Below are 60948 nucleotides of genomic sequence, written 5' to 3' on the forward strand. Positions count from 1 at the left end.
CTGCCTCCCAAGTTCACGCCATTCTCCTGCCTCAGCTTCCTGAGTAGCTGGGACCACAGGTGCTCACCACCAGGCCTGGCTGATTTTCTATATTTTTAGTACAGGCAGGATTTCACCATGTTAGCCAGGATGGTCTCAATCTCCTGACCTCGTGATCCGCCCGCCTCAGCCTCTCAAAGTGCTAGGATTACAGGTGTGAGCCACCGTGCCCGGCCTGGATCAGTTTATATACAAATCTTGGTAACATTATTCATCACAGAAAATAATGATGGCAGTCAGGATAGCCAATCATAGGAGAATGGCTAAATAAATTATGATTCATTCATGAAAAATCATATTTATGACTAGTTTTTAATGGCCTGGGAAAATGATTTCCATATAATAGTAAGTTTTACAGAAGCACAATACAAGGTTTATCTGTTTCCACCTCCCAAAACTCTTTGTGCTAGTTATCCACTGCAGTGCCGCAAATTTCCCACGGACTTCACAGCTTAGAACAGCACCACTGATTATGTCACAGTTGCTGTGTGTTAGGAATTCAGGAGCAACTTGTTTGGATCCCCTGGCTGCAGTTCTCTGACAAGGTTGCAATCATCTTAAGAATCAACTAGGCTGAGGTGGGTGGATTATTTCAGGTCAGGAGTTTGAGAACAGCCTGGCCAACCTGGTGAAATCCCATCTTTACTAAAAATACAAAAATTAGGCAGGCATAATGATGCGCGCCTGTAGTCCCAGCTATTCAGGAGGCTGAGGCAGGAGAATCACTTGAGCCCAGAGGGCAGAGGTTGCAGTGAGCCAAGATCACACCACTGCACCCCAGCTCCTTCTCAAAAGAATAAAAAATAAAAAGAATGAACTACGGCAGGATCCACTTCCAGACTCACGCTGGTGGCTGTTGGCAGGATACAACTACTCATCAGAAGCCTCCTTCCATTCCTGTTCACACCATGACAGCTTGCATCATCACAGCAAGCAAGCAAGAGGGCAAGAAAGAGGGTCAGCAAGACAGAAGTCACAGTCTTGGATCCTAAACTTGGAAGGGACATGCCATCACTCCTGCCAAATTCTGTTCATTAGAAGCATCTGCTCATAAGGGTTCACCCTGTGAAAGTCCTTGCAGGCAACGTCGTGGTTCCTTCCTGTGTTTCTGGGTTAGCCCACTGACCTCAGGAGTCATGCTAGCAGTTTTATACTTAGGGTCCACATGAGCTTACAGAAAGCCCCTCTAAGATCCAGCCCACACACAAGAAGAGGGGATCCTACAAGGCCGTGAATACTAGTAAAAGGAATCGCTGGAGCCATTGCAAAAACAGCCTGCTTCACCTTCAACCATCAGCCAGAGGCCGCCACCAGCAGGAAGCTCTCCTAGTCTTTCCCATAACCTTCAGTAATGCTTAGAGAACAAAGCAGGTTTTAAGCACCTGATGGTCTTCACCGAGCCAGAGTCCTCAGCACATGGAAGCAGCAGATGCAAACAGTGAGAAAAGAATTAAACATTTACAAAGCTTGCCTCATGTAAACACAGGCTGAAGTGCACCAATATTAGAGAAGCACAGGTTAAGCATCCAGAGGAAATTCTGGTCCCTAACTTGAGGTTAAACATCCCCAGAACCAGGGGCTCAGCAGGGACGGAAAGTGACTTTTTCACAGATCGCCAAAAAGAAACAAAACAGATACTCAGAAAGGTGATGCTGGGAGGTTCTGAGCCCCACCCAGATCTCCTTTCCTGGGAGGGCACCCACGCTTCCCCATCCCCACACTGCCCACCAGGAGTGTTGGCCACTAATGGTGGACAGTGGCCCCTTGTCCTCAAATGTCAGGAGCCCACTCTCCCAGAAAGTTGCATGCACACCCCCACCGGGGTGACACCCTGCCTGGCAAGGGGATGGTGCTATATGTAGTTCAAGCTGAGATCACCCACATCCCCATCATTGCATAGCTCCTTGCCCTTAACTATCCTGCTCCCTCACTCTTTCACAGGCTTTTTTCTGCTCCAGAAATCACATACATCCAAGTCCCTGTCTCCAGCTCTGTTTCTAGGAAACTGAACTAAGGTAGTGATAAAAGATAGAAGATGCCAGGCAGTATTGAAAGAGCTGGTCCTCCAGGATGTATGCCAAGAGCTAGAATATTTGATTAGTCATAGTTGCTAAAGGCCAACTGTAACAGAGGTCAGCGTAGGGAAGTACAAAGAGCAGTTCTGTAAGGAGTATTTGTTATTGTTAAGTGAACTGGCATTACAAATTAAAGGAGAGAAACAATGGAAGAGCTGCTCAAGAATGGTGCTGCTATTCTTCTTACGAGTCCTAAGGTGGTAGACTGATCCCAGGCCATCCCTGTATGGTTACAGCTAGTGGCTGCCAAGAGGATCGTGTCAACAAGGATTCTGACCCTCATCTCCAGAGCAGTTAAAAAAGAAAAAGAAAAAGCAGGATCAGGCCAGGCATGGTGGCTTACGCCTGTAATCCCAGCACTTTGGGAGGCTGAGGCGGGTGGATCACCTGAGGTCAGGAGTTTAAGACCAGACTGGCCAATATGGTGAAACCCCATTTCTACTAAAAATACAAAAATTAGCCAGGCATGGTAGTGGGTGCCTGTAATCTCTGCTACTTGGGAGGCTGAGGCAGGAGAATCACTTGAACCTGGGAGGCAGAGGTTGCGGTGAGCCAAGATTGCACCGTTGCACTCCGGACTGGGCAACAAAGTGAAATTCCGTCTCAAAGAAAAAAAAAAAAAAAAAGCAGGATCAATTAGCAAGAGTTAACCTCAATGCAGGAGTGAAATGCCAAGCCTGCAGGCTTTGAACAAGCCATCTCTGGACTGGAGATGGGAGAACTAGCCTTTGGAGTCTGGGAGATCTATGTTAAAATTCTAGAACAACTACTCCCTAGCCCTAGGGACGCAGGCAAATATTCAACTTCTCTGTGTCTCCTGTATTCATTTCCTATGGCAGCTGTAATAAATTACTAGAATTTTATTTTTGAGGCCGGGCGCGGTGGCTCAAGCCTGTAATCCCAGCACTTTGGGAGGCCGAGACGGGCGGATCACGAGGTCAGGCGATTGAGACCATCCTGGCTAACACGGTGAAACCCCGTCTCTATTAAAAAATACGAAAAACTAGCCCGGCGAGGTGGCGGGCGCCTGTAGTCCCAGCTACTCGGGAGGCTGAGGCAGGAGAATGGCGTAAACCCGGGAGGCGGAGCTTGCAGTGAGCCGAGATCACGCCACTGCACTCCAGCCTGGGCGACAGAGCCAGACTCCGTCTCAAAAAAAAAAAAAAAAAAAAAAAAAAATTATTTTTGAGACAGGGTCTTGCTCTGTCACCCAGGCTGGAGCGCAGTGGCACAATCTCGGCTCACTGCAACCTCCACTTCCTGGGCTCAAGTGATCCTCCCACCTCAGCCTCTCGACTAGCTGGGACTCTAGGTGTGCATCACTGCACGGAACTAATTTTTGTATTTTTTATAGAGACAGAGTCTTGCCATGTTGCCCAGGCTGTTCTCGAATTCCTGGACTCAAGCAATCCACCTGCCTCAGCCTCCCAAAGTGCTGTATCAAATTACCATAAATTTGGTAGCTTAAAACAACACACATGTATTCTCTTACAGTTCTGAAGGCCAGAAGTCCAGAAACAGGTAGATCAGGTTAAAATCAAGGTGTCAGCAGGACTGGTTCCTTCAGAAGACTTGGAGTGAAGAATTATTTGTTTCAGGTGAGGTGCAGCCACACCAGATCTTAGGGTGGGGGTGGCTATACCTGATATTCATGGAGTGGGGACTGGCCACACCAGAAAGGACCAACCCTGTGATTAGGGTGGGGTCTTTGGCCAAGCTGTGTCAGTTGACCTGAAGTCTGAGTTCAGTCACGTAGGCCAGGAGTCCCCAACCCCTGCACCACAGACCAGTACCAGTTTGTGGCCTGTGAGAGCTGGGCCGCACAGCAGGAGGTGAGCCTTGGGTGAGCAAGCATTACCACCTGAGCTCCACCTGCTGTCAGATCAGCAGTGGCATTCGATTCTCACAGGAGAGCAAACCCTATGGTGAACTGCATGTGAGGGATCTAGGTTGCGTGCTCCTTATGAAAACTAATGCCTGATGATCTGAGGTCAAACAGTTTCATCCTGAAACCATCCCCCCAACCCTGTCTGTGAAAAAATTATCTTCCATGAAACTGATTCCTGGTGCCAGAAAGGTTGGGGACTGTTAATGTAGGCAATCAATCAATCAATCAATTATGCTTACATAATCATGCCCTGATAAAAACTCTAGACACCAAAGCTTAGGTGAGGATTCCTTGGTTGGCAATCACACATCAGTAGCAGGAAGGCAAAATAGAAGAAAATATGATTTTTGCATTTGCAACTCTTCCAGACTGTTTCATGCTTCTCTTCCTTTGCCTAATTAATTTTTATCTGTTTCTCGGTATAAGCTGTAATCATGAGCACACTAGCTTTCAATGAGTTCCATGAGTCCCTGTAGCAAGTTATCAAACCTGAGGGTGATTTGGGGAGAGGATTTCTCCCTCAAACTTTGTAGTTGGCTGAAATTCCTTGTATTTTGTGTCAGAAGTGAGGGAGGTCTCATGTAGAAACTGTTCCCTCTATCTTTGCATTTTGGTTAACTCCAGGCAACTACTTACTAGTTCTGTCTGTGACTTTGGACAAGTCATTTCTCTGTGTGTCAATGCCCCAACTTTGGAATGGGGAAATCTGATGGGGTCATGGTGAGTATTAAATGAGTTGTTATAAGTAAGGACTCAGAGGACTGCCTGTTGCATGTGGAGTAAGCACTGAATCATGTATCCTTAATGGGGTGATATCACCAAAGGGACAAAAATGGTTCTTGGAGACAAACAAAAAAGAAATAATTATGTTTCTGTATTAAACACAGATATACACACAGTACATAAACAAGTATATAGTATATCTGTTATATTAACATTTGCCAGGTGCAGTGGTGCACACGAGTAGTCCCAGCTACTTGAGAGGCTGAGACAAGAGGATCACTTGAGCCTGAGAGTCCAAGGCCAACCTGAGCAGTATAGTGAGACTCAGTCTCTCAGAAAATTGTTTTTTAATTTGGTGAGAGATCAGAAGGGATTAGGAAAAAAAACTATAAAAAAGGCTCCCAGAGGGTGGTCAATAATTAAAAATAAAAGATTAAAAAGCATGGTACAAGATGGATGTTAACAGTAAAGATGGTGGTGAGACAGATAGAGAGCAACTGCTCCAAGTGGCTAAAATGCAGAAATGGGCTATTTCTGTTACTTGGGCAGATTCCCAGTCTAAGGACTGGTCAGTCCCGATTGCTTCTCCAGAGCCCTCACCCCGTGGCACCCCCATCCCAGGCTGCTGAGGTTGCAATCTGGTTGGGCTGTTCTCAGCTGGAGGAAATGCTGCCTGCCTTCCTCCTCCATCTGAAGCTCATTTATGCACAGCCAAGCCTGGCAACTCTGCTCCCTCATCTCCACCCCTGTTTGGCATATTATTAAAAGCAAATCATTTGGATGTCTGCACTGAGAGAATTTTACTTCTGTCATCACATAAATCTGTTCTGAAATTGATGGATGTGGGAAAAAAAAAAAGCAACAAGCAATGTAAATTGGCCTCAGAATGACTGACTTTGCTATAATTGTGAGACGAGAGAAAGTGCTGCCCTAAGAAGGTGTCATCTATCTGCATACAATTTAGGTTAGAAAGAGAAAATCCTTATCAGTACCTTATTATACATCTCTCAAGCCAGCCGCAGAAAACACAGTGATTTGAGACAATGAATATCATCAATGCTGTGAATTCGATGTAATTGTATTTCATTGAGAAAAAGAAAAATGTCTCTACTCGGCACACTTGTGCACTGTACCATCTGGAGTATCAGAATAGACAGAAAAAATAGACCAGCCACTCATCCTGTCATTGGGAACTCAGTCACGTGTTTCCTAAACACAAAACATGAACACCATGAGGCTAAGGTAACAGAAATCAGCTTGGCAGCTTATTATTTTCTGGAATCCAGCCACTGGTTACTGAACACCCACTGCTGGCCACGGGCTGAGAGCCTCACAGGTTCTCTCGCTTTCCTGCATCCTCTCAATCAGCCCTTCTTGCAGAGGAGGCAATTGACTCCCTGAAAGTGGAAGACACAGGTGTTGAATGCAAGTTCCCTGGGTTTAGTATTATGACCCTTTGAGTTTCAAAAGACTGAAACATGTTCTGCTGAAAATGTAATGTATGGGCTCACGAAACTATAAAGTCTAGCAGTAAGTGCTTCAGGCATGCCTGGATCTAGTGCAGCAGTCCCCAGCCTTTTTGGCACCAGGGCCAGTTCCGTGGAAGACAATTTTTCCACGGACACAGAGGTTGGGGGCAGGTGGGTGCGGTTTTGAGATGATTCGAGCACATTAAATCTATGTGCACTTTATTTCTATTATTATTACATTGTACTAGATAATGAAATAACTATACAACTTGCCATAATGTAGAATCAGTGGGAACCGGGAGCTTGTTTTCCTACAACTAGACAGTCCTGTCTAGGGGTGATGGGAGACAGTGACAGATCATCAGTCATTAGATTCTCATAAGGAGCACACAATGTAGATCCCTTACGTGCACAGTTCACAATAGGGTTCATGCTCCTATAAGAATCTATTGCCACCACTGTTCTGACAGGAGGCGGAGCTCAGGTGGTAATGTGAGCAAAGGGGAGTGGCTGTAAATACAGACGAAGTTTCACTTGCTCACCTGCTGCTCATCTCCTGCTGTGCAGTCCAGTTCCTAACAGGCCAGGGACCATGACTTACCAGTCTTTGGCCCAGGAGTTGGGGACCCCTGATCTCGTGGGGTCTGTAATGAGGACTCTCTCTTCCTCTCAGTCTCACTTTCTCTAGGTAGGCTTTGTTTCTCTGGAAGCCTCTTCCCTCTCAGTAGGCCCCAGAAACCCCAAGCCCCAAGCCTCGCAGCCCAGTGACATCAGCAGTTGTTAAGAGAGGTTTTTCATTTCTCTCTTTCCAGTAGTGTCTAGGAAAAGTCCCAGGATTGAATCTCCTTTAGGCAACTTGTGCCCCATGCAGAAGCATTCACTGCTAGAGGCAGAGAGATGAATACTTTGATTGGCCAGAAATGGGCCATGTGCCTATCCCCAAAACTGTAGGGATAAGGAGGGTGGAAACTTTTGAATTGACGGGGTGGGAAGAAAATCAAGGTGCTTTTCTCAGAGCAAGGATTAAAGGGCAAATAGAGATTCTCCTTTATATCATCCAAGATAAAGCAAGTGGCCCCCTCTTCTCTTTCCACATTCCCCTCTCCCACACTCAACATTCTATCCTCTGATTCTGCTTTGCCCTCAAAGCTGTTGCCACTCTGGCATTGTAGCAGGTATTTATTTTTTCATTCATTTCTTCATGTATTTGTTCATTCATCTCTGCATGTATTCATTTATTTATTTCTGCATGTATTTATTTATTTCTGTGAAGGCATAATCTCATCACTATATGCCCAGTACCCAGAATACCTGACACATAATACTGTTTAATATTAGTTGAATAAAAGAATGAATGAATCAGAAACCCTGAATTAGGTCATTCTGGGACTGCTATAAATAAATAGCTGAGGCTGAGTAATTTGTAAATAAATGAATTGCCTCACGGTCCCACAGGCTGTACAGGAAGCACGGTGGGCTCTGCTCAGCTTCTGGGGAGGCCTCAGGAAACTTACAGTCATGGCGGAAGGCGAAGGGGAAGCCAGCACGTCACATGACCTGAGCAGGAAGAAGGGAGAGAGGGGGTAGGTGCCACACACTTTTAAACAACCAGATCTCACTAGAACTCACTCATTATCGCAATGACAGCACCAACAAGGATGGTGTTAAACCATGAGAAACCACCCATTATCCTTTCACCTCCCACCAGGCCCTTCCTCCAACATGAGGGATTACGATTCTACATGAGATGTGGGCAGGAACACAGATCCAAACCATATCAAATACCAGTCTACCTCTCAACTATAAATATATGGCTTAGTTGACAGGGCAAGATAGAGGGGAAAATGAGTGATCAGCAGTCAGCACATCTAGTAGGTGCTTAATAAACGTTCACCACCTGCACACTCAGAAGAGTGGAGCACAACTCCCCCCAACCCTTACCCCTACCAGCCTAAGGTTGGAAGAGACTAGATTCCCATGTCTGTCAGGGTTAGGAGGGCATCTGCCGCTGGCCTGCGGAGTCACCTGGAGTGCTTCTTACAGCACAGGTTGCTGGGTCCCATCTCGGAGTTTCCCATTCAGTGTTGGGTGGGGCCCAAGGGTTGCCACCACTGCTGCTGTAGCTCCAGGAACCATAGTTTGAGAATTAAGCCTTCCTGCTGTTAAAGACAGCATTTCCTAATAGTTATTCCCAAGGTGATAAAGCAGCTACTGAATGGCAGAGAGTCCTTAGGAAGGTGCAGCAGAGGAGCCAGATTTGCAAATTAAATTAATTTAAATTAAATTGTGATTAAATCTGTCCCTGAAGGTAAGCTTTCGGTGCAGTTTCCCCAGCAAACTCCCAAGGCTATGGTTCTCAAACTGTGATCCTTTGACCACTCGCTTCAGAACCTCCACCCCTCACCCCCAGGAGAGAGTTCAATGTAGATTCTGTCCAAGCCATCCACCAACTGTTTAGCAATCATGCCAACCATTGCCCCCAAGGACCATAGGGTTGTGCCAGAACCCTATAGGTCAGAAACAAGTATTCTGTGAAGTGCTGTCAGAACCAGGAACAATGACCACAGAGGCAGCTGATCAGACGGCGAAGGAGGAGGAAAGGGAAAAAGGATTTGCTCAGCAGATCCGTCCACCACACGCCAGGCCCTTGATATACATAGTTGCTTGAATCTCCCACAAAACCCTGTGAAACAGCTAGAATTAGCTCCATTTACAGAGGAGGAAACTGAGACTCAGAGAGGTTTACTAATTCACCCAGCTAATGAGCACAGTTCAGATTCAAATCTAAAACATTGACTCCAAATCCTGCCTTCTGTCTGCCAAATGGGTTAATGGAAACTGTAGGAAGGGCAGGAACTAGTACGAGGCTCTAGGAGATGAGGCTCCATGGGACCGGAAGCTGCCAACATCCAGAATAGAAGCTAGTGATGAGAGGCTGCAGGGAGGAGAGGCTGCAGGAGCTTTCGTCTCGGGGAACTCCCAACTGTGCAACATTCCGTGAGTGCTGAGAGACGTTGGGCATCTTCCCAAGCTTTATCTTCAACCTGATTTCGTATCAAGCTGAAAGCAACTTCATGGGATGAAAATGAAACCACTCAACGCTGAGGAAGGTGCTCTTCCCAAATAATAGGTCTCCGTTTCTCCTTCTTCTTACTTATCCTTGGTGCTGAAATATCACCACCCAACTATGCAATTTGTGGCATTTCCCTGAAGCTCAGTTTTATTCTCTAGAAAATGAGAACACTGAGACATCATAGTATTGTGAGTCTTTTTTGTTTGCTTGTTTTGTTTTGTTTTAGAGACAGGGGCTCACTCTGTCTCCCAGGCTGGAGTGCAGTGGCATGATCACAGCTCACTGCAGCCTCAAACTCCTGGGCTCTAATAATCCTCCTGCCTCAGCCTCCCAAAATGCTGGGATTACAGGTGTGAGCCACCATGCCTGGCCAATTGTGTTAACTGTGTAATACATACGAAAGAGCTATGATCTTGGGACTAAGACCCTGTAGAGATACACAATGTCATCATTGTGATCATCACTATTACTCATGTTTCAATTAGCAGCACAAACCAAGATTTAGAAACAAGATCCTGAGAACCACGAAATTATGTTTGTGCACACTGTCTTTAAAACATACAACACGGCCGGGCACGGTGGCTCATGCCTATAATCCCAGCACTTTGGGAGGTCGAGGTAGGCGGACTGCCTGAAGTCAGGAGTTCGAGACCATCCTGGCCAACATGGTGAAACGTCATCTCTACTAAAAATACAAAAATTAGCTGGGCATGGTGGTGGGCGCCTGTTATCCCAGCTACTCGGGAAGCTGAGGCAGGAGAATCACTTGAACCCAGGAGGCAGAAGTTGCAAGTGAGCCGAGCTCGCCGTTGCACTCCAGCCTGGGCGACAAGAGTGAAACTCCATCTCAAAACCAAACAAAACATACAACACTATTTTCTTTTTCTGTACCACTGGGTTTTTCAAACTGTTTTTTTTTTTTTTTTAAAGGCACCTTTGGAAATAGTGAAGCAATAGTGGTCCCTTGTGGAAGTGAATAGTATTTGCAACCAGTTTTTGTAAGCGAAATGGCATAGGACTTTTAAAATGGACAATAATTGTACATATTCATGGGGTATATGGGGATGTTTTGATGCATATAATATATAGTAATCAGATCAGGGTAATCGGCATATCCATCTTCTCAAACATTTACCATTGCTTCGTGTTGGGAAAGCTCAATAGCTTCCATCCAGCTATGTGATGCTATGTATTATTGTTAGCTGCAGTCATCCCATGGGATATTTTTGATGCCCACTGGTGGAAAACGGCCCATTTTCAGAGTGGATGGCTTATGAAAATGCATGCATAAAATCTTAGCCTATATTTAGCAGCCTCTCCTTGGGAGCAGGAAAAGTTTTATTTTTCCTGTTGGCCGGCTGTGCTCTCCAAGCCACCCAGGTGAGCCTGAGCAGGTGTTCAGGACATAGTCTTTGAGATTCAGGGGTCCAGCAAGTGTCACTGGCATTGTGTGGTGCACATCATTGTATTTTCATTAAACACTACTGTTGGGGTTCCAAAAACAATACCCCAAAAATGAAGGTCTCAGAAGCAAAAGTTTTTCTCTGACCTTCTCTTGCCCTCCCTTCTCTCAGTTCCACTGCCCTTGCCAAGACTAGCTATAGAAACCAGAACCCCTCTTCTCCAAGGCAGGTCATAGAAACCAGAACCCCCTTGCCCCAAAGCCAACCATAAAACTTAAAAATATTACTCTAACTTTCCCTCCACCTTTCTGTGTAAAAACTGGCCATAAAGAAATTATCTGGGCCAGGCACCATGGCTCATGCCTGTAATCCCAGCACTTTGGGAGGCTGAGGCAGGAGGATTGGGTTCTCTGAAGGTTCACTGAAAAATAAACTTACAAAAGGCAGATTAATTGGAGAAAAGGCACACAGATTCATTTATTTATTTATTTATTTATTTATTTATTTATAGTTTTTTGAGACGCAGTCTCAATCTATCACCCAGGTTGGAGTGTAGTAGTGCAATCTCAACTCACTGCAGCCTCTGCCTCCCAGGTTCAAGCGATTCTCCTGCCTCAGCCTCCCAAGTAGCTAGGATTACAGGTGTGCACCACCACACCCAGCTAATTTTTGTAATTTTAGTAGAGACAGGGTTTCATCATGTTGGCTAGGAAGGTCTCGAATGTCCTGACCTCAAGTGGTCCACCTACCTTGGCCTCCCAAAGTGCTGGGATTACAGGTGTGAGTCACTGCACCCAGCCACACACAGATTTATTTAATGTGTATACACCGGAACCTTCAGAAGGGAGACCCAAAGATACAGAGAAAATTGTCCATTTTTATGCTTAGGTTCTACAACATATGGACAGCCATGCAGAAATGTGATTGGACGTAAAAGGTCTGATCTAATACTAATAGACTGAGTGGAGGAGCCCAGCAAGGCCTGTCTGTCTAGATTCTCCTTGGCTTCTCCATGCATCATTGCTTTCCTTCTGGGTATGGGACAGGACCCTCTCTGGAATGGGGGGTCTTAGGAGCTACAGTCAAAGAATGTAGGTCAGGTAACTTTTAAAAATATATTTATCATTATTATTTTTGTAGAGACAGGGTCTCACTATGTTATCCAGACTAATCTCAAACTCCTGGCCTCAAGCAATCCTCCCATGTTGTCCTCCCAAAACTCTGGGATTACAGGGTTAGCCACTTCCCACACTACTTTCAAAATAGGGCCATGATATTTAAAGACTTTGCATTGGAACTCCCATTCAAAAATAGACTACTAACCCATTGGCAACCCCTCATCTAAGTTTGCATCCCTATAAGGCAAAGAAAGAATAAGGCCAGCCTAGGTCTAACAGGACTAAATGGGTTGGAGGGTCCCAAGATACTTGGTGGACTCTTCCACTGGATGATGCCCATTGTTGTATTTTTCCCTGTTTTGATGGATATTTTGCCATTTTTTTTACAGTGAACCAAAACAAACTGAACTCTGACCTCTATATCATAATTTGGAAAGCTAATGTCACATGCAATGTTAAAATTCATTTATTATAAAATTCAACATACACACTGTCTTAGTTTGGTCAGCTACCACAAATTACCATAGATTGAGTGGTTTAAACAACAGCAATTTCTTTCTCATGGTTCTGGAGGCTGGAAATTTGGGATCAAGGTGCTAGAATGGCTGGGTTCTGATGAGGGCCCTGTTGTGGATTTCAGACTGGTAACTTTACCTTTATTATCAAGGATAGGCAGAAACACAGTGAGATAGCTCTACTCTGGCCTCTTCTTAGAAGGGCACTAATCCCATTCAGGAGGGCTCCACTGTCATGATCTCATCACCCCCCAAAGGCCCCACCTCCTATGGCCATCATATTGGGGGTTACATTTTAACATCTGGATTTTTGGGTGGGGGAAAACATTTGGTCCACAGCACATACTGACAAGCATCTAAAACACGTGCACCATGTAAAGAATAAAAATAGGCCAACTGCAGAGGCTCACACGTGTAATCGCAACACTGTGGAAGTCCAGGGTAGATACATCACTTGAGCCTAGGAGTTCAAGACCAGCCTGGGTAACACGGCCAGACCCTGTCTCCACAGAAAATAAAAATAGAAAATTAGCTGGACGTGGTGACGCACACCTGTCGTCCCAGCTACTTGGGAGGCTGAGGCAGGAGGATCACTTCTGCTCAGGAGGCCGAGGCTGCAGTGAGCCATAATCGTACCACTGCACTCCAGTCTGGGCAACAGAGTGAAATGCTATCTCAAAAATAAATAAATAGTAAGTACCCACGCAACTACCACGCAGGCTAAGAGAAAACACTGTCTGTGCCTTCCTTAAAAGACCCCTGGCCGGGCGCGGTGGCTCAAGCCTGTAATCCCAGCACTTTGGGAGGCCGAGGCGGGTGGATCACGAGGTCAGGAGATCGAGACCATCCTGGCTAACATGGTGAAACCCCGTCTCTACTAAAAATACAAAAAACTAGCCGGGCGAGGTGGCGGGCGCCTGTAGTCCCAGCTACTCGGAGGCTGAGGCAGGAGAATGGCGTGAACCTGGGAGGCGGAGCTTGCAGTGAGCCGAGATCGCGCCACTGCACTCCAGCCTGGGTGACACAGCGCGAGACTCCGTCTCAAAAAAAAAAAAAAAAAAAAAAAAAAAAAAAAAAAAGACCCCTGTGTGACTCTCCACAATCACATGTGACCCAGGGATAACCCCTATGCCAACTTTTATGATCATCGTTTCCTTGTTTTTTCTTTATAGATTCCCACCCATGTTTATACCCCTAAGCAATAAATTTAATTTGGGTCGCTTTTAATTTGTATATAAATGGACTTATTGTGACTCATTTCTCTGCTCTAAAATATTCTGTCATATGAATTAATGGCTTTTCATAAACATTACGGTAGTTTTAGTTTTCCAACATTTTTTTTTTTTCAGAAAAAATGCCGTAGTGAGCACCCTTAAATGTGTCACCTGGTTCCCACATGCAAGGGATCCTCTAGACCAAAGGTAAGCAAATTTTTTCTACAAGGAGCCAGATAGTAACTATTTTGGGATCTATGCACCAGTCATTCTCCCAACTGTTCAACTCTACCATTGGAGCCCAAAAGCAACCATAGACTATAGTAAACAAATGAGCAGGACTACGTTTCGCTGAAACTTTACTTAACAAAACAAAACAAAAACAAGTGGTGGGCTACATCTGGGCTGCGGTCCACAGTGTGCCAACTCCTGCTCCAGATGACTTGCTTAGGAGTGGAACTTCCAGGGCCACCCCACTGCACAAGCCCATGGCAGGCCCAAGTGGGGTCGTGCACGTGAACGTTCAACTTCGCTGGGCAATGCCAAGCTCTTCCCTGGAACGGTTTCAAAAGTTCGCATTCCCGCCAGCAGTGTAGATGTGTCCCCATCACTCACCTCCTTAGCAGTACTTAGTGTCATGCATTTTTGCCAAACACAAAGATGTGCAAAAGTTTTGCTTTGCGTGCATAGTTGTCTTGAGTTCCTATGTTTTTGACAGCTGTACTACTGCTCTGTAAATTGAAGATGAGTCATTTCCCTTCGGGAACTTTAGTAGTGACAGAACCACGTGTTTCTGTGTCCCTTCTTACCCCTTTTCCCAAAAATCATGCTAAACATCATTGAGGCAGTTATTCTGGTAAGTCAAACCATGCCTTAAGTTTTCAAAAAACCCTCCAATGAATGAAAGATGGATAACCAAGACTGGTGGTTAAGGCTGAGGACATTTTTTTTTTAAATAGAGACCACTGACCATATAAAAATTCTGAAAAAAATGAAAGTCACCCTAGCAGTGATGAAAGCAAAGTGAGTGGTTATCTCACGGGTTTCTAGGGAATCCCTGGGTCTCTGTAAAACAGGCCTGGTGATGAGGAGGCAGGAAGTTAGGGGCAGGATGTGCCAAATACAGAGGAATCCTGGTTTCCACTCCTACCTCAACCACAGCTACTGATGTGTGTGTGGAGGGGACAATCTGTTTATAAATGTGGCCACTATTTCATATTTTATTTGAAGACCTTTACAAACTCTTCTAAATTCTAAACTGCACTGTTTAATATTAATCCATTTACTGAGGGCCAATACAAGAAAAGAAACTGGCTGGGCGTGGTGACTCACGCCTGCAATCCCAGCCACTCTGGAGGCTGAAGTGAGAGGATTGCTTGAGCCCAGGGGTTGAGGCTGCAGCAAGCTATGACAGTGCCACTGCATGCCAGCCTGGGTGACAGAGCGAGACCATGTGTCCTTAACAAAAAAAAAAGAAAAAAGGAAGAAAGAAAGAAAACAAAATGTCCTCCACGGAGGATATGCAAGTACAGCTAGTGGGTAAGAGCTGGGTGCCGGAGTCAGACAGCCTGGGTTCGAATCCTGGCTCTATCATCTGCTAGCTGGGGGAACTTGAGCTAATGCTGAACTTTGAACCTCAGCTACCTTGTGTGCAAAATCGGAGTAATGATTGAACCTCCTTCACTAGCTTAGTCTAAATGTTAACTGAGATAAACCATGGAAAAAGCTTGCTACATTTCAGCCATATAAGTATCCAATAAATGCTGGCTATTGCTATCTTAGCAGCTTTTAAAAAATGCACTGAGGAATAAAGTGGAGTGTCTCTAATAAAAATCTACAATAAACTCTTGTGGCTCAGAAATACTTAAAGTGGTAGACTTGGCTCAGCCAAGAACTTTCTGTCTTTGCTCTAGCTGTCAGGAGGCTGGAGTTCTGTAGCCAGAGGGTTGAGTGTACGTATCAGGGAAGGGGAATACAAATGCAAGCCAGAAAATCTGCACATATTACATACAATCATCAAAACAGATGCAGCCAAAAACTATAGGAACAGAAGAGGTACATCAGGTCATTTTAATAAGGACATTGTTATTTTTATCGATTTTGTGTTATTGTGGTATTTATCAGCTTTTTAATATTTGTGTTTGCTGTGGTTTCTTTCTCATTCCAAATATGTTTTCACTTTTGCTTTTCTAATTTTGCACCCATAATTCCATATTATTTTTCCTTTTCATTTTTTTGAGACAGAGTCTCACCCTGTTACCCAGGCTATAGTGCAGTGGCACCATCTCGGCTCACTGCAACCCCCGCCTCCTGGGTTCAAGCAATTCTCCTGCCTCAGCCTCCCGAGTAGTTGGGATTACAGGCATGCACCACCACGCCTGGCTAATTTTTTGTGTTTTAGTAGAGATAGGGTTTCACCATGTTGCCCGGGCTGGTCTCAAACTGCTGAGCTCAGGCAATCCACCTGCCTCGGCCTTGCAAAGTGCTGGGATTACAGGTGTGAGTCACTGCGCCCAGCCCATATTATTTTTCTTAAAGAGGCCCCTCTTGGGTCTACCCCTGCAAGAGATGGAAAAGTGAGGATGGTGGCCTTAGTACTCCAAAACTTGCCCAGGGATCCATCAGCAGGGAAAGGTTTAAGCAGAGTCACAGAGGGTGGTGCCCAGATCAGCAGCATCAGTCCCACCTGGGAACTTGTTAGAAATGCAGATTGTCAGGCCCTACCCCAGGAACTCAGAGCTCCCAAGTCAAAAATTCTGGGCTGGAGCCCAGCAATCTGTGCTTTTACAAACATTCCAAGTGAACTGAGGCACTCTAAAGTCAGGGAACCACAGGATTTAAGGGAACCAATCTCTAGATCCTCGATACCCTTAAAATAGACTGACGTGAGTCCTGACCTGGGACCAAACCGCCCTGTCAATTCTCACTCCCAATCCCCTCTTCCACTTTAACAAAGAGGGCATCCCTCTCACAAACCCAGGACCTCACCACTCTGGGCGCACACCCCTAAGTGTGTAAAAATCTCTGGGGCACCAAAGGGTTGACATGAAATATTTTCCATGTGACAATCTTTCCTCTTCCCTTCTCCACCTTTGGCAAACAGGGCATGGCTCTGAAGGGTGAGTTCCCACGGGGACACAGGAGACCAAGGCTGTAGTACCTCGTCCCATTCACGTGGCAAACTATGAAAGCTTCCTGCTGCTTCTCCCCATCTTGGAGTTCAGAAATGAGACGGATAGCACAGGACACATAGTTACAACACACGTATTAAGAGTGAGAAATGAAGCCAGACTTTTCTCTTCAACAAATAATGCTGATAGGGTTGATTGGAAAACAAGGACAGACTTAGCCCAAGTAAGTTGGACGATGGATACATTCTCTAAATTGAATGAGCTAGAGCTACAGCTCTAAGGTTTTGATGCCAATATAGTTAAAGGAGTGACAAGATAAAGGCACTTTAAAAAACTGTATTCGAAGTTAATACTACAGTAGACCCTTGTGCGGCATGGGTTTCAACTGTGTGGGCCCACTTAATAGACAGATTTTTTCAATAACTACATTGGAAAATTTGGCAGAGATTTTTGACAATTTGAAAAAGACAAATCACTTTGGCTAGAAACATTGAAAACATTTAAGAAGAAGATATGTCATAAATGCAGAAAATACATGTAGCTACTAGTCTATTTTATCATTTATTACCATAAAACACATGCAAATTTGTTATAAAAAAGTTATAATGTATTAAAACTTACATGAACATGCTGTATGTAATTAAATGTAAAGATGCAGTATTAAACCATAACTGCATAAATTAACTGTAGTACACGCTGAACTACCGTAATAATTTTATAGCCACCTCCTGTTGCTAATATGGTGAGTTCAAGTGTTGCATATATCTGCTTAAAATACTGGTAGGCCAGGCGTGGTGGCTCACACCTGTAATTCCAGCAATTTTGGAAGCCAAGGCAGGAGGATCACTTAAGCCCAGGAGGCAGAGGTTACTACGAACCAAGATGGCACCACTGTACTCCAGCCTTGGGGACAGTGGGAGACCCTGGCTAAACACACACATGCGCGCACACACACACACACACACACACACACGCACTGTGTGATCCCTTCCACCTCTGCCACCTCTGAGACAGCAAGACCAACCCCTCCTCTTCCTCCCTCTTCCTCCCCATCCTCCACGTGAAGATGAGGATGAAGACCTTTATGATGATCCATTTCCACTTATGAATAGTACATATTCTTTCTCTTCCTTATGATTTTTAAAGTAACACTTTCTTTTCTCTAGCTTACTTTATCATATAAATATAATATATAATATATATGGCATACAAAATATGTACTAGCTGACTGTTTTATTATTGGTAAGGCTTCCAGTCAACAATAGGCTATTAGTGATTAAGTTGAGTCAAAAGTTAACACGAATTTTCCACTGAGCAGGGGTTGGCATCCCTAACTGTTGCTCAAGGGTCAACTGTATTTTTAAACTTCCCAGCACTTTCTGAGTGTTTCAGGTTACGTGAGTCCCTCTAAATAAAACAATGGGTACAATGAATAACCATTTGATATGTTTTGGAGGGCCTTTCTGGAGTATGTTCCAGAAACTGCAAAAATGAATGACTCTAATAGCTGAATAACCACCTTTTTGCAAGTCAGTGTTTTCCAAGCCTGCTTACAAAATTGAAAGACAGCCTAATTTATCAGCAAATAATTCTTAAAAATAAGTTCTTATGATAAAGTATTATGTAAATTTTGACATTCAGACATACAATTAAGATATTTATGTCTATAGATAGATATCCATATGTAATATGTATAATAAAAACTCTATGTGCACTTATTTGTGTGAATACATTACATCCATAAAATAAAAAATAAGGGCCAGGCGCAGTGGCTTATGCCGGTAATCCCAGTAGTTTGGAGGGCTGAGGCAGGAGGATCGCTTGAGCCCAGGAGTTTGAGACCAGCCTGGGCAACATGGCAAGCCCCTACAAAAAAAATACAAATACAAAAAATAGCCCCTATCCCTACAAAAAAATACAAAATTAGCCGGGCATGGTGGTGCGCACCTGTAGTCCCAGCTACTTGGGAGGCTGAGGCAGAAGGATTGCTTGAGCCCAGGAGTTCAAGGCTGCGGTGAGCTATGATTGCTCCACTGCACTCTAGCCGGGGCAACAAAGGAAGACCCTGTCTCAAAAAAAAAAAAAAAAAAAAAAAAAATCATGCTAAAACCTACCTCATCCCAACAAAAAACAGTAATCAAAACAACCACACAATTCAATTAAAGAGGTGGAACAAAAAAAAAAAACAAAAAACTGTCATTTAACAAAAGGAAACTTTTCTAATAAATTTTCATTTTGTTAATAACTATCAAAATATATGTGTTGTTTATATAACTAATTGTAATGTTAGCTCAATTCTAAAGACTTTTTTAATACTTAGAAACAACACAGAAAATTGTTAAGGATTTTATAGAATTGAAGTCTATTAAATCAGTATAAAATTCTGTGGGGAGAAAGAAATGTAAATACTAATTCAAGCAGAAAAAGAAACAATCTAAAATTCCCAATAAATAAATTGGAATATATTATTTAATAGATGATGGTGGGTAACAAATTACAATGGTTTACAGATTTCAGTGGATATATTTAAAAGGTTTAAAGTTTTATTTTAAAATGTCAGTATTAACCCCCCAAAATCAGTTTAGGGTGGTCCAGATGGCTTTTCTAACAATGGCAACTGGCTCTCTTTCCTTTCTGGTGCCTTATTAAGCAGGCGTTAAGTTTTTCAAATGATCAGGTCATTTTCTTCGAGAATTTGACCAGCCCATCACTGAAGGGCACCCAGCCGTGGAGCAGAGCTTCTTCAAAGCACCCCACGATGAGAGACTCTACCTTGGAAAGGTGGATGTTTGAGAACCAAGCTCTTTAAAGAGGAGCTCTCTGTGGTATGGGGCAGTGTAGGTCCCCAGAAGTAGCCTTCTTTCCACTCCCCGACACAGGCAGAGAGAATATCCTGAATGGTGGAGAAAGGGCATTCACAGTGTGCCTTCTGAGGTCTTCATTGCTTGCAGCTGCGGAGAGCCCGGTGTTGGGCTCTTGGGAAGCCAGAAGCAGGTGGGCAGCCCAGTCCCAGCCTCTTCCCTCCAGCCCCGGGGAGGGGCTACTTGGGTCTCTGACCAAACGTTGAGCTACTCCCTCTGGGGACAGACAGTGACATCCCTTCTCTTCATATGAAGGCTAGAACCAAACCATTCACAATGGCACCATGAAAATAAGTAATTCAAAATTCAAGCTGTTGGATGGAACTTTTAAATATTTCGAGCCTTAAGGAAATGTGATTATGGGACCCGAGTTCAGGCAGCCGTAACCTTTATTTTTCTGACTATAGATTAGCCTTCTTCCTTACCTCCATTGTTTTGTGAAAAGTGACTAAAGGGCACCAGGGAAGACCCCTTCCCTCTTCACTGTTGATCTTCACTATAGATTAACTTCCCTCTTACCTTTCGCAAACAAAGCCTTCATGACTATCACACTGCCTTAATGTTAGGAATGGAAGGAATGTTAAATGGACTCTTAAATTGGAAAGGAAATGAAAACAAGCTGTACAGAAAAGAAACCAAACTGTAACAAATTAAACTGTTGTAACTCGTAAACCGTCCTTGTGTGGAATATGTTTTAATCCTACCGGATAACTTTGTCTTCTACCTATGTAAGCAAGACCTTAACTTCTAACTTGGGAGCACTGACCCCATTTTTCTAGAGTCTGTGTTCCCTAGATGGTTATTCCCAGCTTTGGGCTCTAATAGACTCTTAATCATATATCTAATATACTTAATCATATTTTCTGAATTTCGTTATTTAAGGTTGCCAGCACCTAAAAGAGAGCCTGAGGCTGTTGCTTCCAGTTGGTTCAGCTGTGACGGGAAGCAAGATTGTTTACTTTCCAGTGTCCTCAGCTGGAGAAATGGAATCATAGAATTCACTGCTCAGGACTTGGGTGAGGTCTGAATGTAACAGGCTTTTAAACCATACACACATGCACATGAGTGCACACAAGCACATAAACACACACACACACACACACAAAGCCAGAGTGGGGAGGGACTATTCATTCTATAGGCCAGTGACTAGCAGACTGTGCCAGACACTTAAGCACAAAGACCGGGTGTACTGGGGCACAGGTACCACCACACCCAACCACTCTGCACCTCCTGGTCTGGGTTTCTGAGTTAGGGAGACATTAGCATACTTCCTTGATTAAACTTTAAGAAGGAAAAAAAAAAACGTTAAGGGACAAAGAGATATAACCTGTAAACATTTTAGCAGCTGCCACCTCACACGCTGACAAATGTAGCTTCTAATTCCCTTTGCCATCACGGGAACCCTAGGAGTTTATGTGCTATCATCTCTGATTTTAAAAGCGAGGAAACTGTGTGAAGGTGAGTGCCTTGACCCAAGCCACACATCCAGGACAAAGCCAGACCAGTCCAGCCTCCCCATAGCCAGTCCATGTTCTTACTCTTCCTCCAGCATTCCTGTTTAAGTCCTAGGTCTGATCCTGGATGTCAAATCCAACTGGACCATGATTATAGGAAACACATTAAATGCCTTACACATATTAATCCACCCAGTCCTCACAACTATCCTATGAGTATGGGCTATTATTATCAAACCATTTACTAGATAGGAAAACTGAGGCCAGCAAGTCTGTAATTTGCCCAAGGCACACAACTAAGTTAGGGGTAGAGGTGGGATTGTACCCAGCACGGTGTGGCCCAGAGTCCCCATACTCCACCTGACACTGACTGCACCGTTCACACAGGACTTCTTGCTCCACAGATGGCAAGGGCCTGGTGCTCGCACTACTGAGGCAGCCTGGAGCGAGAAGGCAGGAAGGCAAGAGCCCTGTGGCTCTTGATCTGGTCCTTTGGCCCACCGGGCTTGCTTGGTCTTGTCAAGATCACAAACCCACGAGACTTCACAAACACAACCCCACCACCCCTCACAATAGTAGAGCTCAATATGAGCAAGGTGCTTCCAGCCTTGAGAGTCTCTCCTTTGCCCTGTCATGCTTCGTGGCCTTTAAAAAGGCCCATCAGGCCTGGTGGCTCACGCCTATAACCCCAGCACTTTGGGAGGCCAAGACAGGAGGATCACCTGAGGTGAGGAGTTTGAGACCAGCCTGGCCAACATGGTGAAACCCCGTCTCTACTAAAAATACAAAAATAAGCCTGGCGTCATGACATGTGCCTGTAGTCCCAGCTACTCAGGGAGGCTGAGGCAGGAGAATCAGTTGAACCCCAGGAGGCAGAGGTTGCCGTAAGCCAAGATCGCGCCACTGCACTCCAGCCTGGGTGACAGAGTGAAACTCCATCTCAAAAAAAAAAAAAGCCCATCAGAATTGACTGTGACCAAAGCTAGGAGACAGATGTCACAGAGCAGGAGCAGGTCTCTTCCTCAAGATCCCACCATGGTCTCTGGTGGCAACACAGGGAGGGAGGCCAGCCCTCCAGAACCCTCAACCCACATGCTTGCTACACAGGCCGTGAAGTGCCACTGTACCCACACAGGCCATGAAGTGCCACTGCTCTCAGAGGTGAGGAGAAATGAAGCACCTTGCTTACGGTAACACAGAGAACTGGTTTTAGATCCCAGATATACTCAGCTAATTGGCAGTAAGAATAGACAATGACTCAGTGGCCAAGAGAAAGGAGGCTAATGCAGAGGGGAAGGCTGGGACAAAGGTCATGAAAAGCAGTTATGACCCGCATGGGAAGGGCATTTAATGGAAGAGTGTGACATACAAAAATGTAGTGGAATTCCATCGGGGGAGGTATTACTTAGGGCTTAGCTATAAAAAGCAAGGTTTTATTCATCTAGATGGGCAGTTCCTTTAGAGATTTTTCTCCCCTGTTTGTCTTGCATGTAATGTGTCTACATGAGAATGTAAAAGAGAAACAAGATGACAGCTCAAAAAAAGAAATCTTTTAATAAAAATTACTCATAAAAATTCTAATAAATTTTAAAGAGCAAGATATTCCTTATTACATTTATAAAAGAACATTTGGTCCTTTTACAAAAAGATCCCTTTTAATTTAAATACATTTCTTATTTACAGATTAAACATAAAATATCATCTAAGTTGCAAAGCATATTGCACATTACAGAGAGAGAAGCATTTGTGTATTTCAGTAAGTTTTCCCCGAGTTTCCAACTCTATACTTTTTTTGTAAAAAGATTTACCTTTCTTATGCAAAATAAATAAAAATGCAGCTTGTGTTCTGCTATTTAAAACTAAAACAAAATAACCTTTAAAAATACTATTCCTCTGCCTTGAAGAAAGAAGGAAGAGGGTATAGAATCAGGGATTTCCACAGGTACTTGACATTTTTACCAGATTCACGTCCGGATTCAAGCGGGAGCATAACTCCGACCCCTGCGAAGCCTGGGACACACGGCCCAACCCGCCCCACCTCCTCGCTTTCCCAAGGTGTCCCTGCCCTGCAGGGAAGAGGCACTAGAATAGGAGCTGGATGCTGGGAATGGACAGGAAAGCTCAGAAGTTTCTTCTAAAGTTCCTGCTCAGCCACCCTGTGGCTAAGGTAATCACTCAGCCCTACCTTTACACCAGCACTAAATTTGAAAAAAGATTTTTGTTTTTGTCAACAGACAGAAAAGAAATTTTTCAAAGAGAAAGGCCTCTGGTGCCCTCCAAAAGCAGAAAAGAATGTCTCATGTTGAGTCTACACAATCCAAAGAGGAATTACAGGTGGCAATCATTCAGTAAACTGAACTAAGAAATCATTAAGAGGGATATCTTCCTTTGGTGGGGAGAAGAGGGAAGAGGAGGAACAAGGCCCTCAGATTGCACAACTGCGCTGACCAAACCAGATACTTCCTACAGACGCTCCTCTAATAGTCATGTGCACAGATATCATCCTGGTGCATTTTTCTTTAAATACGTAGAAAATTATTTAAGTGTCACGTGCACAGTCCATGATCTAAAACAAGAAAAGCCCTGAGGATTCAGTTACAATGAATAAGTTCTGGCACAAGCGCTGCAGAAAAAAAATTTTTAAAAATGAACAGAAGATTTCAATACAGAAGCTGGTTTTTCACAATGGCCAGTGCAAATGGAGAGCTAGCAAACCCTTCCTTGCCACCTATTCTTCCAGAAGGGATTCCTCGGTCACATCAACTAAAGTAGCTAAGCCTCCCCTATAATGATTTGAAAGTTTGTTGTGAGAGAATTACGCTTCATCAAGCCAACTATAAGGCAGCTTTCTACAACAGTTCTGCAAAATGCTTCCACCACACTGAGCAAAGCTGACACTAGACACTAGCTACACGTGGGAACAGGAAGATGGGCCAGGCTCAGAGCTGCCACAAAGGATGAAGTCCACTCAGATTTGAGGCATTCCTGGGGCAAAGCACTAAGCAAAGCAACTTCTCTGGTAATCTCCTCCTCATCCATTCTCTACCCAGTATTTCAGAACATAGAACAGAAGAAACTGCAAAAGCCCGGCAGGATATATCACAGTTGTTAACATTCTGACTTTCAAAAAGAAAACAAGTAACCTTTGAAACTGGCTCAAAGAACCTTCTGGCATCCAGCCGCACAAACCACTGACTACATAGCATCAAACTTCGGACTGGGTAGTCTGGAAGCTCAACAACCAGGATGAATATGTACTAACTCACTCACCCTCAGTCTCACCTACTGGTATTAATTCCAGTACCCAGAAGTCAAGAGGGTTTGGGACTTAACATAAAACACGTTTCCTGACAGCCTGTGGCCCCTGAGAAGTACCTGCAGCACTCTGTACTCTGAAAGCATGAGATCCCTATTCCCTATTCCAGGAGCATGAGGAGGAAGGAACATCCGGGCTTGCTCGAGTGATAGGCAAAATGCCTCATTAAGAGAACACTGGAGTGCTTACCCACCACTGCCACCACAGAAGCCAGAGCGGGAGAGGAGGGGAGCGCCAAGAGAAATCACAGGCACGAAGAACTCACCTCCTTCTCTGAGATGCTCTATATTCCCAAATGGGTCACTAACAGTCCTACCTCTGTTTGCCCAGAGACACAGGTACAAGTATGCTCGTGTATGTGCATGCATGCGTGCGTGTGTTTATTTAACATTTTTAATGAGTCAGTGAAAACATTTAAAATATATATACTATTCTTAAAGTTTTCCATTCAGTAGATGGGACATTGTTGATAAACAGAGTAATGCTTCTGAAATGAAAAAAGGTAAAATAGAAGCATTTTTTCTATTTTAAAACAACTGATGTAATAAATGTTTAAAAGATAGAGATGGCACGTTTATTACTGAAAATCCTTTTCAAAAATCTCAAAGAACTGAACTATATATTTTTAAAACCATAACACTTAAAAATTTTAAGAAGGAATAAGATTTCTCCCTTTTGATAAAAATGCAACATAGACAGTGTTTATTTCTAGCTTTGAAAAGATGCACATGAAATCCTTAGAGGTGGGCAAACAGTGACAGGTGAGAACCATGGTATGTGAGGCTGGAAGTTTTAGGGATTTCCTACCCTTTTTAATAGAATGTGTTTCTACCCATGACGCTTCATGGAAGCCAGACTAAGAGTCAACACTGCTGCACTGTGTAAGAGTAGCAGGTGTGTATCAGTGTGGGATCAAAGAGAGATGTTCTGGCTAAGAAAATAAAACAAAAAAAGAAGGCATTTTAGCACAACTTCCTCCGTCTACATGCTTACTTTTACAGGTTGAAAGGCAAAGACTGGCCAAGCAATTTCCATCCCCCTTTCACCATGGTCTCACCATGTGGCTAAACAGGCCTCCAGAAACCGTATCAGTAGCTGTGACATCCAGTGGCCCAAACCAAAACCAATATAAGGCACTAATCTAAAGCCTGTATTACACAGAGAAATGGCTCAAGGATGCTACAAAGTCATGTGATCATTTCTTTCTCCCTGATTTAGCTAATTGGCACTAGACATAGGAAACAAAAACAAAACAGAACTTTAACCCAAATATGGTCAGAACTGAGAATCCTTGCTTAGGAAATATGAGAAAGATGGAAGCTCAGACAACCTTAGGTATTGTTCTCTTCCTAAAAAGCACCTGATTCTGGAACTATGGGATTTCCTCAGGTAAGTTCATATTCAAAATGCAAAATACCATCCAAAAGATCTGTCAGTTAACTTCTTAGACCATAACATAATAATTTAAGAGACTCTGTTAAGAATTCTGGTTAAGACCATTATTCTTAAGCAAATAATTTGTAACACTGTAAAGATTACTTGAGGCATACATGAACTACTGGATGATTTTTTCTCCCATGTGATCCAAAATCATGGTTGGATATCAGGGGAAGAGCCCAATTATCTAATAACAGAAAGGATGACATTTTCAATGCAATTAAATAGGGATACCAAATGAACCACAGACCCTTTTGCAGAAATTTCATTCTCAATCCTCTAATAAAGAAGTAGCTAGCCAGGTACAGTGGTGCTCACCTGTAATCCCAGCTACTCGGGAGATTGAGGCAGAAGGATCACTTGAGCCCAGCTAACCCTGTCTCAAAAAAATATCAAGACCCTGTCTCAAAAAAATAAAAGTAATAAAAAAAAATTTTTTAAGACATAGCAATACTCCAGTATAGCAGGTGCCAGCAAAGTAAAGAGACTGAGATTCTAAAGTATAAAGCTATGAACCCAAAGAATGCCCAATCTATTGTGCTCATAACATCAACATGTCATAAGAGGCCAATTTCCATGTACCTTCTCACTTCAAATTATATCCTTAATAGGGCATTTTATTGAACAAGAGAGAAACACTGAAGTGTGCAAGGATTAACCAGATGTGGTGAGGTGCTGCACAGAAATTCCTACACCATCACAGACAGCGAGACTTCTGTCCCCTTCCATTTCAGACTGGACTTTGGCATGGTCTGGGTTCGGTTGTTAAGGTCTGGTTCAAGATGAGGCCTCACAGAGAGCAGATCAAATCAAGCCAACCATCTGGTCAATCTGTCGCATGTAGATGCTCTTTAAGGGCAGGGAGTACCTCCTCTCATCAGGTACACGATTGCACTAGAAAGACAAAAACGAGGGAAAATTAAAAACTCATACGTTGATCTCTCAGAAAATGTGACTGGATGACTTAATCCAGGGTTTCTCAGTCTGGGAACTACTGACGTTTGGAAGTAGGTAACTGTTGTGGAAGCCGCCTGTACACTGTAGGATGGTCAGCAGCACCCCTTGCCTCTCCCAGTAGGTGCCAGTGGCAACTCCTATGCCTCAGTTGTGAAAATCAAAAACATCTCCAGACACTGTTCCAATGTCCCTTGAGCAGCAAAATCACCCTCAGGTGAAGACCACTGACATAATTTAATATCCTCACTCACTTTATAGATAAAGAAATGGCAGATCCAGGGAGGCTAAAAGGCATCATAGCAACTACTTAGTGGCCAGGACTGAAAGCCACATCCCTGGGGTCCTTAGTACACCCAGAATTTCAGAAAACATTTCTGCTATTTGAAAACAATGTGTTTTTCTGAGCTATGTTTTTCTCATTCACAACTAAACTCTAAATGCTTAAGACTACTATTTTTTTTTTAATTAAAGACCTCCGCACCACTTTTTTTCCTCAAAGGAGATGCACATCTTGAGAACTAACCAACTGTGATATCCCTGGAAGCAGTTGTCTAAATACATCCATTATCCGCTTCATCTCCAAAGAAACATTTTCTCCATGCCCTGTAGTTGAACTAACTACGCCCTGCTCCTCATCCCCGGCAAGATTAAGACTGGCAGGTCCTTCCATTGGTCCCGACTGCCCCCCAAGCCCACATCTCTGTGCTTTTGCAGGTGCTACTGCTTCTGCCTGAACATCCTTTCTGGGATACCCCTTCTCATCCTTCAAGGATCTCCAGCAAGTGACCTCCTCAGGGAATCCCACCTTGATTTTCTCTGGAGATTAGTCCCTGCCCTCTGTGTTTCAACAGCACTACGGACATACACCTAGGATGGAACTGGATTCCCCACTAGGCCATGCCCCTATCCAGAACTGGGAGCCCTTCTGAGGGCCTGAATCCCTGGTGCCTGGAATCATGGGATCAGATCTATTAGCGAGTGTGGCAGGTGAGAGATGTCTCCTTCCTAAAAGAGAAGACACTGCCTGGGTCCAAATCCTGGCTCCACTGTGGGACCTGAACCTCTCTGTGCCTCCCTTTCTTCATCTGTAAAATGGAGACGTTAAAAGTACCCGCCCCTCACAGGGCTGTTGGAGAAGTAAACAGGTTAACGTACGTCAGCGTTCAGAGTGGTGCAAAGGTTAACCCTGGTACGTATTTGCAAGTGCTGGCTGTTACTAACTTTCCCCTCACTCTCCTTCCCCTTCCTCCCGATTATGCTTTGTCCACTCAATCAGCGCTCCATGACTGATGGAAATGACCTTTACTGGGGCATTAATGGAAAAGCACTGAAGCACAGTCTGCAATGAGAGGGCGCCCCAATGCCAAGGCAACCCATCTGTGGGGAGGCTGCTGAACTCCTGACCACCGAGGCCCTGGGGGATAACGAGATTTGAAATTTCGACTGATCTACATTTCCCTATCCTCACTTCCAAACCATCCTATTTGATTCAAATCAATACAACTACCTGATACTTTCACTAGGGATGCAAGGACTTCCATTTTCAAATTTTTTCTGCTGCTTCTCAGGACAATCTAGGCATGTGGAGTAAAGCCCTACTTCAAATGAATGTGGGTGTTTGCTGCACTTCGAAGAGCATCTTCATTAGGACCATCGTGACTATCACCACTTTTTTCTCTTCTGCTGCTGGTAGATGATTTTGCTGAATGTCTTCCATTTGCCCCTCCAGGTCCACTGATGGATCATATCAATAGGCTCCCTCGGCCTCCAGCTTCTGCCCCAGGCAGCCAAGAAGATGCTCCAGCAGGCAACTGGGGGAGCAGGGAGGGGTCACATGTTGACTCTGCCGGCTCCCTCCAGGCAAGGCCACAAAAGTCAGATCTGAGCGGTGGCTCCTGCTGAGTGGCTGCTCCTCCCACAAGACTCCACTCTTCCAGGAACCTGTGGCCACTCTCTCCACTGGCACCTGCAGCCAGCAGTGATGATGCCACCGCTGCTCCTGTGGTTTCCCTACACTCTGACAACATCTATGTAAATGGTGTCTTGAGGAGGTGTTTTCAAATCTCCCAATCTGCGTACACCATCAATTTTCCATCAGGAAGTCTGAACAACTAAGGAATTCATAGTATTTTCTCTTCCTATATATGCAAATCACCCCTGGAAAAAGCAACTCACGTTGGAGCTGGAGTTGATGACTTTTAACTCGTGAGGTTTCGGCCTGGGCACAGACTTTCCCACTTGGTCCTGCCCTCCCTCTTCAGAGAAGAATTCCTTCCATGGCAATTCCCGAAGATGCTCATCCACAGATACAATGTGTCCCTCTGTTGTGAACATGTATCTGGTTCCAGACTTGTGTACTGGATTGTCTTCATCAAACAGCTAGAGGGAAGGAAAAAAAAGATACAACCAATAATTGTAGCACACTTGGAACTGAATCATGGGGGAGTGTCCCAGCTACTCAGGGAGTAGAATTTGCTTGGACCTCATGCTTCTCAGTGACAACTGGGTGAAAAGGAATTGACTGACAACTGTGGTGCCCAACCCAGGCTGCAAGGCAGAATCACCTGCTTCATCTAAACTCAGATACCTAGACCTGCCTCTTCCCTACACATATCCCGCCCCGACACAGAGACTCAGAAATTCCAAGGCTAAGGCCCAAGCACAGTAGTCTATAAAAGTTTGCTGGATGATTGCCATGTGCTACCTAAGAGTTCTCCTGCTGGAATTCTAGAACTACACCCAGCCTCACAGACACCTAGTCCCTGAACTGTAAATGCTGGCAGGGAGGAACCAAGTTTTATCCATCACCATATCGCCTGGGCCTAGCACAGAGCCCAACACATCTGCCAACATTCAGTTCATTTCTTGCACAAGGGTTGGGCTCTGAAGACGCAATGGCCACAAGGCACAGTCCTTTCCCTCAATGGTGCATGTGACATGGAACAAAAGAGCATCTAGAAAGAACATCTAACCCAATATGGGATGCAACAGTGCAGGAGAAGGCAAGTGTTCTGTGAATGTTGAATGAATGAATACCTACCTAGAAATTCTTAGAAACTGTATTGGTCACCTAAACTATTTCAAGATGAGGAAAAATGAGATTCAGTGCAGCTTGTCAATGTTTACACAGTAACAAGAGAAGAAAAGGGCAGACCACAGGTTTTCCTTTCCCTAGACTCTAGGTTCTTTCACCTAGCACACCCTACAGGGTCACCTCCCTTTTACTCTAAAACTCGCCCTGTTAACGTCCTTCTGACACCACTGGCTGCCGGATGGAAATACGCAGCTAGGCTCTGACCAGCCTGATTTAGCAGACCTGAGCCACCTGCATGGACAGCAAGAACCACTGCACACACAGGAATCGACAGCAGGACAGCTGTCTTCCCACTGGACAGACCACATGCGCTGCTGGTGGACATACCTCTGCAGTCGTCTGTGAAAAGACACCAGACACAGAAGAGTATCATCTTAATGGATTAGACCAGCAGCTCCAAAACCTGGCTCACGTGAAACCACTGAAGGCACTTGTCAAAATGACAGATTTCTGAGAATGCTTGTTCTAAAGATTCTGACTCAATATGGCTGTAATCTTAGCAGCCCCAGGGTGATCTGGACCCAGCTAGCCCCAGGCCTAGGAACCACGGAACTAGATAAATGTAATTTATCACAGCTGCTTCTATCTCTGACCCTCTGCCCAAGTTCTCAGTTGCCATCCTATCTTCTAACCTGGAAATCCTGCCCTCTGTTTCTATGTGGCCATACTGAGGAAAGTGGCAGGAGAGCACGAGAGCGACTGTATGCAGGAGGAAGAGCAGTGAGGTGGAAAGATCACCAGACAGGGAGTCAGGACCACAGTTCACATTTCAGCTCTGCCACAGCCACCCCCATACTACGGACAAGTCGCCTGACCTCTGTGTAGGCTGTAGTTCTTGTGAGGGAAATAATGAACATATGAACATTAGGTAATACCAAAGGTTTCATCCAGGTCCAGAAATTCTCTCTCTACACACACACACAGCACACACACACACACACACAATCACGTGCCTGAGGATGTGTATATGGACAGAGACAAGGCTGAGCTGCAGGTCTTGGCCAAGATCACATACATCAAGAAAAGTGAGAAGCCATTATGAACACAGCTCTCTTCCTCAGAGGCATCTTCCCCCTACCACCACACTAACGCTGGTTCTGTATCAATCATTACCAGCATTTCCCACCTAGCACACCCTACAGGGTCACCTTCCTTTTACTCTAAAACTCGCCCTGTTAACGTCATAAGTTTGTAATCATAAGTTCAATTCTCGGTTTACTTGACAAATGACTTTTCAACAAGGTTGGAAACCATGAAAGAAGATAGTAATATCCTTTGGTTCTGACAGCATTTGCATCCTGGGAATGCACAATGTCCAGCATGTAGCTGTGCCCAGTAAGCATCTGTCAGATAGAAGACTATGCGAATGCTCGCTCTAAGCAATACTAAATATTCCTGGGTTCATCTTGCAACACACATACCAGATACAAGTATTTACAGGTCTCACTGAGAAAGAAGCTCTCCATCCGGTCTTCTGTGGACTTGTCAATGACGTGATGCAGCGTGGCGTACCCACACCTACAAAACAATTGTCAGGTCAGTCCTGCCTCTCTTCCTTCCCACCTGCTGATTCGCTTAAGAAGCAGAAACATTCTCAGCACCATATGAAACTATGTTTACACTGTAGGGCTCTCCTTTTTTACAGCCTGGATTGTTTGCAAATTTACTTAGCAAGTGCTTTTGGCTGCTAAATTATCAGGTGAGTTACAGGGTGTGGGGGTGGTGGCAGGGGGCTGGCCAGAAGCATAACAGGGCATCAAGAAAATGACTGGCAACAAATTTAAAAGGACTAATTTAAATGTCTAGTCCTAATACTTGTAGAATTGACTTATTATTGAGAATTGACTTATTATTTGAGTATTGACTTATTATTTAAGATAGCACTTAAAAAAAAAAAAACATGATAATAGCGGGTTAAAAAAAAAGCATGTCACAAAATTGAAACACAGTATGTTTCTTATATATACATATATACACACATCATATATAAAAATATTATTTAAAAGATTATAAGTACATACATTTCAATACTGACTACAGTTTTCTCTGTATGTGGAGATTACAGTGATAATATTCTACTGCTTTATATTTTCTGTACTCCCTAAACATTTTAGTGTATGTGTTATTGTATAACGAGAGGAAAGAAGTTAGAATGAACACCCATAATCTGCTAGAACCTCACGGAAAAAAAAGGGCAGGTCTCACTACAATGGAAAGGTTCTACTACACCAAAAGGTAAGCAATTTCCCTGTAAATGTCACATTAATGACCTGGTTCTATAAATTAAAATGCAAACTAGGATATTTCCCCAAAACAATTTGAAATAAAAGTGGCTGACAGAAAAAGGAAGGAACTTAGAAAACTGACTTGACTTTTGTGTACTTTTCCAGACTCTGCAGAATATCCATTCCTACATGGAGGTAGAAGGGATTCTTGGTTGCCTAGAGAGAACACGAGAGAATGTGATCCAGCATGGGCTTGGAAGACATGCCATCGACAAACATCATGGTGACTGCGGGGTGACTGCGGGGTTTCCCCATGGAGACGAGTCGCCAGCCAAAGGAAGAAACAGGGCCCAGGTCATTTACCTTTCAGGGTCACAACGGTTAGAGGACTAAGGTATTCCATCAGTTCACATCAAAGTGTACCTGTGACTTGTTTAACTTTAGCCAGGGGTAAGACCATCTGTTCTAGGGTAGAACAATACTCTACTTTGGTTCCCATCATGATTAGAAATAAAACAATGCCCACCCTGACAGCACCATATCTGAGAACAAATCCAGTTTCTATCTTGCCTCGGAACTCTCCAGAAACTTAAGACACAGGCACAGGAAACAGGACCTTGCCACCATTCCAGTTATGGCACCATGAGGAAAGGCTGATGGCAACAAGACTTTCCAAAGTGTAAAAGGAGGCCGCCACCCTCTCCTCTCTAGTCACCCTGAGAAATCAGTCCTCAGTTGCCTACTCTTCTCACACATGCTCTTAGATGGTTTTACTAGAGAAAAAAACTTCTCTGGGAAGATAAGCCTTTATCCAACAAACAGTTTAAAAATTGGGGATCTTTAATTCATGCCTAGCACCAGATTGAAGCAACAAAGAAAACAACAAGGTTAGCAGTCTCCAGATTAACAGCGCACAGGGTGTGGCTTCAGAGGGTAAAGCTGTAGAGTGCAAGACATCTCTGTCAACGTGAAGGAGAAGCTGAAAACACGAAAGAAGCAGTGAAAGAAACAAAGAGGAGTAAGCTCACAGGCTACAGGACTAAGCTTAAGAGGAGAAATCAGCCAGTAATCGGCACACCATCCCCCGTGTACAGCCTTGCTCTACTGGGCTCAGAAAGGCCAAACAGGTGTCTATCATCTTTTTCCTTTTTTGAGAGGTTATCTAAAACTCAGGAGGTCCCTTTTTAGGCATGAGGACTACTACCAGTTTCACAGGATTTCTTTCCCCTTTTTTCATCTGAAGCAAATGGCAAGGATTCGGTATAAAAAAAAATTGTTGAATAAATAAATTCAAACCTTAGTGTTAGCCCCACTACCAGAGTTTCTAAAACTCAGGCTCTGCTTGCTAGGGCTGGTCCATGGTGGGCATCTGTTACAGGCCTACTGAATTTCACCAAGGCCAGTTTCTTGGTGAGTTAACCACTTGTGCTGCTGTGCATGTGAATGAAGGAGGACTCTGCGTGTACATACGTACGGCATGCACAGAAGTATACATATCTGGCTTCAACTGTCAGGAAGAAGACATTTCACAGTTAAAGTCACATTCCCTCTGCCACTGAAGTAATTTCACAAAGGATGAACACTAGTTTATATACATATATAAACAAAAACAGGCATCCAGATGAATCCCAGATGATTTCCTTTACAACCAAGAAAATGAATTTTCTTTTTATCTGAATAGTTGTTACACAGACCAGGGCTCCACAGTACACTGGTACAGAATTGTATCCTAAAAACGGGTCTTCTGGTCAAATACATTTGGAAAACACCTTAGTACAAAATCTTCCTCATGAATATTTAAGGATGTGAGATATCAGTCCTACGGTAAAAACACGATTCAGCTTTGTAGAATATGAGGTTAAAAACATATTTCACTGCAAATGCCTTCTCTGTCCTGTGAAGTCACAAATAACACTGAACACTAACAAGACTACAGATAGGGGGTAACTCGATCAGAGTCACTATGAAACAACATAACCCTAAATCATTCAGCAAATGTTCATTAACAACGAACTGCTGGGGTCAGGGGAGGCAGTGAAAGACAGAGAAAAAAAAAACAAAACTCTAGTACCTGGTAGAGGAGATATGTGGATTCCACTAACTCTGGTCTCAGTGGGTAGAAGAGAACATCAGGGGCCTGCAGCTGCCAGTTATATCTCTCAGGAAGGGCACCATATCGTTTCCATATGGCATAGTAGAAGGCATGAAGGCAGATAGCATCTTCCACATCTCCTATCAGCACCTAAGGAGAGGACACAGGTCATCAGGCTGAGATACCATTCCTAGAGTGACAAGACATGCCCCAAAGGGCCTGCCTGGGCTCTCCTCTACCCCCGAGTTCTTACTTGACCTACACATACAGTTAAAGACAAAACCAACCCAAAAGTGACAACCCAGACAAATAAATGCCCTCCCTATCTGGTCACTAATGCCAAATTGATGTGAACTGCAAACAGAAAAACAGATTACGTGTACTAATGAACAAGGAATAAACAACTGAGCGATAATTATCCAAAACTCACACACAGCCCAGCGCAGTGCCTCATGCCAGTAATCCCAGCAATTTGGGAGGCTAAGGCGGGCAGATCACCTAAGGCCTGGAGTTCGAGACCAGCCTGGACAACATGGTAAAACCCCATCTCTACTAAAAGTACAAAAAACTAGTCGGGTGTGGTGGCGGGCGCCTGTAATCCCAGCTACTCTGGAGGCTGAGGCAGGAGAATCTCTTGAACCCGGGAGGCAGAGGTTGCAGTGAGCCAAGATTGTGCCACTGCACTCCAGCCTGGGCAACAGAGCAAGACTTCATCTCAAAACAAAAACAAACAAACAAAACCAAAAATCATACACAGTCACTTCTCAAGCATGGTTTTGCAATTGTGTGGAATGGCTCTGTTCAATATTCTGGAGACTAATTTCACAAACAGAGAGATGAAGACATATAGTGTTAGTGACCTCCCAAATCCAAAGGAGACAGAGAATGCTCAGGGTATTAGAAAAGAAAGAAAGGAAGGGAGAAGCCCTTTCCGGTGATTGGTTATTCTTAGGAAATCTGATTGCAAAATACCTGCAGTCCAGGGAAAAAGGCCTGCAGAGAGTCAATCCAGGTGTTCATCAGCTGCCCACTGAACATGTTCACGTTGACATAGAGTGGGGGGTCTCCTTCTCCTTCATTGCAGGCTTCCCGCCTACAAACCCAAGCAGCACATTCACTGGTGAAAAGAAAGCTCACTGACAGATCTCTACCTCTCCAGCAGCCGCTGGTAGTTTCATTTAAATGGAATTAACATTAATTTTTTCTCCTAACTCATTCCTGAAACCTTTGAAGACAGACTGCCTTTAACTATCTACATTAGACTCTAGCAGAAGATAATATTTACCACAGGATCAAAGTTCCTAATGCAGCCATTATAATATGTCAGGATTTCACAGTATTCTGCAGAAAGCACTTTGAGCTTTGCGTTTAAGAGCCCTGCCACATAAGAGAATTCAGTATATAGCATGGACCTATGCTGGATTTCACCTGAGCAGAAAAACTTGGTTCTTTTGGTACAAAGAGTCTCTTCTCTAGTGATGCCCTATAGCATGGGCCTGGAGAAATGCATCAGAGCAAGACCCTTGGGGATTACTGCTCAATTTAGTTTGTGGCTTTGAGAAGCAAAAATAAATAAATTCCACCCAAAAGGCCCCTTACTTAAATACAGCACATACAAGTGGTTCCTACAACAGCAATGTAGAAATGGACCCAAGAAAATCCTACCAAGCTGGAAGCTCAGTAGCTATCACTTGCACTAAAACTGGACACTTAACATAGAAATACATACAAAGAAAGATCTGGGGGCCAGGTGTGGTGGTTCACACCTGTAATCCCAGCACTCTGGGAGGCTGAGGCAGGCAGATCACAAGGTCAGGAGTTTGAGACTAGCCTGACCAACATGGTGAAATCCCATCTCTACTAAAAATACAAAAATCAGCAAGGCATGGTGGCACGTGCCTATAGTCCCAGCTACCCAGGAGGCTGAGGCAGAAGAATCGCTTGAACCTAGGAGGCAGAGGTTGCAGTAAGCCAAGATCGTACCACTGCACTCCAGCCTGGGTGACAGCAAGACTCTGATTCAAAAAAAAAAAAGACAGACAGACCTGGGATAAGAGAGTGACACTAGGTAGAAGCCATTGTAGCTTCAAATGGCTCTCTCTCTCCTGTCATCCTGGATGCATAACAAAAAATAGTGAATAACATTGTTTTAAACAAACTCGGAGAGAGAAAAAAATGTGGTAATTGTCCTTTCTATCACCAAGTATAAAGACCAATCCTCACAATTCTTTGGAAAGTAATAGAACCAAAACACTGTCCTGCAAATAATTGTCCTGCATTGCAGATCTATCTGCAATTAAAGCCACAGTTAAACACTGGGATGTGTCAACCCCTGTAGTAGCAACAAGTCTCTAAGACAGCCCCCGAGAACCTCTATTCCTGTGAGTCACACCCTTGCACAGCCCCCTCCCACACTGTATGTATCAGGGTTGATCTGGGTGACTAACGGTCTGGCAGAAGTATTGGTATATCATTCCCAGATTAGTCATGAGAGCACTGTGGCTGCCATTTTGGCTTCTTTCTCTCTTTTTCTCTCAATCACTCATTCTGGGGGAAGCCAGTGGCCATGAGCTACGTACAAAGAGGCCCCTTGGCAAAGAACTGAGCCCTCCAGCCAACAGTCAATGAGGAACTGAAGCCTGCCAGCAACCAAAGTGAGCCTGGAAGGGATCTCCCAGCACCATCAGGTCTTGGCATGGCTGTGGCCCTGGCCACCAGCTTGACAACAACCTCAGGAGAGATCCTGGGCCAGAGTGACTGGCTCAGCTGCTCCTGGATTACTGTCCCTAAGAAACTTCATGAGATGATGCTTGTTGTTTTAAGCCACTAGGTTCTGGGGTACTATGCTATGCAGCGACAGAAAGCTAACATAGCTCTTTGCCCCCAGATGACTGACAAACCAGGAGAGGTGGTAAGGTGAGGACAGAGATAAAAGACCCTGTGATTGTATGTTAAAAAAATACAAACACTTCAGAATGCATTCTATTTGCTTTACAAGGCAACAGAGGAGATGTTAGGGAGACATACCCTCTTCTTAAGTAGTTCTGAATACTCTGATATGCAGCATTAAACATTTCTAGGTCTTCTTTTTCACCAAAGAGAATGTAAGATTTCAAGAGGTATTCATAGAAGGAGTCCAGCCCGGCACCCAGGCCACTCTGCTTTCCAACCCAATGGCCAGTCTGAATGTTCACGACATTGCCTGCAAAAATAAACAAGGCACTTGAGGTCCCAACTGTCTCATCAGGGAGGACATGGATGGGGACACGCTTCCTACTCCAACCACACTGCTCCTCAGCACCTTTATCCTTGGCATACAGGAGGAGTGGCTGCTTGGACCTAACATTTTTGTCAGTCTTATCACTAAGTTAGCCCAGACATCCTTCTAAATATATAGCGTTTACTGACACAAACATGGGGATAAACATTTAATGCAAAATAAAAATAGGTTTGTCATTTTGCTTTTCCAGACTGATGATGCATTTCAAAACTCAAGAGTTTTTCACAGACGTTTTAACCCAGTACTGCCATTCCCGGGAATTTATCCAAAAAAAGATGATTTTAAAAATAAAAAGTAGCCAGGCATGATGGCTTACACTTATAATCCCAGCACTCTGGGAGGTCGAGGCAGGTGGATCACTTGAGTTCAGGAGTTCGAGACCAGTCTGGGCAACATGGTGAAACTCTGTCTCTACCAAAAATACAAAAAATTAGCTGGGTGCGAAGGGGGGTGCCTGTAGTGCCAGCTACTCAGGAGGCTGAGATGGGGGATTCACTTGAGCCCATGGATCACTTGAGCCTGAGAGGCAGAGGTTGCAGTGAGCAGAGATGGTGCCACTGCCATCCAGCCTGGGTGACAGAGGGAGACCCTGTCTCAAAAGACAAAAAAAAAAAGAAAAGAAAAGGGAAAGGATAAACTTTTTTTTAATAATAAAAACAAAAACAAAAGTGGTAATTATGAAAGCAAGGCACCAACTTGGAAACAAATGATCTGCCATATTCAGGCAGAATCAAAATATTTGTTTATATTATAATGAAAAATATACAAAAGTTACACATGCCAGGCTGAAAGGGTCTATGGAAACCTAAAAAGTTGACAATCTGAAGTGACACTGGTCAACTATTGGTGATAGGTTGACAATTTGAGTGACTTCTTTATTTCTATTGCTGTTGTTAAATACAACAAATGTATACATAAATTTCAGAACTTAAGACAGTTACAGGAGTTAAAATAACACCCAGGCCGGGCACAGTGGCTTACACCTGTAATTCCAGTACTTTGTGAAGCCAAGGTGGGAGAATCGCTTGAGCTCAGGAGTTTGAGACTACTCAGGCAACATAGTGAGACCCTATCTCTACATGAAACAAAAAAATTAGCTGGGCATGGTGGCACACACCAGTCATCTCAGCTACTTGGGAGGCTGAGGCAGGAGGATCACTGAGCCCGGCAGGTGGAGGCCGCAGTGAGCCAAGATCACACCAGTGAACTCCAGCCTGGGTGACACAGTGAGACCCTATCTCAAAATAAATAAATAAAATAACACCTTGAGTTAGTAAAATACTGATAATTAGTGAAGATAAATGATGCATACATGGGGTTATTATTCATCATACTTTCTCTCTACTATACTCTGAAATTTTCCATAATAATTTTTAAGTAACATCTTGATCAAACATTCTCAAGGGAAAAAAACCCACCTCATACAGGTTTAATCTGGAGTTTCAATCTACTACCACAGGCCCAGATTTTTTAAAAGGAAAAAGCTGCTCCATCAGTAACTCTAAATTCCTATATTTAGAACCTTATATTGAAGCAATAAAATCTGCCTCAGAGGCAGTTCTTTTTATGGCATTTCCATTAACAATAATTTTCAAGTGGAATATGCCAGGGGATCCAAATCAGAAGGAAGCCCTCAAACACAAAAACTTTATTCTTTTCCATCAGACCATGTAGCCTCTCTGCAAACGGTCACATAAAGAAATTAGATACAGCTGACACAATTCTTTCTGAGTTGTCAATTGAGTTAAAGAGTGAAAAAGGGGCAGAGCCCAGAGAATATGAAAGGCAAGGGGACCAAGCAGTGTGCAGTCCCAAAGGCGAGTAAAGGTGCCACACCTAGTAATCCCGTATCATTGCTCCGGAGGTTCCAAAGGGCTTTCACTGCTCGCCTGGCCACCCACTCAAATGTGGAGTCCCCCAGCAGTCGACTCAGAATCCCGAATTCCACCAGGAGGGAACCGGCTCCCGCTGTGCATGTCTCATTATTGGTGTCAGGAGGAACTCCTGTCTTTAGATTCACCTGAGGATGGGAAGAGACAAAGACTGTGACAAAACTCAAGGAATCTGCAGGGCTGAAAAGCCAGGTCTCAGAGACTACACTCAGCTAATAAAGCAAGCTTACCACGGTGAGTCAGCCCTCTGCCTTCCAAGATACATCTGAGGTGAATATGGGAATTAAATGTAAAAGACACAAACAAGAAAATAAGAACAGCAGAGCCTTGCTTTATTAATAAGGGCCAGTCTTCAGGGAATGGCTATAACACTTCACTAAACCTTCTCTTTCCAGCAGGTTTTCTTCATGGTAACACAAGCACCAGGCTTTAGGGTTAGAGATAAAGACAAACTATAGAGTTTCTTCTAAATTTTAAATAAGCCACTATGAACTCACTCCTGCTCAGCACCTAAACAAACCTCAAACCAGGAGAGAAAGGAGGCACTACCAGAATATGACAGCCAGTTTCATCATGAAGGCTCTGTCCTCTGGCAGTTCTCAGCCAGTTACCTAAAAGGCTGACTCAATTACCAGAGGAATTCTGGGCTTGGCAAATCAGATGTCACAAATATATAATCTAATTCCAGATCCTGGCATTTAAATCAGCAGCTAACTTGCTGGTCTGTGCAGCCCTTATTTGACAGATCCACGTGAAGCAATGAAAAGCTCACTCACTGAGCTCCCACAATACCCACGTGAGGATCTCTGGGAAAATAGACCCAAATCAGAGATGAAGACAAACGCCCCACACTGCTTTGTAGCAGAGAGTACAAATCACACATGTAAATGAACTTAAGAATACTGAACTTCACAGAACATCAACTCTTTAAGGGGAAGGACTAAGTCAGATACATCACTGTCTGCCTTTCATACAGTGGATGCTCAGTAAATGCTGAATGAACTTTAAAATATTTACATCATATTTAAGGCCAAATTCTTCTAAGGACACTGCTTTTCTCATCTACCTCCATCCCATTACTTCTCCCAAATAAATTAATAAACAAAAAATTTTAATTCAGGAAGATAGTGAATTGTCAAACACAAAGGGTCAAACCAGTCTACCCACCCGAGGATACGGGATCCCTGTCTTGGTGTTTTCAAAAGCAGGGAGGAGCCGCACCGCCAGGTCATGGGCCATGTATAACAACTCATTATCATAATCCTTAATTGTCATGTCACCAAAGGGCTGCTTGGAGTCAGTTATTATTCTGTGAGCAGAAAGGAGGCTTCCCAGGACCCTAATGACAGGAAGAACAAAAAGATAATACAATCATGTTGCTTGTAAATGCACATAATCCAATTCAGAAAGATAGAAGTATGTTCATATCCACAGACTCAGAACTGCCTGACATCAGAGAGACCTGACTTAATGGCCTCTTGAATTCCTTTCTAGCTCTAATAATACACGATTGATTTTTGTTAACCATATTACTAAAAGAGAGAAAGGGAATCATTTATCCGAGACTACCAAAAACAATACTATTTAAAATATTAACAATTTTGGTAATCTAAATCTTAGGGCATTAAGAAAAGGGAGTTGGCTGGGTGTAGTGGCTCACGCCTGTAGTCCCGGCACTTTGCCAAGGGAGATGCATCTCTTGAGGCCAAGAGTTCAAGACTAGCCTGGGCAACAAAGCAAGACCCTGTTTCTATTAAAAATAAAAAAAACTTAGCCAGGTGTAGTGGCACACACCAGTAGTCCCAGCTACTTGGGAGGCTGAGGCAGAACGATCTCTTGAACCTAGAAGTTGAAGGCTGCTATGATCATGCCACTACACTTTAGCCTGGTAACAAAGCAGGACCCTATCTCTTTTAAAAAAAAAAAAAAAAAAAAAAAGGTATACTCATTGTTCTCAGAATAAATATTACTTATTAGTATTATTACTCTTGATTTATTTCACTTGGGGAAAACACTCATAAAAAAACAGACGCTGGGCATGGTGACATTTGCCTGTAGTCCCAGCTACTTGGGAGGCTGAGGTTGGAGGATCGCTTGAGCCCAGGAGTTCAAAGCTGCAGTGAGTCGTGATAGCACCACTGCACTCCAGCCTGGGCAACAGAGCAAGACCCTGCTCTAAAATGAAAAAAAAAAAAAAAGTAATTTAATTCAAATTAAAAAAAAAACAGAAAGGTAAGACAACAAATACTAAGTAATTTTTGCTGTTGTGGCTGCCAAGCAGCTTCCCTAACACCCTAACATCTGGTAAAGAGGCAAGGTGAAGAGGAGGAGGAAAAAATGACCTACTAAGAGACAGCAGGCTACCAGCTTATACCTAAGTCCTTGTAGACCCATAAAGTCCCATTCTAAAGATCTGAAGTAGACTGTGACGTATGTCAGAACAAAGGTTTTCACAAATTTAATTTTAAATAAGTATTACATCTGTGAACTGGAATGTTACGCAGTTAATACAATTTTCAAAAAATGTAAACAGGAAAATAAGCACAATACATCAAAGAAAACAATATACAATATACTAGGTATAGAGCATGATCCCAATCCATTAAACAAAGAGAGAGAGAAAAAGAGAGAGAGAGAGAAATAGAAGTGAGAAATATACCTAACAAGGAAATATACTAAAATGCTAAGCAGTGATTTTCTGTGGGTGGTAAGATGGGAAACTCTCATTTCCTTCAGAAATATGTAGGGGTTGTCCTAGGACACGGTGAAAGAAGGAAATGAAATCAGACTATAAAGGGAAATCATGAAATTCTGTACTAGACAGACACCTATTTTACACCCCCGTTAAAAATAAATGTGCCCAGACATGGTGGCTCACGCCTGTTATCCCAGCACTTTGGGAGGCCAAGGCAGACGGATCACTTGAGGTCAGGAGTTCGAGACCGGCCTGCTCAACATGGTGAAATCTAGTCTCTACTAAAAATACAAAACTTAGGTGTGGTGTGTGCCTGTAATCTCAGCTACTCGGGCGGCTAAGACACGAGAATACCTTGAACCTGGGAGGTGGAGACTGCAGTGAGCCAAGATTGCACCACTGCCCTCCAGCCTAGGCAGCAGACTCCATTTCAAAAAAAAAAAGAGTTTAATCTATAAAAACAAAACAAAATATAAATGTGTCTTTCCCTTCAGTCTGGGATGTGATTACTTTGAAATAATTGTTCCAGTTTTGATAAATATGATATGAACATGAAAAATGCGCACTGTACCCATAAAGCCCATATGGACTCCCTGCCTGGATCTTGGGGTGAAAAGAGCCTCACAGGTATTTTTCTCTTTAAACACATAAAAAGAAGTCTCCAATTCATTTTATGAATATTCACTATTTTACCTTATTGTGGCCTCAAAGACTTGGACGGTGGAATCTTTGTCAAATGAAACTGTGTTGATCACTAACTTGACTGCTTTCTGGAACTCGGATGAATTTCCCATTACCTTTAAAAACAGGAACACAGGTTATTACAGCAACTTGAAATGAAACTGAGGCTGTATCATCACAGCAGCCTAGTCATGTCACCTAAACGTCTGTATGTGGTTTTGCTACCATAGAAGTAGAAACACAAGAGATAGAAAAGCAGTTATTTCTTAGAATATATTACCAGCACATGGCAGGCCCATTTCCTCCAACTCAAGAGCCCTATCTCCAAAGGACAAAACTGAAAATAATTCCTTGTAAAATCATTGGCACTCCTCATCTTCCCAACTCCACTCTCCAGCAAACTTCACTATGATCTTATTGAACATGCCAGGCACTGTGGTTTCTAAAACTTCTGGCAGGTACACAAATAAATCAGAAAACTGAAGAAACAAAAATATGTCTTTGTCTCTGCTCCTCAAATAAATCAGCGGCTTGGGTGCTTGGCTCCCAGGAGACCAAAACATCTGGAAAACTGAACGAACTTGTTTGTTATCCAGATGTATAAACACTTTGAGAAACAGGGTAATATCTTTTGGAGCACAGGATAAAACCAGTGACTGATTTAAAGGAAACAAAATATATGAATACTCAGCTCTATGTCCTTTTTAAAAAGTGATTTAGAATTATGATTCTTATTTTGGGTGTGTAGACACGATGTCACACTAAGCTACTCTCTCCTATATGAAGCACAGTTGGGCATCAAACTTTCTAGATTAACCTGAATCAAAATTATTTCATTCCACTCAAAATTTTATGAAATCCTGACACTATAATGACATCATAAAGACATACTGTGAAAGAAAAATAAATTGCTAGGACCCCAAAATCACTAAGCCAAAGGGAAAAGTCAAGCTGGGAACTGCATCAGGCAAACCTGACTCCCATTTTATTCCTAAATAAGATAGCTACATAGATTAAAAAAAAAAAAAAAAAAAAAGCTACATATATATCCCTTACAATTTATCTAGAAGGAAATTCCTTGTGGGCCTCAAGATCTTCACTCTAAAACAATTCTGCTGAATTTCACCCTGGCAATGTAAATTGACAGTTTATCTTCACAGGTAAGAACAAAGGACAGAACTCAGTCATCCCTCTGCTCACCTGAAAAAAATGCATATCTGATTGCTTCCTCTGCCCTACTGTTTATGTAAAACTGCAGATTCACTAAGTCAGGCAAAGGTATAAGTGACTATTCCTCTACCTTTGTCACAGGTAAATTCTGTATTCAGTGAAAGGCTAATCAGAGAATCAAAAGAAATGCAACCAGCTGGACACCATGGCTCAGGTCTGTAAGCCCGGTACTCAGGGAGGCCAAGGCAACTGGATCACTTGAGGTCAAGAGTTCAAAACCAGCCTGGCCAACATGGCAAAACCTCATCTCTACTAAAAATACAAAAAATTAGCCAGGTGTGGTGGCACACACTTGTAATCCCAGCTACTCGGGAGGCTGAGGCACAAGAACTGCTTGAACCCCTGGGAAGGCAGAGGGTGCAGTGAGCGAGATCTCACCACTGCACTCCAGCCTGGGCAACAGAGCAAGCCTCTGTCTCAAAAAAAAAGAAAAATTCATGAAAATGTAACCATTTGTCTTTTATCTGCCCATGACTTAGCAGTGCCCACTCACCCCACCTCGAGCACTTCAAGTTGTCCCACTTTTCTGGACTGAACCAATGTATATCTTACACATATTGATTGATGTCTCATGTCTCCCTAAAATGTATAAAACCAAGCTGTGCTCAACTACCATGGGTGATGTCATCAGGACCTCCTGAGGTTGTGTCATGGGTGTGTCCTTAACCTTGGCAAAATAAACTTTCTAAATTAACTGAGACGCTACTTCTTTCTTCATCAGACATTACTACTTTCAAGTATGTATTACTGTATATTATTATATATTATATAATAACAAATACTATTTCCTAATATTTATTGGTCTGCTACATTTTTTCCACCTCATCGTTATTTTGCTGTAACCTACAGAGTAAGTACAGACATTTCTAGCTTTCAGTTCTTTCTTTTTAGAAGATGATGCAATAATGCTGCAAGTTGCATCCAATAGTCAGGGGACTGCTATCTTCACAATGTTTCCCTAGCACATCTGTTAAAGTCTGTTTAAATGTTAGCAAAAGAAAAGGAAAACCTCAACAGAAGTAACACCTGAAAAATAAGCCTGAAGCACTAAAGGCCGGATATTCTACAATGAAAACCACAGAGATGGGTCTGTTTTCTTACAGACGTTTACCAGCAACAATATCTGGTGAAGCTGCAGGTGCTGACATGAGCTCAAATCAAGTGAGGATGGTGAAGGAAGTCAACAACTCTTATTGTAGTTTACCATTATGGTCAGATAGCTAGAGAACCCTGAGTAACTACGTTCTGAACTCACTCACTCATGTTTGAAAAGGCTGAATGGGACAGAGGAGCTAAATGGGTTTGTTTATTTGACTGTAGGACTTCTCAGAGTCTTTAAAATGCTGATGGGCACTGTGGCTCTCTAACAGTGGGACCAGACATACAGAATTTCTCAAGTCCATTTGGAAACAGAACTCTTCTTTCAGGGAGTAAATATCTTTAGAATCTGTGTTGGGAAATGCTTCATTAGTTAGAATTCATTTTTTGAACAAACATTTGCACTGCTACTATGCACCAGACACCATTAAGTGTGGGAGAGACTATGGTGAACAACAGAATAGTAGGCACGGTAGGGGGATAAAAAAACAAAATGGGGCAAAAAAAAAGAAAGCCAGCAACTCAGGAGGCTGAGGCAGGCAAATCACTTGAACCCAGGAGGTGAAGGCTGCAGTGAGCCAGGATCACACCACTGCACTCCAGCCTGGCAACACAGCAAGACTGTCGCAAAAAAAAAAAGAAGACAAAGCTCTCAGGGAGAAGGAGTAAGCTTTCATGAGTCTTAGGACGTTTCCTTTAAGCAACACTTGTAGGCTGAGTCAGCCTCTGGTATCATCAACAAACTAGCTCTAAGGTCGAACATACTTGTCTGGGCACATTTTGATCAGTGATGGTAAATGACTGAAACAGAGCAGCAATAACTTCAGAAGGAGATATTGGGAAACTAAGTTGCTTTGCAAGTTAAATTATACTAAATCAGTATCTCCAGATTTCCTATTAGGTCAAGGGCCTAGTCCTATTTCTACTACTTAATTATAAAATGAGGATGTAGAATGATCTCTCAAGCTCTTTCCAAGTTCTGGTAATTCTACTACTAGCAAGATACTAGAAAATCATAATGCAAACTTGGCTAGCACATTACTCAATTCGTGTGTGTGTGTGTGTGTGTGTGTGTGTGTGTGTGTGTGTGTCTCCAGAGATGCAGTCTCACTCTGTTGCCCAGGCTGGAGTGCAGTGGCACAATCTCAGCTCACTGCAACCTCTGCCTCCTGGGTTCAAGCATTTCTCCTGCCTCAGCCTCTTGAAGAGCTGGGATTACAGGCACCCGCCACCACGCACAGCTGATTTTTGTACTTTTAGTAGAGAAGGGGTTTCACCATGTTGGTCAGGCTGGTCTCAAACTCCTGACCTGGGTGCCGGGATTACAGGCATGAGCCACTGTGCTGGGCCCCAATTCTAACTCCTAACAGACAGCTTTAGACTCTTCTATGGAATGTTAAAAGAAACAAGAATAAATTATTAAGTACAAGATTTGGGCTAGACTGCAATAAGAAATTTCTCATGGTAAAGACTTGCTGGACAATGAAGGAAAGCAAAGAGGTTGTAAAATCACCTTTACTAAGAAGGTTTTAAAACAACACTATGCTGGAATACAGTCCCCTGGAAACTGCTTTAATGGCAAAAGGTGAAGCAGATGAAGCACACAGACATGGCACCACACACCAAGTGCCACACTGCTTTCAAGGTGCTTCTTCATATCTGCTCAGAGGTCTCCAGTTCTCCAGAGTCAATGAGCAAAACCACAGGATGAGGAGGTAATGTCAGCACCCACGTTGGCAGCTCAGGCATGGAGTGTCCACAAAACAGGAAGTAGCAAATAAAAGAGAAGGGTTTCTAGGGAGCCCCACATAAGGACTGGCACTATGACTCCAACTTGCTGTTGGGGGAGCCAGTAGCTAGATGATATTTCAGGGTACCTGCCGACCCTGAGATCTTCTCTCTTTTACTCCTGGAATAGCAACTACTGTAATTATCAATATTAATGAGCTTCTCTATGGGTTCTTTTAGGGAATAAGATAGAAACTGGTTTAAAAAAAATAGGTTCCCTAAAATCAATCATACATTTCTTCTCCTTTTTTTAATGGAATCACATTTCCCCTCATTTAACCTTCAACACATTTCTTGCCCTCCCCATTAAGGTCATTAAAATAAATAACAGTTATCAAAGCTAATGATACATTTTGACTTATCAGGCTCCCTGGAATTCCCATTGCTGGAGGGAACTAGGGATAATCCACTCCAAAACATCTTATCTTAATTAACTTTTTTTAAAAAGGTGAACACTTACTGCAAGTGTATCCAATGCATCAACAAGAGTCAATGAGTAGTTCCCTAGTACATCATTGATGTTCAGATTTGAACTGAAAAAGAAAATTAAAATTAAACAAAAAGACGTTATTTCGAAAGAGAAGACAATAAAACTAAACACCCATCAGAAACTATAATTGCCAGCGACTCTTATTTATTCAGGAACTAATTATGGGTGAATTAATACGGCAAAGGTCTTTCTACTCCAAAAGCAACACTTTCTATAGTCTCCATAAGTAGAATCGAGTTACAGAACTGCGGAGACACACTCGTACCCGAGTGGAAAGAATGTTCATGGGAAGTCAGGAGGTGAGTTATCTCCTCTCTCAGATTCAGGTTTATCACCATATACAATCTCTTTGGTCCTGTCCAACTTTAAAAAGCTCTCTTTTCATAATCATTAGGAACTAAAGGAGAGCCCTTGTCATACGACTCACCTGTAACACTTTAATAAAGAAATTCGACACCACAGTCTATTACACACAAAGTAAATACATTCATTGACAGTGTCAATATTACTCATCTGCCCTATGGTTGGGGGTATAAATTAACTTCTTTACACCATTTCTTCATTAATAACTCATCCAAAGGGTCTCCATTATTTCCATTAATTCTGAGATATCATTTAACATGAACCAAAGCAGGAATTGAGGCCTTTCTCCCTTCTTAACTGGAGCTACAGAAACGTTTCTGCCACACAGCTCTCACCCCCATAATCTACAGCAATTTTCCATTCTGAAACAACCTTAAGAAACCAACTTCAGGATGACAACGAGGGTGCAGCTCCTCAGGCGCTGTATCTCTTTATAACATTTAAAAAAAAAAAAAGTCAACAACAACAAAAAAACTAATACATCTGGGAGAATAGGGATGAAGAACTAGTAAAATAAAGGACAGTTTGAGAAATTCTGGGGACTTCATTTATTTATTTGTCCCATTCCCAAAAACCCAGAAAATAAGTGCAGAAGCTTGGAAAAAATGATAGTGAGAGAAGACATAAGACAACCGTTTAAAGATTTTATTAGCAACCAAAGCAAAAAAGCTCCAGTTTTCTTTCCAGCAAGATTCATTGATATCTGCAGTCTTCCATCATATCCCAGAGTACTTTATCTGCTCCTTGGATCACCCTAATGGGTCCTTATCTCACTTTCCAGTGAGAGAAGCTTCTGGGGTACAGCACCTCTGTGTTGTGATGGCTTGCTGTGCTCTCTGAAAGGCCTATACCTCAGCTGCGGGGAAATGGGGCTTATGTGAAAGAGGCATAACAGCTCCAACGTCTGATTTTATTTGAACCCTCCAGTTGCCTTGTTTTATGCTGTTATGCCACCTAATCCAAAGCAAAGAATTTATAGTAAAATTTTAGATACTTTTTTTTGAAACAAGATATATATGGGGGCTATAGTCTAGGAACTAGGGTTATCTCATTTCCTACAAGCTGGAAAGTCAGAAAACTGCTTGGCTGGAAAATTGCACCTGTTTCTTCTATTTGTTGATTCTCTGGAAATAAACTTATGCAATAGCAAAAGGTCCCCTCAAAGCGAGAGCTGTGGATTCAAATACGCCTCTCAAGGGCAAGTGACAGCCAAAAAAAAAGATACAAAAAGTGCAAGGGTTGCAGGAGGGGCTCAAAGGAGACAGGGAGATCCTCATGCCCAATTCTGCCAACTCAAGAATGTTCTGCTGCGTGTAAATATTTCACTATGTTGCTCTGCTGCTTAGAAACAGAGTGGGCTTTAATAGCCCGCCTCATCAGAAAGTAGCTCCCTCATCATGCAGCATCCAAGCTAGATGGTAATCAGGAGAACCACATGTAACTCCCCTCTCCTGACTCACACCCAGATCTGTGGCATGTGTCACTCTCTCCACCTGCACAGGCCCATGGGAGGAAGGTACTCACTGTGAGCACCGAACTCCTTTCCATGTTTTATCGTGCTTTGCCTTCTAATCTGTAACTAAAATAGACCCTGTTTTAAAATATTTCTTTTACAATGCCCAGTCACTAAAAATTGAGTTGCCACAGTAAAAAAAAAAAAAAAAAAAAAAAAAAAAAAAAAAAAAAAAAAATTATTTGCAGTAACTGTGGGGTTCCTTCTCTCCACTGAGTAGTCAGACAAATCCTCTCCAAGATCTGGGGTATTCATTAGAACACTTTTAATTCTTTCTTACCAAATAATTGCTACATCCTCTTTCAAAATGTGCCAAAATAAGAGGGAAGTGGGAGTGAGGATGAAAGAAAAAAAAATAAACACCATAAAACTCTCCTAGCCTAACAGCATGAAATTATGATGACTCCATTTATGCCAGCCCACTATGCAGGTAAGACTCTGGATTTGTTCTTCGTAGATATTCTTGTCAATGTCCAACCTAAGCTGGTATCTTTAAGTGCATCAAGCCAAGAACTCAATACCTTTCCCTGTAACCAGCTGGCTGAACCGCACAACTAAATGCTCCACTTACTTCACCAGGTACAAATGTTCATGGCATTCACCCCACTGTGAATTTTTAAAGTTCACCTCAAAACAGAAAAGATGGAGAAAACCATGGCCTTTGACAGAAAATTTCTGATTATGTTAGCTAACAAAATCAAACATATGTGTTTTTAAAAATTCCCACATATACTTAGCCTGTAACAGCTGTTCAGAAATCTACCTGGTGTGGTGTAGGCACAGAAATAACATAAGAAAGAGTCCCTGCGTTCAAGGGATTGATAATCTGGAGAGACAAGACAAAGGGAAATGAAGGTGAACGCACAACAGTACTCAATTCTCAAACAAGGTTAAAATGTGGAATCGCAGCTCAAAGGAAAGGAATCAAAAGGAGAACTGAGTAAATAAAGGAGAATCATCTTCAGTTAGACGGCGTCACGGAAACAAGACGAGCCTGACTCTGAAAGAGGGCAGGATTTTCCAAAGAAAGAGGAATGCAGAGGAGGCCATCTTGAGCTAGGAGTACCTAAGCATTTGAGGGGCCAATATTTGTTTGGCTTAATTTGAGATTTCCTTTGTTGTTTTAATAGCAATACAGTTGAGAAGAAATTGAGAATGGTCACATGCCCAAAAGCCGGAACTATAGTTTACCATTCACAGGATTACAAAAATATAATGTCCACATTTACTCAAAGAAACTTTAAGTTTGGATCCTCCAACCCAAATTGAGGATGTGAGAAGAACTGACTTTGTATAGCTTTCTGTAGACAGAAAGATTTGCTCTTTTTAGAGTGTTCAGGTTTTATTTACTTCATGTTAACCCCTTACCTGACACCTCCCCAAGAACAAGTCACATGTACTTGAGGCAAGAAAGCTTGGAGCACACATGACTACAGAGAAAAGGTAAGAGTGTTTAACACCGATATTTTCTATGTGTACTTTTTACATAATACTCTAATGGCAAATTCACTCTTGTTAAATGAATCGTTAGAATACATTTGATTTTTTTTAAATCTGGAAGATTTTTGGCTGGGCTTGGTGGCTCACACCTATAATCTCAGCACTTTGGGAGGCCAAGGTGGGAAGACTGCTTGAGGCCAGGCGTTCGAGACCATCCTGGGCAACAAAGTGGGACCCCATTTCTACAGAAAAATTTTTTTAAAAAATTAGCCAAGCATGGTGGGGCACAGCTGTAGTCCCAGCTACTCAGGAGGCTGAGGCAGAAGGACTGCTTGAGCCTAGGAGTTCAAGGGTGCAGTGAGCTATGATTGTGCCACTGCACTTCAGCTTGGGTGACAGAACAAGACCCTGTCAATTAAACAAACAAACAAAAAATATGAAAGTTTTTATCACAGATTATTTAGTTTGGGGATGTGAAGTACCCTCCTGTTTCAAAGCAAGCATGACAATATTCTGGTTCTAAACTTTCCTCAAGGCCTAGTATTCAATAGCATAACAGGAGGACTACAGTCAATAATCGTACATTTTAAAATAACTAAAAGAGTATAATTGGATTGTTTCTAACACAAAGGAAAAATGCTTGAGGGGTTGGATACCCAATTTTCCACGATGTGGTTATTACGAATTGCATGCCTGTGCCAAAATCTCTCATGTACCCTATAAATATATACACCTAACTATGTATCCATAAAAATTAAAAATAAAATTATTTTAAATATTAAAACAAAAATAGCAAAGCCTGAGAGGAGTTAAATTAAAGGAAGGAGAGTACAAAAAATTAACTTTTCCATTCTCTGTAAGAGGCAAGTGTGAGGAGTCTGTGCAAGGTTTCTATGGCCTCCTCAAAGACAACAAAGGTTTACCAACCAACAGGTCTACCCAGCTCAGGGCACAACCCTTCCCTAATGCCATCCCCACCTCCTCAATACTTCTAACACCCTCTTTCCAATAACACATCTGTCTCAAAGCAACCTGACCTTAACTTACACATAACCAAACCAATGCATAACCAAACCAAAACACTCATCAGCAGCCTTTCATTCTGAAATAAAAGCCAACGGCACACATGATACCATGAAGACCAGCAAGTTAAATCAACCACCACCTCACTTGCTGGGAAGGGACTCTTAAGATTCTCCAGAAGCACTCTTAAGGTTAAGAAAAACATTAAAATGTCATCAACTCACTCTCCAAACCATCATATTCTCAAATGAAAGTGTTATCACAATTCCCCGTTAAACTTTTCAACTTGAGTCCACCCGATAAAAGGTAATCTGAGAAACAGTCTGTGAGCAAGAATAAAGGTACTTATTGAAAGTGCACTCTCCCTTCTTGTAATACCAAAAGCACTAGTGGAAAAGCACAAATTAAGATTCAAAATATGTACACATACTATGATTGCCTATGTACAACATGGGTAGACATATGGGCAGGAACTAGTGGCAAAGATAAATTTAAAATAACTGGTGAATTTTATGATGTTTTTCAAAATTTAATGATGTTGATTTAAAAAGAAAAAACATTAAAGCATGATGTAGGCTGACCAAAAAAAAAAACCACCACAATTTAGTGAAGTTTATTCCCCACCCCCAAAAAAACTGAGACAGAAAGAAAATACATTTATAGGTATAAAGTCCCCTCTAGTTAAGTGAGCCAAATCATTCATTGCTTAAAATCTGGAAAGGTCATGGCCGGGCACGGTGGCTCAGGCTTGTAATTCTCGCAATTTGGGAGACCCAGGCGGGTGCATCACGAGGTCAGGAGGTCGAGACCATCCTGGCTAATACGGCGAAATCCCGTCTCTACTAAAAATACAAAAAATTAGCCAGGGCATGGTGGCACGAGCCTGTAGTCCCAGCTACTCGGGAGGCTGAGGTAGGAGAATCACTTTAACCCCGGAGGCGGAGGTTGCAGTGAGCAGAGATCACAGTGAGCAGAGATCACGCTACTGCACTCCTGCCTGGGCGACAGAGCGAGACTCCGTCTCAAAAAACAAAAAATCTGGAAAGGCCAAAAACTTTTTTTCAAAATTTAATATTTTTTCTCAAAAAAAAATTGGGATAGAATATACACTTATACATATAAACGCTACGGTTAAGCAAGAAAAACTCATCAGTTCCCTAGAATTATGAAAAGGCTCAGTCCTTTGCCTGGGATGTCCCCTTGCTTCGGTAGAAATCATGCTCTCAAACTGCAATTTAAAATATAAATGTGTAGATAACCACATCATTTAAAAAACCCAAGTCCGTTTAGTCTATAGGCTTCCTTATCAGAACCTAAGGACTGGACTCCACTGCTTTCCTCCAGGTGAAGGAAAACGCTTGCCCCAGACGGTGCCAAGACACTGAGCAAACCAACTCCTCCACTCCCATCTAGGGGAGGGGAGTCACCTATTTGGACTAACAGGGTCTATGGCAATGCACACTCCTTCCCTACAGGTAAGAGGTCCTTAGCTGGGTGTACTGCCCTCTTGGACTTTGATGTCAACAGCGGTGAACCTTGGAGCTCAGCCTTTGCAAACAAGGCTGGTGGACAGGCAGGGCTGGCTGACCTTCCCTGACAACCATGCCACCAGAAGGGGGGATTTATAGGACAGATCGCACAGGGTAATGACGTTGACAGTCAATTCAGCATCCAATAAATTTCACCTCAAGTATCTGGACCCCAAATGTGGGCCACATAGCTTCCCTCCCCACCACCTATCCTCAGCGTAAGCAGCAGCCCCTGTGAAGGAGAGGCTGTAACCCCGTTCTGCCTCAAACTCAATGGACGGCTTTGGAGAAGTCAACTCTTGGCTTTTTACACAGAAAGGACGTGGGTGTGGCAATCTGATGGAGGTGGGGGTACGGGGTAAAGACTTGTTCTGAAGCTGCGTTTACACGGGGAGCATGGAGATTTCATCTAGAGTTTATGTTCATCCGGAGGAGGGGCTCAAGATGGAAGTGGAAAGCCCTCCAAGCCAGCCCTTGGCACTGCCACTGTCCCTTCTGGTCCTGGACCTCAGTTTCCTCATGTGTAAGACACTGAGCTGGACAGCAGTTCTGAAGTTTGGAGATTGCGGGAGAATCAGGAGAGGAAGGCCACCGGCCCACCCCGCACCCTCAAGCTCGGGTGTCTTCACAGGGACTCAGGCGGGACACGGGGCGGGGACGCTGCCCGGGACCCTAACGGCCCTGGCGCCCTCGGGGGCCCCGGAGGACAGACGGCTGCACCCCGGAGCGGAGGGCGGAAGGAAGCGCTTGGGCGCGCGGCCCCGGGCGGCGGGGGCTACTCACGGGTCCCCGCGGTCGGGCCCACGGCCGCGGCAGTGGATGGGGTTGAGCTCGTCCTGAGGGAAGGCGTGCGCCATGTAGTTGTCGTAGCCAAAGACGAACATCCCCCGTGCCAGGTCGCGCATCTGGGCACGCAGCTGCGGAGGGAAGGCGCCGCTGTAGCGCTTCTCGTACTCGTCCGGGCCGCGGTCCCGGCCGCCCAGCACGTAGCCCCAGTGGGCTGGGCCGCACACCCCCGGCTCAGGACGCCGCGGAACCTTGCGCGGGCTCTGCGTCGCCCCGGTCCCCGGCGGCTGCAGCCACGACGGTCCGGATAGCCCCCCAGGCCGGCCCACGGGTCCCGAGGCGGGCGACGCGGGGCCGTCGGGGCTCCTCAGACGCTGGAAGCCGAAGCTGAGCGGAAAGCGCTGGTAGAAGCCCATGCTGGGCCCCAGCCCGAAGACGAGCCACAATACTCCATGGAGGCCAAGCCGGAGGAGCACCAGCCCCAGGACAAGCGCTCGCCATTGCATGGTCGCGCGGGCGCGGCGGGCATTATTTTAAAGCGCGGGGGCCTCCCCGCCGACCACCGCACCCCGCGGTCGCCCCGTAGCCCGGCTCACTTCCCCTTTAAGGAACTCCCCCGTGACGCACCAGGAACTAGCCCATTGTCCCCAACCCCCAGGCTCTCGGGCGGGCCCGCCAGGCCCAGCATTCGCTCGCCCGGTGGCCCGGGATTGGCCCGGCCAGGGCCCGGCCTCGCGGGGCGCCGCCCAGGACTCCCTCCCACGCCGTAGGCCGCCGGGACGTCCGCGACGCCCCGAGGCCCCGCCCCTCACCCGGGCCCCGCCCCGTCCCTCCAAGCCCCGCCCCCCTGGGCGGTCGGTAGCCCGACGGGCTGGCGTGGCGAGCAGGAGCCGCGCCGGCCCAGGCGAGGGAACTTCCAGCCAATGGGAGAGCGGCACGGCAGCGCCCGCCGGACGCTAGACACAGACGTGGCCCTAGGCCGCCTGGCCTTGGGTAGATCGGGTCTCTCTGGGCAGAGCGTGTGTCCGGCAGACCTGGGACCGGAAAAAAACCACTCTAGGTCTAGGTTAGGAGTGATGACAGTTAAAAGATACATACTGAAAAGAAGGAAAGGATCATTTCTGTATAAAAGGAACTATTTTTGCATATCGAGGGCAGAAGTTTTATAACTTAGGTGTCTGTTTATGGAGGGGGTGGGATACTACCTTTTAGCTCAAGGAGTGCACAAAACAGTTAACTGCAGGCCACATAAAGATCATAAATCTTTTGATTTAAACACCCAATTTTTAAGAATCGCTCTTGATGCTTGTAAAACGCATATCCCCAGATCCCTCCCTAGACATATCCAACTCCAGTGGTCTCGGGAATGTGCGTGTAGGTACTCTTGGGCAGTTCTTAGAAACCGGCAGTTTCAGGAAATACTAAATTATGTTATATTGCTTTTGTCTCGGCAATAGGATTTTTTTAAAAGGGGGGTGCGGGTTGGGGGTGGGAATCAAGGCTCCCACCACCACCAAATTATTAACCAGATGTATCTAAATATGTCTTCTCTTGTCCCTCCCATCCCACCATCTCTCCTGTGCACCCGCAATTAACGACCTAACCTTTGAGGTGTGGGGTAGATTCCCAGTTAAATCACTTTACTCCTCTATATCTACTTCCTATAATAAGAAGGTTGCAAATGTTAGCTCTAAAGGGCTATGGCTTTCACATAAAGATTCAACGGTTTAGACGTTTTATTTATTTTGCTTGCTGCACTTGGAGTTGGCTGTAAGGTTTGCTCTAAGTTTAGACCCTATGCCTGTTTCATCAGGGTTTCTGAAATGCTTGGGAAGCAAGACCTGACTAGACCCCCAAATCAGATATTGGCTGAATGGCCGACCAAGGGAGTGCATAAGAAGGTAAGTTGTCATGTGGCACTCTCAGCACATTTTCAGGGTAGAGGACTTTTTGAAATACAGAGCAGGTGTAAGGGGAACTAAGAAAACACTTGATTACAGCACATGGTAGCGGGCACATAGGAAGGTCCTTACTATTGGCTGAGCCTTGTTCTTTCCCAACATTGAGACATCGAGAGCCCAAGCAGCAAAAAGATTACGAAGACAACTTGAGTCAGGATCTTTAGACTACATAGCTTCTGCTTTTTCCCCTCAGTGAAGGATGCCTGGGGACTGTGCTGGCAGCCCAGCTCCAGCCCTTGATCCTGAACTTCTGCCTTCCCGGAACTTGCAAACTGAATGTGAATATTCAGTTGCATGTTGTATGTTTCCTTCCAGGGCTACTTTATTGCAAATTTTAACTTAATCTGGTTAACTGCAGGCCACATTGAGGACAGCTCCTGTCTTGATGTTAGAGAAAAACTCTTATAAAAATAAATATTTTAGGCCGGGCGCGGTGGCTCAAGCCTGTAATCCCAGCACTTTGGGAGGCCGAGACGGGCGGATCACGAGGTCAGGAGATCGAGACCATCCTGGCTAACACGGTGAAACCCTGTCTCTACTAAACACATACAAAAAACTAGCCGGGCGAGGTGGCGGGCGCCTGTAGTCCCAGCTACTCGGGAGGCTGAGGCAGGAGAATGGCGGGAACCCGGGAGGCGGAGCTTGCAGTGAGCTGAGACCCGGCCACAGCACTCCAGCCTGGGTGACAGAGCAAGACTCCGTCTCAAAAAAAAAAAAATAAATAAATAAATAAATAAATAAATAAATATTTTAATAACCAGAGAAAACCATCCAACTCCTGAAAGATGCTTTTCATGGTAAACTTGATAGTTTTCAAAACACTTTGACATGTGTGCTCATTTAATCTTCATAGAAAACATTCTAAGGCTTATTCCACAAGCCATAACGGAAGAAATCAGGTTGGGGGCTCAATTCTCAGAGCCTGTTGACTCTAGGCAGAAAGAGAGTTACTACACTTTAGGGCAATTTGCACTTCAAATAGCTGGCCCTTGAGCAGACAGGTCCCTTGGCTCTTTCCAAGCCATCCAAAGGCAACAGTTTTGACATTAGTGCCCTGCAAGGCATAGCCTAGGCATTAGGATCTAGGTTCAGAAAGTGTTTCCTTCTGGAATGAAACTGAAATGAAAGAAATGGGTTATTTTGTGCTAGTCCTTTCGATTAGGACTCCCCTTAAGGTAAATACAACTGATATTGGGACAACACCCATACCTAATCAGAAAACTCCACCTTAAAAGTCAACTCTTTAAGATACAGTTTGATTTGTGACAGGTTTTCCAGTAATCTCACAAGAGCATCAGGGACTGATAAGGAGGCACTTTTTCCTTTACTCTGGGGAATGCCAAAGAGATGACGACTAAGAACTCACATTCAGAAGTCAGGTGTTCAAATAGTAGCTCTGCCCTAAGAGTGACCTTGGGAAGTTACTTTTCTGGACTTGTTTTCTCATCCATAAAATGGGTGAGTGATGAGGACAATGTTTATCACAGTTGTGAATTACATCATACATGTGTGTGTGTGTATGTGTGTGTGTAGTACTTACACTGTGCTATACAGTGAGCCCTATTGTTAATACTTTTCAACTCTGAACCTTTTAAAACTAGCACCTGGCTGGGCACGGTGGCTCACGCCTGTAATCACAGAACTTTGGGAGGCCAAGTTAGACAGATCACTTAAGGTCAGGAGTTCGAGACCAGCCTTGCTACAATGATGAAACCCCATCTCTACTAAAAATAAAACAATTAGCCAGGTGTAGTGGTGGGCGCCTGTAATCCCAGATACTCAGGAGGCTGAGGCACGAGAATCACTTGAACCCAGGAGGCAGAGGCTGCAGTGAGCTCAGATAGCACCACCACACTCCATCCTGGGCAACAGAGTGAGACTGCATCTCAAAAAAAAAAAAAAAAAGATATTTCAAAAGCAGGGGTTTTGGCCAGGCACGGTGGCTCAAGCCTGTAATCCCAGCACTTTGGGAGGCCGAGACGGGCGGATCACGAGGTCAGGAGATCGAGACCATCCTGGCTAACACGGTGAAACCCCGTCTCTACTAAAAAATACAAAAAACTAGCCGGGCGAGGCAGCGGGCGCCTGTAGTCCCAGCTACTCGGGAGGCTGAGGCAGGAGAATGGTGTAAACCCGGGAGGCGGAGCTTGCTGTGAGCTGAGATCCGGCCACTGCACTCCAGCCTGGGCGACAGAGGGAGACTCCGTCTCAAAAACAAACAAAAAAAAAAAGCAGGGGTTTTGCAAAGCTGATGGCCTTAAAAAAAAAAAAAAAGTGTATATAATTATAGTTCAAACTTATTTGATGGGCAGAAATCCAAGTCTGTCAACATGCTCTGTGAACAAAATACAGGGTACTCCAGAGGCTGAGGCAGGAAGATCCCTTGAGCCAGTAGCTTGAAGTTGCGTTTGCTATGATCATGGCTGTAAATAGGCAATGCAATTAATTACCTGGTACTTCCCCTGTGAAGGGCTATTTGGCAATTCCTAGTGTCAGAAAAAATTACAACAAATTTACTTACAGATCTAACTGGAGTTTATTCCTAACTTATGAATGGGCCAGCCTCCATTCTACAAAATAGAATGAAAGCTCCCAATGACAAACAGCAGAATAGTGGGTTTTGTGAGAGTAAGGAAACAAAACAATGAAAAATAACTGATTGGTTAACATCGGGTTACTTTTCTTTAAGGGTTAAAGCAGAAGGGACTTCCTTATTATTCCGATTCAGACAGAGTGGGATTTTGTTTTCAGGAAAAACTGATTTCTGTAAAGTTTCCATTTTACTGTGTGGCATTTAATATATGTAACTACTTTGGTCTGCTAGAACCTAGTGCAGAAACTTAATCCACAAAAAACGACCCCCCATAATTTTTGTTTAACATTAGCACAAGTCGCCGGGCGCAGTGGCTCACACCTGTAATCCCAGCACTTTGGGAGGCCGAGCCGGGTGGATCACTTGAGGTCAGAGTTCAAGACCAGCCTGGCCAACATGGTGAAACCCCATCTCTCCTAAAAATACAAAAATCAGCTTGGCATGGTGGCTCGTGCCTGTAGTCCCAGCTACTTGGGAGGCTGAGGCAGGAGAATTGCTTGAACCCAGGAGGCAGAGGTTGCAGTGAGTCGAGATCGTGCCACTGAACTCCAGTCTGATGACACAGCGAGACTATCTCAAAAAAGAAAAAAAATATACTGAGATTCCCTTCTAGCAGTTCTAATACCAAACCACTGAAACAAATATATCAACTATACATCAAAAATATTCATCATGCACATGCCCATACCATGCTCTAGCCTTTAGGTTACTGATGCTTCCAGAGAATGTAGGAATTCTATAAATCCTTAACCCTTCTTTGAATGAGAGGGCTAGCGCTTTCATAAATTAGCTAATAATGTGACAAATAACAGCAATTTGAATTTTTCTTACAGAATAAAAAATACAAATGTAAGAGTTATCTAATTCATGTATTAGGTAGCAGTAGGTAGAAATGGTGAATTCTCTTAAGCCACAGAAACAAGATAGCACATTGTGTGATACACATTGTACAACACTGAGGGTAGGCCACAGTTGTAGATAAGAATTGGTTAAGGGAGATGCTATAATTAGCAAGTGGTTCATGTTCTACTTCCCATGTCCAAAAAGGGACACAATGGTTTTGTTGGTTCTCCAGCCCCTTTCCTTTGAAGAGTAGTAGTTTCTAACCATTCCAAGTTTCTCCAAAGCTCTAGATAAATTCTAGCAGAACTTAGCTGGCCGGGCATGGTGGCTCACACCTGTAATCCCAGCACTCTGGGAGGCTGAGGCAGGTGGATCACAATGTCAGGAGATCAAGACCATCCTGGCTAACATGGTGAAACCCCGTCTCTACTAAAAATACAAAAAATTAGCCTGGCGTGGTGACAGGCACCTGTAGTCCCAGCTACTCGGGAGGCTGAGGCAGGAGAATGGCATGAACCCAGGAGGCAGAGGTTGCAGTGAGCCGAGATTGTGCCACTGCACTCCAGCCTGGGCAACAGAGCGGGACTTTGTCTCAAAAAAAAAAACCTAGCAACACAGCAGTTATAAAGGGTTAAACTTTAGCTCTAAACCACTTACCCTCAAATTGGTAGTAAGTACATACTTTTCCAGAATGCATACCAAATATTTTCTGCAGTCTAGGGAAAATGTTCTAAAATTTATAAATGCCCTTCAAAATATAAGCTATATATGTACAGAATTTCCTTTAAACAAAATAAATTTACTGTATCATTCTGTAAAATGTCTGCAATCTCCAGCTCTTGTGCTAAAATTTAAAGTTATAACATGTAAATATTTCTGTATTTTTGGATTACCTTCCATTGAAGGAACATGTAATATTAACATATTCACTAGGACAAATGGGTGTTTTTGTATCTCTTCTCTTTCTAGCCACCAAGCAAATCTCTAGGCTGCTAGAATCAGCCCGTCAGTGGCAGAAGTTATGGTTAGAAATCCTCTCCTCTTCATTTTATAAATGGGAAAACTTAAGGAGCCACTAGGGAGTTCTGCAACTCACCAGTCACACGTTAATGGCCAAGAACCCATTCTCCCAAATGCCAACCCAGTACTCTCCACAGAATTAAGCTGTATTAGCATCATAAGCTAAAAACTCTTTCCCTACATCCCTACTGTAAGCCTCAGTAAAATGAGGCTAATTTATCCACCCACCTCCCCGGCCCCAATTCCTATTGGGAAATCTGCATTACCTAAATGCCAGATGTCTTGGGATTTCAAAATAGAATTATCTTATTGAAAAGAGGCTGGTTAACAGAATGGAATAATAAATGACTACTGCTGTGGCTTAGATTTTTGATGACAATGACCTGCTTTGGTTTCCCTAAGAACACCCAAGAGGAGCAATGACAAAAGTACACATTTTTATTAATAGCTGAATTTTAAACAGCAAATGTGTGGAGGTTATTTACTAACCAACAGGAAACACCTGCAGCAGGCTGCATACTTGTAGAGCAGCAAACTTAAGGGAAGTCTGTAAGGCTTTACTGTCTTCCTTTTCAAGTCTCTTCACTGCTATGCACATAGTTGAGGGCATAACCTTAAAAGTTTGTAACATAACGAAAA

The 60948-nt window shown here is 43.7% G+C and overlaps 1 protein-coding gene across 1 annotated transcript; it reads right to left on the reverse strand.

Moving 5' to 3' along the window:
- Positions 1–22491: 22491 nt before the first annotated feature.
- EDEM1 (ER degradation enhancing alpha-mannosidase like protein 1) lies at positions 22492–54632 on the reverse strand. The gene is made up of 12 exons (XM_025374053.1): positions 53890–54632; positions 47209–47281; positions 42645–42748; positions 40424–40595; positions 39201–39384; positions 37112–37286; positions 35057–35177; positions 34064–34234; positions 32135–32208; positions 31189–31285; positions 28849–29052; positions 22492–26610 (listed from the first exon to the last, which is right to left on the reverse strand). Exons 1-12 carry the CDS (start codon positions 54396–54398, stop codon positions 26521–26523), a joined length of 1974 nt encoding a protein of 657 aa, XP_025229838.1. The 5' UTR covers positions 54399–54632; the 3' UTR covers positions 22492–26520.
- Positions 54633–60948: the final 6316 nt, after the last annotated feature.

The sequence above is a fragment of the Theropithecus gelada genome, chromosome 2 (assembly GCF_003255815.1).
Source record: "Theropithecus gelada isolate Dixy chromosome 2, Tgel_1.0, whole genome shotgun sequence".
Lineage (NCBI taxonomy): Eukaryota > Metazoa > Chordata > Mammalia > Primates > Cercopithecidae > Theropithecus > Theropithecus gelada.

Bases quoted from the DNA above. Each gene is read 5' to 3' on its own strand.
- EDEM1 (XM_025374053.1), bottom strand. From the start codon at position 54,398: ATGCAATGGCGAGCGCTTGTCCTGGGGCTGGTGCTCCTCCGGCTTGGC. The intron at 39,385-40,423 runs GTGGGTAGACTG...TCCCATCCTCAG, and splicing joins CAGGGATCCCGTATCCTCGG to GTGAATCTAAAGACAGGAGT. The intron at 29,053-31,188 runs GTATGTGTGTTG...CCTTCCCTCTAG, and splicing joins CCTGTAAATACTTGTATCTG to CTGTTTGATGAAGACAATCC.